This window comes from Hyaena hyaena, unplaced genomic scaffold, assembly GCF_003009895.1.
Source record: "Hyaena hyaena isolate Hyena2069 unplaced genomic scaffold, ASM300989v1 scaffold_15, whole genome shotgun sequence".
Classification (NCBI taxonomy): domain Eukaryota; kingdom Metazoa; phylum Chordata; class Mammalia; order Carnivora; family Hyaenidae; genus Hyaena; species Hyaena hyaena.
Window position 1 is genome coordinate 303,495 of NW_024080647.1, and position 70,059 is coordinate 373,553.

A 70,059-nucleotide genomic window follows, 5' to 3' on the forward strand; every position below is an offset into this window, starting at 1 on the left:
GGCTTGTTTGCACAGTTAAGATGGAGAAGTGGCTTGTACAGTGACAGGAAAAAAAAATTAAGGGCTCATCACTCTACCTTCTAAAAGCACATGTGTGGAGGGGATACTGTGTTGTGGTAGGAAAAATACTGGAGATCACTGAGGTGGGCAAGCCCAGCTTTGCCTTAGATTAGCTGTGCAAACCCGGGGGGGAGGGGCACTCAAACTCTCTGAGCAACACTCCGATAGATGAACAGGGCAAATGAAGTCCTCTGGACAAGGTCAAGTTCAGGATGGGAAAAAGCAGATGAACGTGATTTCTAAACTATAAAGCACTACCCAACCAAACCAGTAACCACCTGGCTCATGTTGTTTCATCTGAATTTTGCTGTAGATGCTGCTTCAAATTATGGGGAGAAAGGATTTGACATCTTTTATTTGAATTTGTAGCAATATACCAAGTTGTTTTGTTGCATAAATATTGTGAATTCTTTCATTTTAATTAGAGTGTTTCTCTTTTCCAAAAGGTGGTTTTAGAATTTCATGCGTGGTTCTCTCATTTTTAGAAAAAAAGAAAACAGGGTAAAACAGCTAACAGGAGTTTTGGATTTTTTTTATCCCATTGTGTAACACATTCCGTGGCAATATGGATTTAAAAAAAAACAACTTAGATGGTTTGTCAGGAAGCAAGTCGGTTCCTAAAATTTTCTTACACCTACTCCTGGTCCCTTGCTAATGCAAGATTATAAAAGGGGTGAGTGAGCCAGCCATGGACCTGAGGGTGTTCTTTCAATGGCCACAGGAGAGATGTGAACAGAATCTTAGAAACAATGGAACTTTTTTTTTATTTATTTATTTCTAGGAGAGAGAGAGACAGCGCGAGCAGGGGAGGGTCAGAGAGAGAAGGAGTCACAGACTGAAACAGGCTCCAGGCTCTGAGCTGGCAGTCAGCACAGAGCCCGACGCGGGGCTCGAACCCACGAACCACGAGATCATGACCTAAGCGGAAGTCGGACGCTTAACCGACTAAGCCACCCAGGCGCCCCAGAAACAATGGAACTTTTTAAACAAAGTAGCAGTGAACAATCAGAAGTGGGAAATCAATTACCCGGAAGCCAAAGCTGCTGCCTGATTGCAAAGGACAGGCTGGAGGGAGTTTGGAGAGTGCAAGGTTTAGGCTCACTGAGCTGGGGATTCTGAGAACGAGGTCAGCTGTGTTCTTTGTACCTTATGCAGAAGGGAAATAGTGTCTGCGTACCTTGGAGCATTGATGGGCTTGTTCCCTTACTCTGTTCATTCCCCAGTATAAACTAGATATTATTTTCATTTTGCAAAGAAGAAATTACAGGTCAGGAGAACAAGGGGGGGGGCAGACTTTTTAATTCAGTATCCAGTGAATAAAAATATAGCATTTTCTACATGTGTATGTGAGTCTCCTAGTTTTTTTTATCAGATTATCTCTGGGAAAGGTTTTTAGCTCTATTTAGATTTTTACTACATTAAAAAGATTTTTCAAAAACTGGGCCCACCCATGAGGTCATGTTAACACTTGAGTCGGTGTGCCTGGGTGGCTCAGTCAGGTTAGGCATCCAACTCTTGATTTCAGCTCAAGTCATAGTACTGAGCCCCGAGTTGAGCTCTGCGCAGAGTGTGGAGACTGCTTGGGATTCTTTCTCTCTCAAAAAACACTTGAGTCTTACCATAGTGAACATGTACTGTTTGGATAACTGAAATTGGTATTTATAAAAAATATCCCGATTTACCACTTTTCAGCTGTTCTAGATGCTGTTTTCCTTTATCTTCTTCGTAGGTGCTCTCTTCAATCCATTGAAAATATTTCCTTGGCTACATTAAGTGTCAGTATTCCCTCCTGACACTTGAGTGCTCACCGAATGCAAGGAATTCCTGTTCTCTCAGGACTCTGCAGAACCCAGTGAAGTAGACGCTAACGTTACCGAGGAGGAAACTGACGCAGGAGGGGAGAAAGGAGCCACAGCACGGGGAGAGATGCAGAGTAGGCTTTGCAGTCAGGGCCAGGTTTGAATCCTTCCACCCATTTACTAGTCTTCACCTATTAACCTCTAAACTTCCACTTACCCATCCGTGACATGGGGTCTTCCCTTGGGACTGTTGTGCAGGACAGGACCGTGCCTGAGATCAGCGTGGCAGCATTGGGCTTTAGCTGACAGACGAGGCTATGAAGGAAAAGTAGGAACCTAGTGGGGGTGTAGACCAATTTTCATTTGAGCTATAGGTCCAAGGTGGAGTTTGAACTCATGACCCCCAAAACAAGAGTGGCATGCTTTGGCTGAGCTAGCAGGAGCCCCATGGTCATTTCTATTTTATGACCAAGTCCTCACTGGTCCAAAGGATTCATTTCTAATGCATGAAAACTAAAAACTTGAATGACATCTTTGTGCTACTGCTCATTGCCCATCTTTACTGCCGGTCCTAAACTGACCACCATAGCTCTTCATCAAAGCTGGCAATTTAGCATCATTTATTTTCTAGCTGGACCTTTTGAGTACTGCTCTTTTAAAGTACTGCTTTGAACACTCCCTTAGATGGATCTTGATGCCCTTCTCTTGGGTAATACCTAGAAGTGGTGAACTGCTGGGTTATATGGTGGGATCTTAACAACGTACACTAGCTCTTTACCCAAGGGGTTCTAAAACTTACACAAATGGTCTCGTACACTGGAGTGAGGACAGTTGGGATTTAAGTTGCACTTCTCATCAACTCCTGATCTCATTGGGTATTAAATGGAGACAGAAAAAGGGCAAGATGTTCCATGTGGCTGGCACCTAATAGGTGCTCTGAAGGCAAAATAATCAGGTTTTGTAAATCTCAGTCTTAGGGTCCCCTGGCATTTTCAAGTGAACCAGTCTCCACCACAGTGCTCAGCTACCCTGTTTTGTTTTTTGATTAACAAAACCTACTTTGTTAATCAAACACTGGTTTGAATTCTGGTTTAAGCCAGTGAATGGGGACTCACACCTGAATTGTTCCCACTCCTTCAGTACTGCTGAACCAAACCCAAGGCTTCAACAGCATTCTGGCTCAGCACAGGAGTGTTTGCAACCAGGATTCTATTTGGGATTTTCAAGGTCTTGATTACACCACCACCAGGGACTCTTCTTCCCATCAAGGGGACAAACCCTGTAATCATGAACATGTGACCCCAACAAGGCATCTGCTCTGATCCCTCCTCCTCCCACCTCCCCACACGGTTCTCAGTGATACAACAGCAGATGCCTTCTGGGCACAAGATGCCAGCAGGGGCATCTTGCTGGTGTCCTACCAGAAGGCTGATCAGCCTGACAAAGCACAGCCCTAAACAACTGGCAAAACCAACGGTAACAAAGAGTTCAGCCTTTTATTTAACAGGTTACATAAGAGATTTAGTCAAATAGACCAAAGCCCATATCATCATCAGACTCCTCGGATTCTTCTTTCTTTGCTTCCACTTTCTTCTCCTCAGCTAAAAAACAAACACACAATCACACACCTCAATATTTTAAACTCCCAAGAGCCCCAGGCCCTTCAGGTTACATGGCCAAAAATAACCTAGACCTCCTCCTAACAACTGTTCCCCTGGTTTTAGGATTTCAAGAAATCATCATCCACTCTTAGCAAATTGAGAAGTATTACAGGGACACCTGGGTGGCTCAGTCGAACTTTTGACTTTGGCTCAGGTCACAATTTGTGGTTTATGAGTTCAAGCCCCGTGTCGGGAGGCTGCTTCAGATTCTGTGTCTCCCCCGCCCCACCCCTTCCCCACTCATGTTCTGTCTCTCAAAAATAAACATTAAAAAAAAAAAGTATTCTAGGCAAGACAGCTCTTCATGTCTATACTCCTCTCTCCAATACCAAAACAAACCAGTTTTCTACCTGGGGCAGCCGTGGTGGACGGAGCAGGACCTCCGGCTGGTGCAGCACCGGCTGCTGGGGCGGGTCCACCAGCTCCTACATTGCAGATGAGGCTCCCAATGTTGACGTTGGCCAGGGCCTGGAACACACACGTACACACACGTGCCACTCAGTGCTGTCCTTTGGTTACAGTACTTACCCCCACAAAAAGTGTCCCCGTTTGAACTTCCAGCAGCCACTTCCCAACACTAAACTGCTCTTCCTTGTCCTTGCAGGAGTCTGCCAATGACATTTTGTCTGCCACTGCGACTCCCTACGACTTACATTAGCTAGGACTATGAAGCTCTATGAAAAATTACTCACAAAAAAACTCATGCTTTGAATGTTAAAATTGCAATGCTGTACTTAAGTAGCAGGGTAAGATATCTAACTCCTATGCATCTTTATTTCTATACACCTCGTGTATTTTTTGGTCCTGGTTTCCAGATTGCGGACCAAGAAGGAAAAGGCAAGACAGACTAATTAGACTCTCAAACTGTAACTATGAAGTGATCACTTTAAAAAGGTCCAGTGAAATATGGCATTTTTTGAGTCCTAGGGATACCTGAGTTAATACTCAGTTTCTCTTCCCAAATCTGCTCCTCCATATCACTTTGCTGCCATCACCTTACCTTTGCAAACAAGCCCGGCCAGAAAGGTTCAACATTTACACCCGCTGCTTTAATGAGGGCATTAATCTTATCCTCCTAAAAAGAAGTAAACCAGCAATCCGTCAGAAAGGGTAGCTTTCATAAATGTCTCCAAAATACCGTAATCGAGAGTAAATCACTCAAAACGTGCGTACAACACCCATGTTCAACCACTTCTCATTAGTCCACCTGTATTTCGCGTATGCTTGTTTAAATCCACCATTTCTTACACTCCTACGATGATCACGAACAAAAGAAACGCACCCTGCTCCCGTGTGCCTGGCACCTGGCAAAGCGGCGCGCTCATCGCTGCCACTTCCCAGGTCCGGACTTGCTATTTTTAAGTTACGAGTCAGGCGACGGGGTGGAGTAAGTTTACGTGCTGGCCCCACGAGGTCTAAGTGGACCAAAGAAATTCAAGGCCACCCCGCCGAACAGGGACAAAGTGCCCTAGATGCGGGTGAGGATGTCCTCAGGCGGAGAAAGCTTCGCTACAGAAAGCTTCCCGAAGCCAGAGCGCGCAGCCCAAGTGAAATCCAGTCCTTCAGGGGCCAGCACGTGGCCTAGATCCCCCGGCCGCCCGCCATGCGGGGCCCGCCCGCCACCGAGCGTCCGCCCCGCCGCCACCGGGGTAATGATGGCCGAGGCTCCGGCCGGAAGGGCTTGCCAGGGACGCCTGGCAAGCAGAGAGAAACGGCTGCCCGCAAGCCCACCCCGCCGCCGGCCCGGGCCCGCACTCACCGTGACCGTCACCTCGTCGTCGTGCAGGATGAGGGCCGAATAGATACAGGCGAGCTCCGAAACAGAGGCCATGGTGCGGGGGGTGCTGACCGGGCGCTGCCGACCGCGGTGCTAGTCGCCGGATGAAGTGAGAAGCTCACACCAACGCGGCCTTAGCTTCCTCGGAAGAACCGAGCACCTTAGCGGCAGCTGCGGAAAGGGGGTGCCGCGCCTGCGCGCAGGCTCTTATACTGGTCACGCGGACCAATCGGCGCCCGCGCCCGGCGGAAGAGGCGGAGCGAGAAACTCCTTCGACGGCAGCGGAGGCGCCTGCGCACAAAGCGTGAGTCGCTTAGCGAGTTCGGGAAGTTGGTTGGACCTCGCAGCGAGTGTCGTAGTCTCTCGGTTCCGCTGAAAGTCGGCGCTCGTGAACAGTAAAAATATTTTTAGGAAAAAGTTATCTAGGTAAATGGACGTCACCCACACGTACTGTGTCCCGTGTAACAGTATTTAGGCACTTAATGGCGCCGGCAGCCTCCCCCAGCTGGCGTGACCACTTGGAGCGCAGGAGCTAAATTTCAGCCTGAGGGACTCGCTTGCTCAGCGCAGCTTCTCGGATAAAATACGTGACGTAAGAGGAGGAAAAGAGAAGCTTGTGACGTAGCCTTTGAGCGTCTATGTCTCGGGAACCGAGCCACGCTCTACAGGGATGCATTTAATCCGGACGCAGCCTAAGAGGTAAGTACTATTATTATAAGTATCTGTTAGGGTAGGGGAACTTTCCACTTAAATTATTATTTAAAAAAAAAATTTTTTTTTTTTTTTTTAAGTAACTCAGGCACCCTGTGTTACGGTGGAAGTATCTTGAAACTGCTCTTAACGTTGTTCAGGACCTCTTGATGCACCTGCTGTGCCGCATTGCTATTTTGTATCTTTTGAAGCTTAATGAAATTGGTGTTGGGTTCCATACTGAGAGTTGGGCTTTTTAAATTTTTTTTGAGATATAATTGACCTCACGTTTTTATTTCAGGCGTAGAACATAATTTGATATTTGTATATATTGCAAGATGATAAAAAGTCTAGTTAACATCCATCAGCATACATTTTGGACTTTTAAGATCTACTCTTTTAGCAACTTGCAAGTATGAAATACTAGAGTCCCCATGTTGTACATTACATCCAGTGACTTATAACTGAAGGTTTGTAACTTGACGCCTTTCACCCATTCCATCCCTTTGGCAACCATCAGTCTGTTCTCTGTATCGAGGAGTTTGGTTTGTTTTGTTGTTGTTGTTGAGATCCCACATATAAGTGAGATCATACAGTAGTCCTCTTTCTCTGACTTATTTTACTCCGTGTAATGCCGTCAAGGTCCATCCATTTGTCTCAAATGGCAAGGTGTTATACTTTATTACGGGCGAGTAATATTCCTCTGTGTGTGTGTGTGACATTTTCTTTATCCATTCATCCATTGGTAGACACTTTGGTTGTTTCCATGTCTTGGCTACTGTAAATAATGCTGCTGTGAACACGGGGATGAATATATCTTTTGGAATTAGTGTTTTTGCAATCTTTTGATAAGTACCCAGGAATGGAATTGTTGGATCATATGGTAGTAATACTTTTAATTTGGCGGAGGGGAGCCTCTATACTGTTTTCCATAGTGCTTGTGCCAAATTATAGTCCCGCCAATAGTGCACAGGTGTTCCTTTTTCTTTGTCATCCTCGTCAGCACCTATTCTTGTCTTCTTGAGAATAGCCATTCTAACAGGTGTGAGGCGATAGCTCTCTGTGGTTTTAATTTGCATTTCCCTGATGATTGGTATTATTGAGTATCTTTTCATGTGATTTTTTTGGCCACGCCTTTGAAAAATGTCTGTTCAGATCTTTTGCCCATTTTTCATGGGATATTTCTTGATATGGAGTTGTATGAGTTCTTCATATATTTTGGATATGAATCCTTTTTTAGATAAAATTTTCTTCTTTAAAAATTTTTTTTTAATGTTTACTTATTTTTGAGAAAGAGAACCAGAGTATAAGTGGGGGAGGGGCAGAGAGAGAGTGGGAGACGACAGAATCTGAAGCAGGCTCCAGGCTTTGAGCTGTCAGCACAGAGCCTGCCATAAGGCTTGAACTCACAAACCACGAGATCATGACCTGAGCTGAAGTCGGATGCTTAACCGACTGAGCCACTCAGGCGCCCCTGTAAAATTTTCTCCTATTCAGTAGGTTGCCTTTTCAGTTTGTTGATGATTTCCTTTGCCGTGCAGAAGTGTTTAGCTTGATGTAGTCCCACTTGTTTATTTCAGCTTTTGTTGCCTTTGCTTTTGGAGTCAGATCCAAAAATTCATTGCCAAAAGTAATGATTACCGCCTATGTTTTCCTCTAGGAGTTTTCTGTTGCAGGTCTTACATTCAAGTCTTTAACCTATCTTGAATTAACTTTTGTGTATAGTATAAGATAGTGGTCCATTTTCATTCTTTTGTGTGTGGTTGTCCAGTGTTTTTTGAGGAGGCTGTCCTTTCCTGAGTGTATATTCTTGATTCTTTTGTCACAAATTAATTGAGCATATATGAATGGCTTTATTTCTGTACCATTGATCTGTGTGCCTGTTTTAATGTCAATGTCTGTTTGGTTACCACAGCTTTATAGTTTGAAAGCAGGGAGCATGAAGCCTCCAGCTTTATTCTTTCTCAAGATTGCTTTGGTGGTTCAGGATCTGTTGTGGTTCCATGTAAATTTTGGGATGTCTTATTTCTATGAAAAATACTATTGGAATTTCAGTGGAGATTGCTCTGAATCTGTCGATTGCTTTGAGTAGTATGCACATTTTAATAATATGAATTTAACAGTTTAACACTTCTGATTCATGAGAACAAAATATCTTTTCTATTTTCTTTTGAGAGAGAGAGAGAGAGACAGAGAATCCCAAGCAGACTCTTAAATATGGAGAACAAAACTGAGGATTGCTGGAGGCAATGTGAGGGGCTGGATGGGCTAACTGGATGATGGGCATTAAGGAAGGCACTTGGGATGGGCACTGGGTGTTGTAGGTTAGTGATGAATCACTAAATTCTGTTCCTGAAACCAATACTACACTATATGGTAACTAACTTGAATTTCAGTAAAAATAAAAAGCACCATAACCAAAAGGAAAAAATGTCAGATTGGGAGGAGATGAGAGGCCCAAAGTCCCCATAGGCTATATTTAAAGTCCTACAAACCAGCAAGAAAAGACACAACTGTCCTGTTTTGCAAAACATCAAAAATTATCAACCAAGGTGGGGGGGCCTGGCTGGCTTTAGAGCACGCGACTCTTGATCTTGGGGTCCCGAGTTCGAGCTCCACACTGGGCATAGAACTTACTTAAAACAAAATTTTCAACTAAAAGTTACTAGGGCTCAGAAATTTTTATTTCAACTTTAAAGATGGGACACCACCATTAACAAAGTGGTTAAAAGCTTTGATGTCAGGCTCATACTTGGGTTTAAATATGGGCTCTGCCATTTATGATGTTGGGGTCCTTGAGCAAGTCATTAATCCTCTCAGTCTATGTCTTCACCTGTAAAATACAGAGAACACCTGTACAGGGTGTCAGCTACTGAGCGCCCAGTTAACCAGTTATAAGAATAACAGTTAAGGAGAACAAGGAGAACAAGATATCAGTTGCACATACATTTCCCTTTATTATAGTGTGTAGTTCACGGACTTTGTGGATTCAACATCATGCTTTTACTTTAAACAAATTCTCCTACTTCTCAGTCCCCTATCATAGTACAAATGTCCTGTTAAGATGTATTTTCAAAAGACTAAGCAGGGCGGGGTGGGGGGGACCTGAGTGACTCAGTTGGTTAAGCATTTGACTCAGTTTCGGCTCCAGTCATGAATGCAGGGTTCATGAGTTAGAGCCCTGCATCAGGCTCTGCGCTTGGCAGCATGGAGCCTGCTTGGGATTCTCTCTCTCTCTCTCTCTCTCTCTCTCTCTCTCTCTCTCTCTCTCCCCCTCCCCCCTCTCTCCCTCTCCCTCCCTCTCCCTCCCTCTCCCTCCCTCTCCCCCTCCCTCCCCTGCCTACATGTGGGTGCGTGCTCTCTCTCTCTCGCTCTCGCTCTCGCTCTTTCTCTCTCTCTCTCTGAAAATAAACATTAAAAGAAAAAAGGACTAAGCAGTATGCCAATTAAAAAGTTATTAAGACATGGAAAGGTTAAATCCAGTAACATCTACTGGAATAGGATTAAACTTTAGTGTTCTGGAGCATTCCAGAAACACAGCCACGACATTGCTCATTACTGTTAGTGACAAATAAGTGACTTATGTGGATTAATGTCACACCTTCTCTACTGATAAAAAATAGTGCTGCAGTGAACATAGGGGTGCAGATATCTTTTCAAGTTAGTGTTTTGATTGTCTTCAGGTAAGTACCCAAAAGTTGGAATCATATGGTAGTTCTAAGTTTAGTTTTTTGAGGAACCGCCATTTGTTTCCGTAGTGCCTGTACCACTGTCCGTTCCCACCAGCGGTACCCAAGGGTCCCCTTCTTTCCGCATCCTTGTTGGCACTTGTTACTCTTGTCTTCTTGGTCGTGGCTGTCCCAGCAGCTGTGAGGGGGTAGCCCACTGTGGTTTCTTTTGCATCTCCCTGATGATTAGTGATGTTCAGCATCTTTTCGTATACCTGGTGGCAATCTGTTTGTCTTCTTTGGAAAAATGTTTATTTAATTATTCTTCCCAGTTTGAAATCAGTTTGTTTTTCTCTTACTGAGTTGTATGAATACTTTATATATTTTGGATATTAACCCTTTATCTGATGTGTGTTTTGCAAAAATTTTCTCCTATTTTGTGGGTTGCCTTTTACATTGTTTCTTTTGTTGTTCAAAAGGTTTTTTTTCCTTAAGTTTATTTTTACTTTTAGAGAAAGATCTAGAGCAAGCGAGGGAGGGGCAGAGAGAAAGAGAGACAGAATCTCAAGCAGGCCTGACACTGTCAGCACAGAGCCTGATACAGGGCTCGAACTTGTGAACCATGAGATTATGACCTGCGCCAATATCAAGAGTTAGACACGTAACCGATTCTGCCACCCAGGCACCCCTGTTGTTCAAACATTTTAAGTTTGATGTAATCCCTTCTGTTGATGTTTGCTTTTGTTGTTTGGTGTCACATCTAAAAATCATTGCCAAGACCAGTCTCAAGGAGCTGCTTCCCTACAAGGAGTTTTATAGTATCAGTTCTTTCGGTCAAGTCTGTAAACTGTTTCACGTGAATTTTTGTGAGTGTGTAAGATAGGTGTCCAGTTTCACTGTTCTGCATCCGTTTATCCACTTTTCTCAACACCATTTGTTGAAGAGACTTTTCTCCTCCACATTTGGTGCTATTAGCCCCCCCTTGTTAAATATTAGTTTAAATGTATGTTGTTAAATGTATAAGCAGAGGTTAATTTGGGGGCTCTCCAGTTTGTCAGTGTGTCTGTTTTTGTTCCAGTACCATGTGTTTTTAATACTGTAGCTTGGTAGTGCAGTTTGCTATCAGGAAGTGCACTACCTCTGGTTTTTTTTCTTTAGTTATTTGGAGTCTTTGGTGGTTCTGTATAAAAGTTACGGTTGTTTTTTCTTTTTCTACAAAGAATGCCGTTCATATTTGATGGGGATTCTGTGGAATCTGCAGACTGGTTTGAGTTGTATAGATGTTTTAACAATATTAATTCTTCCAATCCATGAACACAGGCTGTCTTTCCATTTGTTTGTGTCTTTTTAGATATTTTTAAGACTTAATCATTTTGTTGACATATAATTAACATACAGTGTTTTATTAGTTTCAAGTGTACAACATATTGATTCCACAATTGTGTGCATTACTCATTGCTCATCATGATAAGTGTAATAACCACACATTATTACAGTATCAGTGATGATATTCCCTTTGCTGTACTTTTCATTTCTGTGGCTTATTTATCTTACAACTTGAAGTTTGTAACTCCAGTCCCTTTATTTTGTCCATTCGTCTGCTCGCCTCCCTTCTAGCAGTGGCGTTTGTTCTCTGTTTGTTTTGTTTTTTAGATTCCACATATAAGTGAAATCATATGGTATTCGTCTTTGTCTGACTTATTTCACTTAGCGTAATACCCTCTATCTAGGTCTATCCAGGTTTTTGCATGGCAAGATCTCATTCTTTTTTATATGGCCAAGTAACACGTATGTGAGTGTGTGTGTGTGTGTCTGTGCGCACGTGCATCTTCTTCATTCATCCACTAACAGACGCTTGGGTTGCTTCCATATCTTGGCTGTTGTACATCTGCAGTAAACATAGAAGGGCATATATCTTTTGATTTAGTGTTTTCATTTTGGGGGGGAAATACCCAGTAGTGGAATTACTGGATCACATAGTATTTCTGTTTGTAATTTTTTGAGGAACCGCTCTACTGTTTTCCACAGTGACTGCACCAATTTATATTCTCACCAACAGTGCAGAATGTTCTGTTTTCACCACACCCTCATCAACACTTGTTATTTCTTGTCTTTTGGGTACTAGGCATTCTAACAGGCGTGAGGAGATGTATCATTGTGGTTTTGATTTGCGTCTCACTGATGATTAGTGACGTTGAGCATCTTTTCATGTGTCTGTTGGTGATCTGTATGTCTTCTTTGGAAAAGTACCTACTCAGGTGTTCTCATTTTTAAATTGAATTATTTGTATTTTTTTGGTGCTGAGCTGTATGAGTTCTTTACATATTAACCCCTTATTGAATGTATCATTTGCAGATATCTTCTCCCATTCACTAGGGAGAAAACCTTGTTTTGTTGATGGATTTCTTTTACTGTGCAAAAGCTTTTTATTTTGATGTAGCCCAATAGTTTATTTTTCCTTTTGTTTCCTCTGCCTGAGGAGACAGATCCGTATATATGGTGCTAAAGCCAATTCCATGAGATTACACCTTGTGTCGTCTTTCAGATTTTTACGGCTTCAGGTCTCACATTTAGGTCTTCGATCCATTCTGAATTTATTTTTCTGTATGATGTAAGAAAGTGGTCTGGTTTTATTCTTTTGCATAGAGCTGTCCAGTTTTCTCAATACTATTTCTTGAAATAACTGTATTTTCCCCATTTTATATTCTTGCCTCTTTTGTCATAGATAAAATTACTGTATAACTGGGATTTTTCTGGGCTCTCTGTCGTGTTCTGCTGAACTACATGTCTGTTTATGCCAGTACTATATTATTTTCATTACTTCAGCTTTGTAGATATCTTAAAATCTGGAATTGTGATACCTCCTGCTTTCTTCTTCTTTCTCCAGATCACTTTAGCTGTTTGAGGTCTTTTGTGATTTCATACAAGTTTTAGGATTACTTGTTTCAGTTCTGTGGAAAATGCTCTTGGTATTTTGATAGGGATAGCATTGAATTTGTAGATTGCTTTAGGTAGTATGGACATTTTAACAATATTCATTCTTCTGATCCATGAGCATGGTATATCTTTCCCATTTGTGTCATCTTCAGTTTCTTTCATCAGTGTTTTATAGGTTTCAGAGGACAAGTTCTTCATCTCTTTGGTAAAATTTATTCCTAATAATTTATTGTTCAAAGCCACTGTTTCCTCACTGATTTTCTGCCTGGTTGATGTAGCCATTTCATGTAAGTGGGGTGTTAAAGTTCCCTATTATTATTGTATTACTGTTAATTTCTCCCCTTGTGTCTATTAATATTTGCTTTTGTTTATTTAGATATTCCTGTGTTGGGTGCATAGGATTGATCCTTTTATTTTTATGTAGTGTTCTTTATCCCTTGCTATAGTCATTGTTTTTCTATTTTCTGTGAATATTTGAGATTAAAAAAATTTTTATTAGAGTGTGAGTGGGGGAAGGGGGGGGGGAGAGAGAGAGAGAGGAGAGAGGAGAGAGAGAATATTAGGCAGGCTCCATGGTCAGCATAGAGCCCAACATGGGGCTCAATCCCACAACCCTGAGATCACAACCTGAGCTGAAATCAAGAGTTGGGTGTTCAACCAGCTGAGCCACCCAGGCGCCAGTATTTTTTTTCCTCAAATTTTTTATTTAAATTCTAGTTAGTTAACATACAGTGCAGTATTGGTTTCAGGAGTAAAATTCAGTGATTCATTACTTACATACAGCACCCAGTGCTGCTCATAACAAGTGCCCTCCTTAATACCCATCACCCATTTCATCCAGCCCCCACCCACTTCCCTTATCCACCCTCAATTTTTTCTCTATCATTAAGAGTTTCCCATGGTTTGTTTCCTTCTCTTTTTCCCCCTCCTATACGTTCATTTGTTTTGTTTCTTAAATTCTACATACGAGTGGAATCATATGGTATTTCTCTTTTAGTGACTGACTTATTTTGCTTACCATAATACACTCTAGCTCCATCTAGGTTGTTGCAAATGGCAAGAATTCATTCTTTTTGATGGCTGAGTCATATTCCAGTTGTGTGTGTGTGTGCACGCACGTGTGCTCAAGCTACATCTTTATCCAGTCATTGGTTGCTGGACATTTGGGCTCTGTCTATAGTTTGGCTATTGTTGATAGTGCTGCTGTAAGCATGGGGCGCATGGACCCCTTCAAATCTGTATCTTTGTATCCTTTGGGTAAATAGCTAGTAGTGTAATTGTTGGATAATAGGGTAGTTCTATTTTAACTTTTTGAGGAATCTCCATACTGTTTTCCAGAATGGCAGCACCAGTTTGCATTCCCAACAGTGCAAAAACGATTTCCCATTCTTGGCATTCTCACCAACACCTGTTGTTTCTTGTGCTGTTAATTTTAATTTTTTTTTTTTTTTTTTTTTTTTTTTTACAGAGAGAGAGCGTGAGCAGGGGAGGGTCAGAGAGAGGGAGTCACAGACTGAAACAGGCTCCAGGCTCCGAGCTGGCAGTCAGCACAGAGCCCGACGCGGGGCTCGAACCCACGAACTGTGAGATCATGACCTAAGTGAAAGTCGGACGCCCAACCGACTAAGCCACCCAGGCGCCCCCTTGTGCTGTTAATTTTAGCCATTCTGACAGGTATGAGTTGGTATCTCATCGTGGTTTTGATTTGTATTTCACTGATGATGAGTGATGTTGAGCATCTTTTTGTGTGTCTGTTAGCCATCTGGATGTCTTCTTTGGAAAAGTGTCTATTCATGTCTTCTGCCCACTTCTTCACTGGATTATTTGTTTTTTGGGTGTTAGATTTGATTAAATTCTTTATAGATTTTGTATGTTAACCCTTTATCACATATGTCACTTGCAAGTATCTCCTCCCATTCTGTAGGCTGCCTTTTAATTTTGTTGATTGTTTCCTTTTCTGTGCAGAAGCTTTTTATCTGGATGAAGTCCCCATAGTTCATTTATGCTTTTGTTTCCCTTGCCTCTGGTGACATGTCTGGTGAGAAGTTGTTATAGCCAGAGTCAAAGAGCTTATTGCCTGTATTCTCTAGGAGATGGTTTTCTGTTTCACATTTAGGTCTTTCATCCATTTTGAGTTGTTTATTGTGTATGGTGTAAGAAAGTGGTCCAGTTTTCCCAACACCATTTGTTGAAGAGACTTTTTTCCCATTGGATATTCTTTCCTGTTTTGTCAAAGATTAGTTGACCATATAGTTGTGGGTCCATTTCTGGGTTTTCTGTTGTGTTTCATTGATCTACTTGTCTGTTTTTGTGCTGTCTTATGAGTATAGTTTTATAAGAGCTTGAAATCTGGAATCGTAATGCCGCCAGGTTTGTTTTTCTTTTCCAGGATTGCTTTGGCTGTTTGGAGTCTTTTGTGCTTCCATACAAAATTTAGGATTGTTCTAGCTCTGTGAAAAATGCTAGTGTTATTTTAATGGGGATTACTTTAAATGTTTTTTTTTTAATGTAATTTATTGTCCCATTGGCTTACATACAACACCCAGTTCTCATCCCATCAAGTGCCCTTCTCAATGCCCATCACTCATTTTCCCCTCTACCCCCCCACCCTCAGTTTGTTCCTCTGTATTTAAGAGTCTCTTGTGGTTTGCCTCCCTCCCTCTTTGTAACTATTTTTTCCCCTTCCCTTCCTCCATGGTCTTCTGTTAAGTTTCTCAAGATCCACTTATGAGTGAAAACATGGTTATCTGTCCTCTGACTTACTTATTTCACCTAGCATAATATCTTCCAGTTTCATCCACTGCAAATGGCATGGTTTCATTCTTTCTTCTTGCCAAATAGTATTCCATTGTATATATAAACCACATCTTCTTTATCCATTCATCAGTTGATGGATATTTAGGCCCTTGCCATAATTTGGCTCTTGCCATAATTTGGCTATTGCTGAAAGTGCTACTATAAACATTGGGGTACATGTGTCCCTGTGCATCAGCACTCCTGTATCCCTTGGGTAAATTCATAGCAGCGCTATTGCTGGGTCATATGGTAGTTCTATTTTTAATTTTTTGAGGATCCTCCACACTGTTTTCCTGAGCACCTGCACCAGTTTGCATTCCCACCAGCAGTGCAAGAGAGTTTCCTTTTCTCCACATTCTCACCAGCATCTGTAGTTTCCTGATTTGTTCATTTTAGCCACTCTGACCAGTGTGAGGTGGTATCTCAGTGTGGCTTTGATTTCTATTTCCCTGATGATGAGTGATGTTGAGCATCTTTTCGTGTGTCTGTTTGCCATCTGGATGTCTTCTTTGGAAAAGTGTCCATTCATGTCTTCTGCCCATTTCTTCACTGGATTATGTATTTTTTGGGTGTTGAATTAGGTAAATTCTTTATAGATGTTGGATACTCTTTATCCGATTATGTCATGATCTCAGTCTTTTTGTACTTGTTGAGGACTGACTTGGGACCCAGTATGTGATCTACTCTAGAGAATGTTCCATGCGCATTCAAAAAGAATGTGTGCTCTGATGCTTTAGGGTGCAATGTTCTGAGTATATCTATTAAGTCTATCTAGTCCAGTGTGTCATTCAAAGCCCTTGTTTCCTTGTTGATTTTCTGCTTAGAAGATCTGTTGACTTCTGTGAGTGGGTTGTTAACGTCCCCTACTAATACTGTTGTCAGTGAATTTCTTTGTTTGTGATTGACTTATATATTTGGGATCTTTCAAGTTGGGGGCATAAATATTTACAGTTGTTAGACCTTCTTGATGGATAGACTCCTTCATTATGATGTAATGCTCTTCTTTATCTCTTGTTACAGTCCTTGGTTTAAAATCTAGTTTGCCTAATGTAAGTATGGTTGCTCCAACTTACATGATAGATGTAACATGATAGATGCTTCTCCATCACTTCACTTTCAATCTGCCAATGTCTTTAGGTCTAAAATGTGTCTCCTGTAGGCAGCATGTAGATGAGTCTTATTTATTTATTTATTTATTTATTTTTGTGATCTATTCTGATATCCTATGTCTTGTCTTTCAATTGGAGCATTTAGTCCATTTATGTTCAGGGTGAATGTTGAAAGATAAACTTTTAGTGCCATTGTGTTACTTGTAAAGTTGGTGTTTCTGGTGATGTTCCCTCTTTCTAGTCTTTGTTATTTTGGGGTTTTTCCCCCCCACTTAAAGAGTCCCCCTTAATATTTCTTGCAAAGCTGGTTTAAGTGGTCATAAACTCCTTTAGTTTTTGTTTTAGAAACTCTTTCTCTCTCGTTCTGAATGACATCCTTGCTGGATAAAGTAGTCTTGGCTGCATATTTTTCCATTCAGCATGTTGAATATATCACCCCACTCCCTTCTGGCTTGCTGAGTTTCTGTGGACAGATCTACTATGAACCTGATCTAGCTTCCCTTGTGGGCTAAGGACTTTTTTCCCCCGCTGCTTTCAGGATTCTCCTTGTCTCTCTGTTTTTTGAATTTGACTATGATTTGTCTTGGCGATGGCCAGCTTTTGTTGAATTTAATGGAAGTTCTCTGTGCTTGTGGGATTTTGATGTCTTTGTCCTTCCCCAGATTGGGGAAGTTTTCAGCTCTAATTTGCTCAAATAAACCTGTTCCTTTTTCTCTCCCTTTCATCTTCTGGGATTCCTAGGATTCGAATATTATTCTTTTTTAATAAGTTGCTGAGTTCTCTCATTCTACCTTTGTGATCCATTACCTTTGTTTCCCTCTTCTTTTCAGCTTTATTATTTTCTATAATTTTATCTTCTCTATCACTAATTCACTGCTGTTTTGTCCATCCTCACTGTCATAGCATACATTTGGGTTTGCATCTCAGTTATAGCATTTTTAATTCCAGCCTGACTAGAATTTAGCTCTGCATCTCTGCAGCAAAGGATTCTCTAGTGTCTTCTGTGCTTTCTTCAAGCTCCACTAGAATCCTTATAATTGTTTTAAACTCTAGTTCAGACATCTTATTTATATGTGTATTGATTAAATCCCTGGCTGTCATTTCTTCCTGTTCTTTCTTTTGGGGTGAATTCTTCTGCCTTGTCATTTTGGAGGAGAGGAAAAATGGGAACAAAAATTTTTTTAAACTAATAAAAATAAAGGAAGCTAGGTCCTAGGTATGTTTTGGTCTGCTTGTTAAGAGAAACTGCTGTATTCTCTCCCTCAAGTTAGACAGATTGTTCTCTTAATCCTCAGACCAATTTCCTAGTGTTCAAAATGATTTGATGTTGATCTAGCTGTGTTCAAGGGATAAGACAAGCCCAGGGTCACCCTACCCCTCCACCATCCAATGACTCTTTCAGTCATTGTTTCAAAGTCTGTTTTGTCTGATAGAAGTATTCCCAAGCTGGCTTTTGTTTGTTTGGTTGGTTCTGCTTTCATTTACATGGTATATGTTTTCCCATCCCTTCACTTTCAGTCTGCACATGTCTTTTGGTCTGAAGTAAGCCCCTTGTAAGCAATATATAATTGGGTCTTTTTTTTTTTTTTTTTTTTTTTTGTTCACTTTATGTTTTTTGATTGGAGCATTTAGTCCATTTACATTTAAAATAACTGTTGGTAGTTTTGTATTTATTGCCATTTTGTTCATTGTTGTATGGTTCTGTAGTTCTCTGCTTTTTTTTTTTAATTTTATTTTTAGAAAGCTAGCAGAGAAGAGGGGCAAAGGAAGAGGAAGAGAGAATCCTAAGCCGGCTCCACACTCAGTGTGGGCTCAATCCCACAACCCTGAAATTATGACTTGAGCCAAAATAAAAAATCAGATGATGAACGAACTGAGGCACCAAAGCACTCCACCGCCATTTTTCTACTTCTCTTCCTCTTTTCCCTTGTGTCTGATGGTTTGGTTTAGTGTTATGCTGGTATTCATTTCTCTTTATTTTTTGTGTATCTGTTATAGGCCTTTGATTTTGATTACCGTTGGATTCATAACATGTTTATGCCAGTCCATAGTAAGCTGATGGTTGCTTAAGTGAACAGATTCTAAAAGTGCTAAATTTTTACTCCTCTTTCCACATTTTGTGTATTCCATATTATGTGTATGATTTCATATTTTGCATCTTTTATTTTGCTATGCTTTGGCTAATTTTGTAGATACCATTCATTTCACTACTTTTATGTTTTAACTTCCATACTGGCTTTATAAGTGATTAATATACTACCTTTATTGTAAGTTTGTTTTTATTTGTGAAGTTTTTTCCTTTCAGAATTTTCTTCTAGTTAAGACCTTTTCTTTGCACTTAAAAGAATCCTCTTTAACATTTCATATAGGGCCAGTTTAGTGGTGATGAACTCCTTTAACTTTTATTTGTCAGGGAAACTTTCTCCTTTATTTCTTAGTGGTAACCTTGCTGGGTAAGGTATTCTTGGTTGTGGTTTTTTCCCTTTCAGCCCTTTAAACATATCATGCCACTCCCCACTGTCCTGCAGAGTTTCTGCTGAAAAATCAGGTGATAGCTTTATGGGTTTTTCCCTTGTAACTGGTTTTGTTTGTTTTGTTTTCTCTTGTTGCTTTTAAAACTGTGTCTTTATCGTTACTTTTTGCCATTTTAATTGTTAGGGTTTTGGTGTGGACCTCCTTGGGTTCACTTTGTTAGCAACTCTTTGTGTTTCCTAGACCTAAATGTTTGTTTCCTTCCCCAGAGTGGCAAGGTTTTCAGCTGTTGTTTCTTCAAATGAGTTTTTGGCCTTCGCTCTGTCTCTTCTCTTTTTTTTTTATTAAAAAAAATTATTTTCATGTAAAAGTGCCAAAATATCCACGAATGTCCTAATCTATCTCAGCAACCAGTTTACGCTAGTAATTAAAACACAAGCCTCTTTATTCACATTGTTTAGAAACCAGCCGCTTTCCACACATTCCCACAGTAGCTGGAGTCTCTGGACAACGGGAAGCCTGTGCCCCATCTGCCGCTGCAGTCCATATGTCCAGGTTTGTATAGGCACGGAACGGGTTAAAGCCCGGGTAGTACTCCTTACACAGGACAGCCTGGTTTTCCATGTGAGTCGAGTGTTCCGTGGTGGGGCTGACGGGGCAGCAACTTTCATATACATCACTCTGCGGGGCCCAGATGGAACCAAAAAGTCCAGACATTGGAGACTAGCTTCGGGTGCTTGTGAGGTAGGGCGGAGAATTGAGGAGACCAGCATGTGCCCAGGCAGTCGGCAGATTGGACGGGGGACTCCAGGTAGACTGAGAGTTGTGATCCATAATGTCTGTCTGAATTTCGGCAGGACAAGGGAAGCCATTGGGGTAATTCATGTTTTCTTCCGGAAAGGCATTGTAATCGTTCAGTTCCAACGGACAGTACACACTGGGGAACTGGCCTTCACAAGTTGCGTTCCAATCAATGAACGGGGGCAGGGCCCTGCATCACGCCAGCCAGGCTACTGTCCACGGGGCAGTTGTAGCTGCTCATCACACACACGGGTTGCGCCAGCCACAGGTCTCCAGGTGGGTAAAGACCTTTATCTTCTTCGACACCCGCAGGCCCGGCAGGAAGCTGGGACAGGGAGGCTCTGCGTACTGTGGGACATTATTCATGTTTGCGGGATTGCAGATGTTATGAGAAAGATTCAAGGAGATGGGAGTTTCTGAAAGAAAGTCATTTTGGGAAGCGTCTCCGGCTGGCAGGAAGTGCTGAGGGCCCCCCGCGGGCTTCTTGTCCCCGTCACAGCTGCTGCTGCTGCTGCTGCTGCTCCAGCTGCCCCAGCTGCTCCAGCTGGCCCGAACACCACCCGAGGAGCTGCCGCAGTCCGAGCGGGAGTCCGAGCAAGACTTCTCCGCACACTTCTTCCCGGGCTTCTGGTAGTAACCCTCTGCCTCTGCCCGTGCAGCAGGTGAGCTGCTTCCGATGCCGGCATCTGTTTTACCAACTTTCCCCGGGTTCTCCTGTACACACCAGTTCCTTAGTCGATGTCACTGCTCACCTCAGGCCTTTCAAATGCATTGCACACAAGTTTTAATTCACTCTGTTCAGAAGGCCTCAAGACCTGAGCAGTACCTCTCTTCTTGTTTTCTCTACATGTCCGATTTTTATTCCAACTTAAGTTTTGCAAATTTCCTTCTTTTTTCTCCTGAAGCTTCTTCTTCCTATAAGGATCTTCTTGCTCACCTGAAGGTATGTCTGTAATGAGAAGGCTTTTCCACTTGATGATGTCACAGATGGCTTTGGTCAGGTCCAGTGAACATCTTTATGACTATTATTTTGATTTTTTTAATAAAGCATATTGTTTCATTTAGCTCTTTTTCTGTGGTTTTGTCTTATTCTTTGGTGTGGTACACATTCCTCTGTCTCCTCATTTTGCCTAACTTTGTTTTTATGTATTAGGTAGCAGTATCTCCTGGTTTGAAAATAGTGGCCTTGTGTAGTAGGGGTCCCATGTTGCCCTGTAGTGCAGGCACCCCTGGTCACCAGAACCAAAGAGGACAGATACGTCTTTATGGGCTGTGGGTGCCTTCTTGTTGGGGCTAATCTGTGATTGCCTTCAGCCCTGCTAGTAGCACTTAACCTGCTTTGCCTGCGGCGGGCATCCTGGGAGTTTACTCCCCCTGCTGAGAGCCCTCCGCAGCAGCACTTAGTGGACAGGGCCAGCAGTCGGTCCAGCTGTCAGTACCCAGCCTCCGCCACAGCTGTGAGGCTTGTTCCATGCAGTCAGCTAAGAGGCTCAGCTGCAGGAACTACGGGCATGTTGGCGTGTGGGCTGATTTCCACCATGTCTCAGGGCAGGAGTCACTTTGGAGTGACACCTGTGAGGCAGGCAGTTGGATCGGGCAGGTCTGCCGGAGACCGCCAGGGTGGGGCACGCAATGCTGGCAAAGTAGATGGGGAGTTTAGTGCCGGCTTCTGCACCCATCCAGCTATCTAGGCTGGGGAAGAAGAGGAAAGGTGCCCACCCGCACTTTTGTTCCTGGAGAACTCTCCTTCCTGAAGATCCCGCCTCTTTGACACACCTTCTAAAATTAGTCAATTTACGGGCGCCTGGGTGGCTTAGTCGGTTAAGCGTCCGACTTTCGCTTAGGTCATGTTCTCGCGGTTCGTGGGTTCAAGCCCCGCGTCGGGCTCTGTGCTGACTGCCAGCTCAGAGCCTGGAGCCTGTTTCAGAGTCTGTGACTCCCTCTCTCTCTGACCCTCCCCTGCTCACGCTCTCTCTCTCTCTCCTAGAAATAAATAAAACATTAAAAAATAAATAAATAAAATTAGTCAATTTATCTCCTTCTTGTAAACCCCAGGTGTTTTTCAGACTGCTGATTTTGTGCTGGGTCTCTAACCAAGTTGTTTAGTATACTGGCACTTTTAAGGGCTGGGACTGTTTCCTGTTACATATCTCCTGATTTTTTAAATTTTAATTAATTTATTTTTTAATTTACATCCAAGTTAGTATATAGTGCAACAATGATTTCAGGAGTAGATTCCTTAATGCCCTTTACTCATTTAGCCCATCCCCCCTCCCACACCCCCTCCAGTAACCCTCTGTTCTCTGTATTTGAGTCTCTAATGTTTTGTTCCCCTTCCTGTCTTTATATTATTTTTGCTTCCCTTCTCTTATGTCCATCTGTTCTGTATCTTAAAGTCCTCATATGAGTGAAGTCATATGATACTTGTCTTTTTCTAATTTTGCTTAGCATAGTATCCTCTAGTTCTATCCATGTTGTTGCAAATGGCAAGATTTCATTCTTTTTTATTGCTGAGGAGTACTCCATTTTGTGTGTGTGTGTGTGTGTGTGTGTGTGTGTGTGTGTATCCTAGGTATTTTATGGTTTTTGGTGCAGTTGTAAATGGGATCAGTTCCTTGATTTCTCTTTCTGTTGCTTCATTGTTGGTGTATAGGAATGCAACTGATTTCTGTGCATTGATTTTATATCCTGCGACTTTGCTGAATTCATGGATCAGTTCTAGCACTTTTTTGGTGGAATCTTTTGGGTTCTCCGTATAGAGTATCATGTCTTTGGTGAAGAGTGACAATTTGATCTTCTCCTGGCTGATTTGGACGCCTTTTCTTTGTGTTGTCTGATTGCTGAGGCTAAGACTTCAATACTGTGCTGAATAACAGTGGCGAGAGTGGACATCCTTGTCTTGTTCCTGACCTTGGGGGGAAAGCTCTCAGTTTTTCCCCATCAAGGATGACATTAGCAGTCGGTCTTTCATATATGGCTTTTATGATCTCAAGGAATGATCTTTCTGTCCCTACTTTCTTGAGGCTTTTTATCAAGAAAGGATGCTGTATTTCATCAAATGCCTTCACGCATCTATTGAGAGGATCATGTGGTTCTTGTTCTTTCTTTTATAGATGTGATGTATCACATTGATTGTTTTGCACATATTGAACCAGCCCTGCATCCCAGGTATAAATCCCACTTGGTCATGGTGAATAATTTTTTTAATGTAGTGTTGGATCCGTTTGGCTAGGATTTTTGAATCCATGTTCATCAGGGAAATTGGTCTATAATTCTCCTTTTTAGTGGGGTCTTTGCTTTTGGAATCAAGGTAATGCTGGCTTAATGGAAAGAGTTTGGAATTTTTCCTTCTATTTCTATTTTTTGGAACAGCTTCAAGGGAATAGGTGTTAACTCTTCTTTAAATATTTGGTAAAATTCCCCTGGAAAGCCATCTGACTCTGGACTCTTGTTTTTTGGGAGATTTTTTATTACTAATTGGATTTTCTTTTACTGGTTATGGGTGTGTTCAAATTTTCTATTTCTTCCTGTTTTGATTTTGGGGATTTATATGTTTCTAGAAATTTGCCCATTTCTTTTAGATTGCCCATTTTATTGGTGTGTAAGTGCTCATAATCTCATATTATTGGTTGTATGTCTGCTGTGTTGGTTGTGATCTCTCTTTAATTCTTGATTTTATTTATTTGGTCCTTTCCTTTTTGATCAAATTGGCTAGATATTTATCAATGTTGTTACTTCTTTCAAAGAACCAGCTTCTGGTTTCATTGATCTGTTCTGTTTTGTGTTTGTTTTTTGTGGTGTTTTTGGTTGGTTGTTTTTGTTTTCTATAGCATTGATTTCTGCTTTGATCTTTATTATTTCCTGTCTTCTGCTGGTGTGGGGTTTTATTTGCTGTTCTTTTTCCAGCTCTTCAAGGTGTAAGTTTAGGTTGTGTATCTGAGACCTTTCTTCCTCCTTTAGGACCTCCTGGATTGCTATATACTTAACTCTTATGACCACCTTTCCTGCATCCCAGACGTTTTGGGCTATGGTGTTATCATTGTCATTGGCTTCTATGTAGTTTTTAATTGCCTCTTTAACTTCTTGGTTAGCCCATTCATTCTTTTAGTAGGATGGTCTTTAGTCTTCCAAGTATTTGCTGTTTTTCCACATTTTTTTCTTGTGGTTGATTTCGAGTTTCATAGCATTGTGGTCTGAAAATATGCACAGTATGATCTTGATCTTTTTGTACTTGTTGAGGGCTGACTTGTGTCCCAGTATGTGATCTATTCTGGAGAACCTTCCATGCATACTGGAGAAGAAGGTGTATTCTCCTGTAGGATGAAATGTTCTGAATATATATCTGTTAAGTCCATCTGGTCTAGTGTGTCATTCAAAGCCATTGTTTCCTTGTTGATTTTTGTTTAGATGATTTGTCTATTGCTGTATGTGGGGTGTTGAAGTCCCCTCCTATTATGGTATTGTTATCAATGAGTTTCTTTATGTTTGTGATTAATTGATTTATATATTTGGGTGCCACCACATCTGGAGCATAAATGTTTATAATTGTTAGGTCTTCTTGGTGGATAGACTCCTTAATTATGATATAATGCCCTTCTTTATCTCTTGTTACAGTCTTTATTTTAAAGTCTGGATTATTTGATACAAGTATGGCTATTCCAGCTTTGTTTTGGCAACCATTAGCATGATAGATGGTTCTCCATCCCCTTACTTTCAATCTGAAGGTTTCTTTAGGTCTAAAGTGCGTCTCTTGTAAACAGCATATAGATGGCTCTTGTTTTCTTATCCATTCTATTACCTTATGTCTTTTGCTTGGAGCATATAGTTCATTGTTTAGAGTGAGTACTGAACAATATGAATTAATTGCCATTTTGTTGCCTTTAGAATTGAAGTTTCTGGTGGTGTTTTCTGGTCCTTTCTAATCTCTGTTGTTTTTAGTGCCCCCCCCCACCCCCCGCATTTTCTCCCTTCAGAATGTCCCCCTTAAAATTTCTTGCAGGGCTGGTTTAGTGGTCACTAACTCCTTTAATGTTTGTTTGTTAGGGAAACTTTGTATTTCTCCTTCTATTCCAAATAACAGTCTTGCTGGATAAAGAATTCTTGGCTGCATATTTTTCTGATTCAGTACATGGAATATATCCTGCCACTCCTTTCTGGCCTGCCAAGTTTCTGTGGATAGGTCTGCTGGAAACCTAATCTGTCTTCCCTTGTAGATTAAGGGCTTTTTATCCCCTTGCTGCATTTATGATTCTTTCCTTGCTTGAATATTCTGTGAATTTGACTATGATATGCCTTGTTGATGGTTGGTTTGAGTTGAATCTAATGGGAGTCGTCTGTGCTTCCTGGATTTTGATGTCTGTGTCTTTTCCCAGGTTAGGAAAGTTTTCTGCCATGATTTGCTCACATAACCCTTCTACCTCTTTTCCTCCATCTTCTGGGACCCCTATTCTGATGCTGTTCCTTTTTAATGAGTCACTGATTTCTCTAATTCTTAAATCATGCTCTTTTGTCTTAGTCTCCCTCTTTTTTTCTGTTTCATTAATCTTCATAAGTTTGTCCTCTATATCGCTGATTCACTGCCTTGTCTATTCTTGCCACTGTGGCATCCATTCAAGATTGCAGCTCAGTTATAGTATTTTTTATTTCATCCTGACTAGCTTTTACTTCTTTTATGTCCACAAAAAGAGATTCTAACCTATTTTCAACCCCAGCTACTATTCTTACTATTGTGATTCAAACTTCTGGTTCAGACATCTTGCTTGTATCTGTGTTGATTAAGCCCCTGTCATTTCTTCCTGTTCTTTCTTTTGGGGTGAGTTCCTTCATTTCATCATTTTGAAGGAAGAAACTGAATTAATGAGGTTAAAAATTAAAAAAAAATTTTTTAATGTTTATTTATTTTTAAGATAGAGAACAGAATGTGAGCAAGGGAGAGGCAGAGAGAGAGGGAGACACAGAATCTGAAGCAGGCTCCAAGCGCTCAGCAAAGAGCCCAACGTGGGGCTCGAACTCATGAATCATGAGATCCATGACCTGAGCCGGTCAGACACTTAACCAACTGAGCCACCCAGGTGCCCCTCCCAAAATTTTTAATTAAAAAAAATTAAAAACAACACACACAAGAAAATCAAATGATGCTGGATCCTAGGCGTGTTTTGGTCTGGCTGTTGAAAGGAGCTTGATAGATTAGAGAACAAAGGGAAAGATAAGAAAAGAAAATAAGGAGTGCCTGGGTGGCTCAGTCTGTTGGGCATGTGACTTCAGCTCAGGTCATAATCTCACAGTTCCTGGGTTTGAGCCTTGCGTTGAGCTCTCTGCTGACAGCTTAGAGCCTGGAGCCTGCTTTGGATTCTGTGTTTCCCTCTCTCTGACCCTTCTTGGCTCACACTCTGTCTCTGTCTCAAAAATAAACATTTAAAAAAATTAAAAGAAAAGGAAAAAAGAAAAAAGGAAAACGTGAAATTTTGAAAAATGAATACAGTGAAATGATGGAAATAGAATTTGGAAAATTTACAAAAAAGTAAAAAGAAAAAATATTTTTTTAAAAATATTTTTTATTTATTTCTAGGAGGGAGAGAGAGAGACAGTGTGAGCAGGGGAGGGTCAGAGAGAGAGGGAGACACAGACTCCAAAATAGGCTCCAGGCTCTGAGCTGGCAGTCAGGACAGAGTTCGACGCGGGGCTCGAACCCACGAACCGCGAGATCATGACCTAAGCGAAAGTCGGACGCTTAACCTACTAAGCCACCCAGGCGCCCCAGAAAAAAATATTTTTAATAAAAATTGAAAATAAAGAGGCACCTGGGTGGCTTAGTCAGTTAAGTGTCCTACGTCGGCTCAGGTCATGATCTCAGGGTTCATGAGTTCAAGCCCCACGTGGGGCTGTGTACTGACAGCTTGGAGCCTGGAGCCTGCTTCAGATCTCTCTCTCTGCCTCTCCCCTGCTCGTGCTCTGTCTCTCTCTCTCTCTCAAAAATAAATAATAAACCTTAAAATTTTTAAACAAAAATTGAAAATAATTTTTCTCTTTTTGTATTCAAGAATAAGAAATGAAAAGAAAATTGAATAGATGGACCAAGGAGCAGACTGAAATACGTTTGAAATTACATCGGTTTCCCCTAGAAGTTAAACTATGAAGCATTTTATAGTCCGTAAACTAAGCAGGCCGACTTGGGGTGTTTCTTAAGAGCAAGATTGGGCCAGTTGGTGGGGCTTAGTAATGACTCCATTCTCCACTAGATGGCGCTGTGTAGTTTACGGGGATAGGTTTCTGTGGCGCTTGTAAGTGCGTGTGCGCATGCGCAGGAGGGGTGAAGATGGCGCCACCCAGCTACCCAGTCTCTAACTCCGTTCCCCCGACCAAGAATCGTGCACCCCTCCTTTGTCTGCAGCTTCCGTCCACTCCCTGCTTTTACATTGTCTGTGACCACGCCGTCAGGTTTCTTGGTGGTACCCCCCTTTCTTAGTTTTATCTCAGATGCGGCTTTTTCCTGACCCCTCACTTCTGAGAGACTGCGACTTTGACCGCCCAGACCTGGGGGAGGGTCTCACTGAGCAGTGACCGGATGCCCGCCCACCCCCAGAATGTTCCTCAGACTCCTGCTGCTGCCAGTGCCCAGAGACAGTGCTGGGTGTCAGCCCGCCCCAGGGAAAAGTTCACGAGATCGTGCACAGTAGCATTTCAGAGATGATGGGAAGTCACAATACACAGCTGGTGCCAGGCTTCCCCCTTAGCGCCCTTGTTGTAGCACCAGCGAATGTGGTGGTTCTCCAGGGTCCACTGGGACCTTTGTGGGGAGGCTGCACAGCCTCTACCCGGTGTCCTCCCAGCAGGGGAACCGCCTCTCCACGTGCGGCCCGAGGACCCCTTGGGCCTCGCTCTCTGCTCCTGGGGGTTCGCCCTTTTCACCAGAGCTCCACCAGGTATGGAGCTGCAGAGTTTCAGACTCTGCATTCCCCCTGCTTGTAGAGTCTTAATGGAATTTAAGCCCTTTCCTTTCTCCTTTCTCCCTGTTTTGTTCAGTCCCTGCGACTGTTTCCACTTTTCCCTTTCTCTCCAGCTGTTTTTGGCGCAGGGGTGCTTTTCCCGTACTCTCCCCCCACCTCCGTTCTCTCTCCGCAAGCAGAAACCGCTCCCGGCCCTCCGTGGCTTCTCTCGCCCCCAGTTCACCTCTCCGTGCCTCATACCCGCTGAGTTGTGTGGTCACGTTGTGCAGATTGTTATGTTAATCCTCAAGTCAGTTTTCTAGGTGTGCGGGATGGTTTAGTGTTGATCTGGCTGTATTTCATGGATAAAAGACACAAAAACTATCATGCTGTTCCGCTGTCATGGCCTCTCCCCTCCATGTCTTGAATTTAAAGCTGCTGGATGGGGCCCTCGGTGTCAGTTGATTAAGCTTCTGACTTTGGCTCAGGTCATGATCTCATGGCTCGTGGGCTCAAGCTCCGTGTCAGGCTCTGTTCTGACAGCTCCGAGCCTGGAGGCTGTTTTGGATTGTGTCTCCCGTCTTTCTCTGCCCCTCCCCTACTTGTGCTCTCTCTCAAAAATAAATGAATATTTAAAAATTTTTAAAGTAAATAAAGCTCCTGGGATAAAGGCCTGTTGGTGATCAAAGCCAGATGTCATGGGGACTCCTCTTGCCCCTTGTGGGTCCCCAGTGCCAGGGGTGCCTGGTATGGGATCCTCTTGCTTCTCCATGCTGGTGACGCCTCTCCTGTTTGTGGCCTGTCACGCCGGGAGTCTGGTTCCCAACCATGTCTCCAGCCCCCTGTGCTTGTGTATGATCAGCTGTGGAAGGGCTGTTCTGTTGGTCTTCAGGTCATTTTCAGAATTGTCCTATAGATGTAGTCCTCCTCCTCTGCCACCTTCCCAAAGCTCTCAGGAAAAGTGGATTTTTTGGTCCAGATGTTTCACACTTAATGTATAGAAATGCAGCTGATTTGGTTATGTTAGTTTTGTAACCTGCAACTTTATTGAAATCATTGATTAGCTCCAATAGTTTTGTGGCTGAGCCTTGGGATTTTTAATATACAGAATCACCTCGTCTAAAAATAGTGACAGTTTGGGGCGCCTTGGTGGCTCAGTCAGTTAAGCCACCAACTTCAGCCTAGGTCACAATCTCGCCGTTCCCAAGTTTGCGCCTGTGCTGACATCCCAGAGCCTGGAGCCTGCTTCGGATTCTGTGTCTCCCTGTTGCCCCTCCTCCACTCACATTCTCTCTCTCCGCTTCAAAAATAAACAATAAAAAATTGCTTAAAAAATCAAAACTTCTCAGTTTGGATGGATTTTAGTTCTCTTTCTTGCCTAATTGTCAGGACTTCAGTACTGTTTTGGATAAGAGTGTTGAGAGTGGATGTTCTAGTCTTGTTCCTTATCTGAGAGGAAAAGCTTTCGTTATTTTTTTCTCCATTGAGTATGTTATCTGTGGGTTTGATGTATATGGGCCTGTGTTCCTCCTGCACCCCATCTACTGAGGGTTTTTATTATGGAAGCATGTTGTATTTTGTCACATGGTTTTTCTGCATCTGTTAAGATGATCACATAATTTTTTATCTTTCATTGTTTTAATATGATACGACCTTTAGCGATTGGCATGTATTGCATCCCAGAGGTAAATCCCACTTGGTCGTGGTGTGCAACTCTTTTTATGTGTCCTTGAATTCAGTTTCCTAATATTTTGTTGAGGATGTTTGCATTTATATTCATCAGGGATACTGATCTACAGTTGCCTCGTGGTGTCCTGATCTCACTTTGGTATCTGGCCTTGTTGAATGAGTCTGGAAGGATCTCTACCTCCACAGTGTTCGCAAGAGTTTGAGAAAGATTGCTGTTCTTCTTTGAAGGTTTGATAGAATTTGTCTGTGAAGCCATCTGGTCCTGGGGTTTTCTGTGGTGTGAAGTTTTGGTAACTGATTCAGTCTCTGTCCATTATTCATATTTTCAGATACTCTATTTCTTCCTAACCCAGGCTTGGTGGATTGTGTGTTTCTGGGAATTTATCCATTTCTTCTAGGTTGATTGACACAACAGTTGTTCATTGTAGTCTCTTCTGGTCCTGTGTGTAGTATCAGATGTAATGTGTCCTATTTCATTTATTTGAAATTTTTTTTTTCTTATTCTGGCTAAAGTTCTGTCAATCTTGTTTATCTTTTCAAAGAACCAGCTTTTAATTTTGTTGATCCTTTCTGGGTTTGTTTTGTTTTTGGTCTGTTTCATTTATTTACACTCTGATCTTAATGATTTCCTTCGTTCTGATAACTTTGAGCTTGTTTTTCTAGTTCTTTGGGGGGGGGAGAGTTTGTGATTTTTCTGATTCCTTAATATACACATTTGTTGCTGTAAACTTTCCTCTCTCAACTGCTTTGATGTGCTGTATTTCCATTTTCACTTGTTCCAAGGTAATTTGTATTTCCCTTTTGATTTCTCCTTTGGCCCGTGGGTTGTTCAGAGCATGTTGTTTAGTTTCACATATTTGTAAATCTTCCAGTCTCCCTTTTGTTGTTGATTACAAGTTTAATACCGTATTAGTCAGAAAAGATAGCTGATGTGGTTTTAGTCTTCTTAAATTTGCTGAGACTTGTTTTGTGTCCTATTACGTGATCTATCCTGGAAAACATTCCAGTGCGCTCAAAAAGAATATGTATTCTGCGCCCGTTTGATAGAATGTTCTGTATACATCTGTTAAAACCTTTTTTGTTCTAGAGTATAATTCTCTTCTTTCCTTGTTGATTTTCTGTCTGGATGATTTAGTCATTGCTGACAGTGGGATATCAAAGTCCTCTAGTATTTGTTGTCTGTTTCTCCCTTTACATCTTAGTATTTGCTTAGTAAATTTGGGTGGTCCAGTGTTGGGTGTGTATATAGTTACTATTGTTAGATCTTCCCGATGTTATTAACCCTTTTATCATTGTATAATGGCCTTCTGTGTCTCTTTTTATTATTTGTAGGCTTTAGATCTGTTTTGTCCGATCTAAGTATAGCTAGCTATTCCTGCTTTCATATGGTTTCCATTTGCATGGAATACCCTCTTCCATCCTTTCACTTCAGGCCTATGTGTGTCTTTCAAGTTGAAATGTGCTTCCTATAGGCAGCACATGGTTGGGTCTTGTTTTGTTCTTGTCAAGCTACTGTGCCTTTTGACTGATGGATTCAGTCCATTTATATTGAGTGATTATTAATCTTAAGGCCTTATTGCTGCCGTCTTCTGTTTAGCCTTCTGGTTGTTTTGTAGCTCTTGTTCGTTTTTCCCGGCGTTTCTTTTTACCTTCATAACATGGTGGTTTCCCATGGTGATTTGTTCAGTTTCCCTTTGTTTTTGTTTTGTGTAGTTTTTTTTATTGCTCTTTTTTCTTAAGCCTTTGTAATGAAATGGTTAACATACCATCCTAATAAGTCTTCCAATTCAGTTTTTCACCTTTGACTGGAGTATAGTGCAGTTTCATTTGCTTTTATGCCGCTAATTAACGTCTTTCTATTTCAGCTTGGAGAACTCTTTCTAGCATTTCTTGGAAGGCAGGTCTAATGGTGCTAAACTCCCTTAGTTCTTGTCAGGGAAAGCCTTTATTTCTCCTTCATATTCGAAGCCTATCTTTGCCAGATAAAGTGTTCGGGGCAAGCAGTTTTTATTTTTCAGCCCTTTGATAGGCTAGTGGAGGTTCCTTTGAGGGTTACTTTCTTTTTTTCCCTGGCTGCCTTTAAGGCTCTTTAACAGATTCATCATAAGGTCTTGGAGAGCATCGTATTGCACTGAGATAATAGAGTGTTAGCTTCTTGGACTTGTCCAGTTCCTTCCCCAGATTTGGGAAGTTCTGTTACTATTTCTCTAAATCTCACTGGTCCCTTTTCCTTTTCTAGTCCTCCTGGTGGACCAGTTATTCTTACATTTGTTTTTCTCATATATGATCGTTCTTGTAGGGTTTCTTCATCTTTAAAAATCTTCGTTCTCCTGAGTCATCCCTAAATTCCTGTCTTTCAGACCAGTTATTCTTTCTTCCATCTGACTTGCAGTTTCCTAAACTCTCTAATGCATCTCTTCATCTTATTCATTGAATTTGTCAGCTCTAGAATTTGTGTGGGACTTTTTAAAACTTTCAAACTCCTTTGTAAAAAAAACGCCTTCTGTTTAATAAACTTCTAAATTGAATCACATTTGCCTTTTCTTGTAAGCTCATCAAATCTCTTTTAACAGCTATTCTGAATTATTTATCAGTTAAATCACATCATTTTTGCACCTTTGTGTTGCTGGAGAATTTTGTGTATGAGATCCTAGTATTGCATTTGAAATAGCACACACTTTTCTTTGTTGTTTATTTGGTTACAGATTGGCAATTACAGACCTTTCTTTTGTTTCCCAGAAGGTGGTGCAATAGCCCAAGTTTCTGGTTTCTTCTTACCTGAGCTGGTTCTGGGGCTGCACTGAGGAGTGCGTTGTAATAAAAAAGGCAACATGAAGTCGCTATGCAATGGGGTGGGGGAAGTATAGGCTTAGTGCTGGTTTTTGTGATTGCCTGCAGACCGGCAGGAGATCCTGGACTGAGGGTACTCCCAGAGGTCCATGTGTGGACCTCCTGCTGAAATCCCAAAGCAGACAGCAAGGAATGTTCCTTCAGTGTCCTTTGAGATTCTTGTCAGTTCTCTTTTCCCTCTCCCCAGTCAGGGAGTTCCTTCCTCAAAGTTGTGCTGCTAGAGAGAAATGGATCCTTGGGCAGGAGAAATACCCCCCTTTGAAGCTGTTCCTTTGTGTGCTTTAAAACAGGTAGCCCCAGGGTGCCTGGGTGGGTCAGGCAGCTAAGGGTCTGACTGGTGATTTTAGCTCAGGTCATGGTCTCATGGTTAGTAGGATCGAGCCCCATGTCTGGCTCTGCACTTACAACTTGGAGCCTGTTTGGAATTCTCCCCCTACCCTGTTCATGCGGTCTCTCTCAGAATGGATAAACGTTTTTGGGGGGGAGAAAAAAAAGGTAGCCCCTATGTGAGAAATCTCTAGTGCTTGCTTGTAAATCCTCCCACAGATGAGCAATGCAAGACATGATGCTAGGTGCTGGGAGTAGGTGTTAAATGACTATCCCACAACTTTGTGATTCTGTTTCTTAGCGTTTTTTATTTTAATTCTTTTGGCATATCTAAATGTCAGAAAGTGGATGTATACATACAGACTTCAAAACAACTTCCTAAAATGGTTTTAGTATTGGGACAGTCACTGACATCTTTATTTTATATGTCTAAAGTGCATTCTTGCAGCTAAGCTATAGCAGCATTTGTTTATAAGGAAGTATTCAGACAAGAGCTGGAAAAGTGGCAATAAAAAATGTGATCTGAATATATTTTTCCTTAATCACTCAGGACAAAACACTTGTGTGAATTAGTTTATAAGTATACAAGAAATATACAAAATAATAGCATTATAAAAAAGTTCATATGGCAAGGCATATCATACAAAAAGTGTGCTGAATCCTAGACATCTTTGGAACCTTAGGGGTAATCTCTGCTCCGCACTGGTGTGTGATGTCACTGAGGTCTAGGGGAGCCCCTGCAGCTCCCCAGGCTGACTCCGAAGACTCCTGGCTCTGCTTTGGAGGAATCCCCAATACAAACGAAAATGTTCTTTTGTTACGAAGACTGGCAGGTCAGGGTTTCTTGCGCCTGAAATGTGAAAACCAGCATTTAGTATTGACTTTTGCAATCAGATCTCCTAGGAAGACTTTACAAGAACGCTTTTATCATGGGACAGTTCAAATCCTCAGAAAGCAAGTAACAGTTATAAAATACGAGTTCCCCAAAGTTGTTTAAAAATTATCCTACTGCAGTGATTTTCCAACTTGCCTAAGGAATACCTGTGTTAAAAAAGGACACACAGACGCGTATAGGCATACATATGAAAAGAAAGGTCTTTACTAATATGGAGAAAGATGGGGCCAGATTCTTGGGTATGCGTTTAAACAGAAGGAAAAGTGTGGTTCCTTCTCCTACCATAAATTCGGCCGCTCCATTTTATTTTACTCGACACTTTACCACCGTAGCGAGACCAGGAGGCATGTTGAGAAAGATTACTGTCATCCCTGACTCAAGCCTCCCTCCTTACAGGTGATCTCCGTTCAGCTTCTGAGAGCTCTGTGAGCATTAGCAGAGTACGAAGCAGAGCGAGCAGTCTTCTGTCACCTCCTGTCACTGCTCTTGCCGAGCCTTCTGAGGTTCTCAGCACTGCTGCCGTCTGCCAGAGCGCCCAGGCAGCCCACACGGTAAACAACCCACAGATGTCCTCTTCAAGTGGATGTTAGGGAGAAGGGAGGACACACAGAGGCCCAGGTAGTGAGGACTCACTTGGGTTGTGCATGGTGCTGATAGCCGGGTCCCAGCTGAGATCCTGCTCGCATCTCCACAGCCACAGAACACTGGTGGGAAAATGACAGAAGAGGCAGAGATCAGCTCCTCTCCGCAGTCTGTACAACAGTTCTGCTCAGAGGGGCTCAGCCAAGGCGACATCCCGCCTTGCTTCCCAGTGCCGCACAGGCCACTATGGTCAAGTACCAGGTACTTGCAGTTTATTTGGCTTAAGCCACAAAGATGGGGAGCTGGACGTGTCTGTAGACCTCATCTGGGTGACTTCCTCGGTTTAGATAAGGAGGAAGAGTCCTTAGAAGACGTTAGTGGCCAGAGCTCGGCCTTCTGACCCCACCTGCCCTTCTCCTCAGGAGTAGCAAGTCCACCGGGAAGCTGTGCTGGTGTGGAGATTCCCAGCGGCCGCCTGTGAATTCCTGGTGCTCTGCGGCGATGCGCTCAGACCTGCCTCTCCAGCCCCGTCCCTCTACACTGAACCAGAGAGCGCCAGAAAGAGCTGCGTCGAACAACCGTGAGTCCCTTGGCAGCTTCGCTAGGAACCGGCCTACAGGCCGCACTGGCGACGTGAGGATCAGGCCTCAGCCGCTTCCGAGAGCAGGAAAAGCAATAACCAGGGGTTAACATAGGTTACCCTTATTTTTAGTAAGCAAATATTGAACTTTTACCCCTACCCTTGTTTCTACATCGGTCCATTCAGACTCTGCACCATCTGGTTGAGCAGGTGCCGCTGTGGAAGATCTTCGTTTTCGACTACAGAAAAGGGGAAACACACACACACAGAGCAATTATTTTGTGTCTAGAACAGAAACATTGTTAGAAACGGGGAAATAACCACTCCACTCCTTCAGGTAACGAAGGAGCCGGTTCATAAGTTACCGTGTTCTGCAAGAAGCAGCAAACTAAGAACACGACAGCCCTTGACGATCACTCACCCAGTTGGCGATTCCTGTTTTAAAGTCTCAATATCGGTAAACTGCACAGATTGTCCACCACCTCTTGTTTTGTAAACATCACCCTGAGGTCAAGAGAAAAGGTCACCATTACACTTTGATATCCCAAGTGCCAAACACACATTTCAAACTGAACTTAAGACTCTCCATAAACCAGCAAAGTCCCATCCGCAGAACCAGATGGTGCCTCGGACTGCTGGGTCTGTACTACTAAAAATACTTCAGAAATTCCCTCTCACTGAACAAAAGTACAGTATAATCCATAATATTCTTAAATGGCAAAACACAATATTCCTTTTGGTCTATAGAAACTACACCAAGGATCAAGAAATCTACCAGAAATTTCTAAATGTTCAAAGGCATTGTTCTTTCCTCTGGGTATACCCCACCCCTCACATTCAGGTGACACACAGGACAGTCGTGTTTGTAACTCTGGTTATACTAAGAACCATCATCTAAATTAAATTTGATATGAAAACCTTTTTTTCCCAGTTGCCTTTTATTTCCCCAATTACTCATTGACTCTGCAATCAAAGAACATTTTTCTACAGAAGGGAAAGGGCTCTGGGTAGCACAGTAGTGAGAAATTTTGATAGGTCACATTTTCATGTAGGCTTTTTAATCTAGAATTGACAAATGGTACGAGTTCGTTCAGTTTACTTTGAACGTAGCAGTTACGACGCGATAATTACAGCACAATCAGATCCTCCCACGGAGGACCCTGAGACTCTAAGCCTCATTCAGTAGAGGGCAGCTGATTGAATCCTAGTTCAGCAGAGTCATAGCCCGAGCAGTTAGTTTTCTAACAACAAAAACGTATCAAAACCCATTTGTCTCTGTTGACACTGCCTGTGGATCAGCAAAGGAATAGAAGAGTTAGTGGTTTTTTGTGAAGTTGACTTTTTGTATGTTTTTCATCCTGTGTAAATTTGCTTTTACCTTGATTAGTTTAGTTTCAATCTCCCCATCGGAGGCTAGTTCCTGGTGGGTCAGCATGTACTTCTCACACTTAGCTAGTGCCTTTTCGTTTGCAACAGACACTGTGATGGCGTGAGGGACATGGGGCTGCATGACTGTCTCAGTTTGCACGTTAGAGGCAGGCTTATGATCTACCCATCTGTCTCCTGCAGAGCGTGACCGTCTGTGCCGGAGACGAAGTGGCGGTGCGTTCTGATCAGGTTGAAACAGGAATCAAGAAACAAGCATAACCCAGAATTAACTTAAGGCTATTATTAGAAGTGCAGCAGGTTTGGCTACGTTAATTGATGATTGCATCAAAACAAATGCACAAACATTTTCAAAAGCTAAATATGTTACTCAAATAATTTAAATGTTTTCTTGTATTTAAATGCAAAACCAACAAACATCTTTTAAAACCAGCTTGTATATTCTACATTCTGCCAGAGAGCTTCCCTTTCAACAAACAATGGAAGGGAAAACTCAGACAGCGCCACCAGGCTTTCCTGTGTAGGTGGAATTCAAGACCATTCCTTTCACATTCTTGAGCAAAACCACTGTTTGTGCCTGTCACTGTGAGGGTATCTGTTAGGTCCACAACTGGGTTAGAGGCTCCAAATAAACTCGGTAAAAGCCTTAAGCACATCGTAGGCCTCTAAACAAAAGAGAAAACACTCTTTATACAAAGACGGACAATAAATAAATTAAAGCTAATTGGACTATATGGACAAAATGCTAAAGAACATAAGGTATAATAAGAATTCTGTGTATAAAATGATCAAGAGAATGTAAACGAACTACCTCTGGGTACCTTCTGAGATTTAGAAATCTTAAATAGAACTTCATGAAAAGCTCAAATACAATGATGGCTAAAACATCCCAACTATTTTTTCTCAGACATTCATAAAGGTACTAAGAACCAAACTAAAAACAGAGTATCAAATCAATCCCTATCAATCACACAATAAAAAACTAGTTGCTTCCAGTCAACTAGATTTGGGGGAAGTTAAATTTAGCACAGTCTAAGAAAAAGTAGTCCACACACCGCACATAGTTCCAAAGACAACCCACCGCTTCAGACATCTCCTGTTTGTATAACGGAAACCAAATGAGACCGTCCGTTACAGGCCAAATCCTTCAAAGCTGGTCACCCATGAAGACCCCAGTTTTATAATACGCCCGTCTAGGCGCCTGCACAAACTCAGTCGGTTAAACTTCAGACTCTTAATTTTTGCTCAGGTCATGATGTCACAGTTCGTGAGATCGAGCCCCGTGTCGGGCTCTGCTGATAGCAGGGAGCCTGTTTGGGATATTCTCTCTCTCTTTCTCAAACACACACAAACAAACATTAAAGAAAATAAAATGTCAGTCTGGAGAACTGAAGCCTCTGCCCTCACAAGCACAAGCACCAGCACCAGCAGAAGCGTCGGTGAGGAGTCACACTGTGCCGTGCAGCCTGCCCAAGCCTCAGAGCACCTCGGACCCCTGCCACTTAACAGCAGTCCTGCTGGACTTTGAACAAGAAAGACTCCCTCACAATCTACCATTTAGCAAAAGCGATCGTTTTTCTGAACACATTGGGCAGTAAATCTATTCTGAAACAAGCTTCAGAAAGATGGTTGCTACAATCTACTGTCATTTATTAAACCAGAGGTATTTAAAGTTTCTTCCCGACTGAAGTGTAAATTCCATCTGCCTGACATAACCTTTGGCCAGTAAACCTAGATGTGTAGAACTAGCCTAAACTTTGCTGCACTTCTAAAAAGATTTGATTTCAAGTGAGAAGTTAAAGGCGCTCTAGTAAATCCTCTTAAACATCTCAGAGCCGAGTGAGATGGCACGTTAATGCTGTCCAGGCATAAGCAGGCCTTGAATTGTGTTCCGTCTATAAACTTTCATGAAAAATAAAGGAGATTTATTAGAGTTGATCAGAAAGACCAATCACCATAATTTGCTCCCTAAAAAGGTTTAAAGCAAAATCTGCAAAGAACTCAGACTTTAGAAACATCTGTGGTCTTGGTAAATACCTTGCAGTTCATCACTATTCCTTAATAATCAGGAGTGCAGGGGATAGAAATGAAGCTTACGTGTACCTAAATTATACAAGAAAAGCTAAAGCAAATACTATTAATTTGTTAAAAAATTCTAAAAGCTGTATCAAAATTTTACTAAATAGAAGTTCACAATATTGGTCCATTTATTCAGATTCAGAGTAAAACCTTTATCTTAATCCTTAAGAAAACTTAAACACGAATTACTTTTAAACACCCTTGACTGAGGCCGAGCCCTTGTAAATAGATAGTTCTTCAGATCAAAAGCAGTTTGCTGGACAACAGGCCTGGACTATTCAGGAACATTCAGTGGCGTGAAAATCAAACAAAAGATACATAATAACCATTTGCAGGGCATTCACTTTGTTAGGATCATGGACTAAAAACAGGATATTTATTCAATGAATGTGAACCTTTTTGGTTCGATAAAGACTGTGTTTCTACAGGACAACGTACTTTTTGGGGATGAAGCACCACAAAGTGTCGGACTGACTTTTAAAATTTCAAGGAAGAAAAAGGATTGTATATCTATAGCAATAATTGGTGAATCTAGGTAAGGGGAAAGGAGGACGCTGTACCATTCTTTCAACTTTTGAGTCTGAAATTTTTCAAAATAGAAGTATGAGAAAACAATTTTTTAAAAACTTCAAAAGTGGCAAAAAGCTTGAGGAAAGAAAACCCAAAGGAGAAGACAGATGGAAGCTGGTGCTCCCGGCTGTGGGGCTGCACAGGGGCTTGTGCAGACGAAGGCATGGACAGCCTGGGACGGCTGGACAGACCCGTGGGCCTCAGTGTGACCGCTGGCGCCAGGTGTGTTCCAGCCTTTTCGGATCGAAGGGCCAGGCCTCGACTTCAGGGCGATTTCTCCAAGTAAATAACAGAAGAACTAGACGTTGTTTATACTGGAGCTCACCCACCCTTCCGTTGAGCTTTCTGAATCCGGTCACCCCCAAAAATAAAACACGAGCCAACCCCCCCCCCAGCCCCCCCCAGGTGACGCTCTGCGGCTGCGGAGCTTAGAGGGAGCAGCGGCACTGACCCTGCAGCGGCGGTCCTCTTCTACTTCTACCTCCTCTCTGAACGCAGGGACCACCTCCCTGCCTTCCGTCCAGTACATCCCTCGCCTTCTGTCTGACACGACACAAGTTTTACTTTGTCCTGGCTCCTGCTGCCTACGCCTCGCGATAGAGGTGACACTGACAGGTGTGTTGTACGGAGGCATTTTCTGCTCCCATTCCGAGACACAGGAAGCTACAGAAATGTTGCTGCAAGAGTTAGAGCGCCTATGGAGCTGCGGTTGGCTCAGGAGCTGCTGGCCGTTGGCGATCTGAGCAATATAGTTACTAGAAAGCTAAAAAAATGGAAGAGAAGTTAATGAGCGAGACTGAAACACAGAGAGACAAGGCACTGCTTTTTTTATCATTTCAGCACGTGAAGACAACTGCAGACTTAGTTTTACGAAGAAAATTTTTATACGGAATTTGCACTAAATTGGTGTTTATGCTAGAGATTTTTTGCAGAGAAAGTTAATTTAGCAAAAACATTTATGCAGAGAAGTTTGCGAAGCACAGTAAGTAATATAAAACAAGTGCTCATCATAGAAGCCACCTGATCTGAACAGATCTCCGCTGCAGGCTGCCCCACCGCCACAGGTAACTTACAGGCACTGGCGACGGAGAAACCGCTCTTTGAGTCACTTTCTCCCGGTCCCGCTCCCGGGAGGGTCTCTCTGGCTTGTCTGCTTTGGGTTCGGTGACAATAGCCTTCAGCTGTTTCAGTTTTTCATCTTTGACCCAGAGTTTATTTTGCATCTCCAGCTGCTTGGCCGCCACCCGACGCTCCTAGGTTGGTGACAGTGACACACCGTGAATTCACTTACACCAAACAAGCACGTGTCACTTGGGGACGTTGTCTGCCCAGCATGACAGTCCTCCCGTTCCCCCTGAGCTCCCGGCGCCAGGTCCCTTGGCAGGAGTTGCCAGGGTGGGGAAAGGCCGGGGATGCACCAAGCAGTGGCAGCCGGGCCCCGCCGCCAGACAGCCCACCCCACGGACGCGAGCGCAGAACACTGTGGGTTGACACTCATCACCGAAGGAGCAACACTCACACATTCCTTCTCCCACTTCATTGTTGTTTCTGTCACCATGCCTTGCAGCCTGGCTTCCAGCCTGCGTTTGTCAGAAAACTGGCGCTGAAGTTTCTGGTTCTGAGCTTCGAGCTCCTGCTGCAGAGTGCGCTTGTCCTCCTCGTAGATGGTCGTCGTCTTCTCCAAGATCTCAATCTGGGGGAGCAGGCCGTTCCGGTTAGTGTCGGCACGGAACCGGCACGGTAGCTGAGAACTAAGCTCTGGGCATTTGCTTATGCGGGCGCCGTTGTAGGAAGAAAAATCAGGAAGGAGGCAGTCTCCTTTCAACTTCCATCTGAACTCCTACCTCCTGTCCCAGAAGTGGGGAGGGACTTTTAAACGAGTCTCTCACAGAAAAGATGTCGTGATGGACTTCGTGTGAAAGTAAGTTTCCCCTAAGAGTAAGACCGGAGCTTTCTGTTCTAGGCTGTTTTCAGGACAAGAGAACACTACTGGTTGAGATGGGCTTCTATAGAAGGAATGGCCACCCCCTAAATGACACTCGGTTGATGAGAGAGCACACACGTCTCACCAGAAGTCAAAAAAGCAAGCTGCGACCAGAACGGAACCCCACAGAGCCCTCTGGGAGACTCACTTGTTCGGTCTGAGAACATTCCCATCGATCGCTAAAGTCTAACTTGGAAAATTAGAGCATATCATCCCTTGAATGCTCTTCACTCCCATCTCCTGTCTTGAATATGAGCGAGAACACGCTGGCCGGAGCGCCTACAGCAGAGCAGCCGAGGCAGCACACACTCCCGAGATGATGCGGCACAAACCTTGTATTCCAGAGTTCTGTTTTTCTTCTCCAGTCGTTCTATTTCCAACTTCTGTCCTGAGATCACCTTTTCTTTTTCGTTTAGTTTTCCTTGAACGTAGTTTTCTTTGTTTAAAACAGCATTGTCAAATTCTTGCAACAGGGCTTTAAAAGTAATAGCTGAAACGAGAGCATGCAGGCCGAGTTGATCCAAGCCCAAGATGACCAGTGAAATCAACTTTTATCAGCCGGCACTTTGTTAAGTGTAGCTAGTCAGCAAGTCATGAGGGTCAGTCCATAATCAAAAAACAAATTTTTAAGGGAATCAAGAGTTTTTGAAGCGTCCAGCCCTTGATTTCAAGTCAGGTCATGATCCCAGAGTTGTGGGAATGAGTCCTGAGTCAGGTTGCATGCTGACCATGGAGCCTGCTTAAGATTCTCTCTCTCTCCCTTTCTCTCTACATTAAAAAAAAAAAAGAAGAAAGAAAATCTAGAAGAGAGACATTCCTAAAAGCTGTTTTCACTGGAAAACACTGGTCTTTCATTTTGCACTATGACGTTCCCTTGTCAGCCCTTACAGGTGAAGTGGTTTGCCTCAAAACAACTGCAAAAACAGAACTAACGGCGGATTTAGGATCAGTTAGAGCCAAATTGAAATCCCTGGCACACCACTTTTGTGTGACTTGGGCAAGTTACTTAATTTTTCTGAGCACATTTCCTCATTTCAAGATGAGGACATAAATACCACTCATCTCACACCCTTCTTATGAAGATTCAGACAAACCCATGATGATAAAAATTGCTGACCCATTTCTGAGCACTTAACTACATACCAGGCTGTTCACTGTTCTACATGGTGTTCACACATCATCTCATGCCCACGATGCCCTCCCAGGTGGGAACAGTTAAAATCCCCATTGTGTAGACAGGGAGACTGAGAAATAAGACGATGAAGTAATGTGCCCAGAAATAGTTCGTAAGATGTAATATACGTGGGGCGCCTGGGTAGCTCGGTTGGCTGAGCATCCAACTTGGGCTGTGGTCATGATCTCACGGTTTGTGAGTTCGAGCCCTGTGTTGAGCTCTGTGCTGCCAGCTCGGAGCCTGGAACCTGCTTCGGATCCCCCTGTCTCCCTGCCCCTCCCGTTTGTACTGTCTCTTTAAAAAAATTAATATTAAAAATATGTACATATATAAAAAAGATGTAATAATATATGTGAAGTGCCTGCCTTGCAAGTAACTAGTAAGAACAAAAAACAAAGTAGCTATTACTCCACTCCTTTGTGTCCACCGCTGTAAATTTTAAAAAAGGACAATATACACACCCACCTCTTTCTTTTGTTTTATGAGCTGTGGGAAGATTCCGTGTCAGTCTAATTAAACAATGCCTTGAGCACTAAGTGCAGAAATAACCCTTCCTTAAAGATCGACCCCACCAAAGAACTCCGATTCGCTGCCAATTTCTGGAGTCAAAATGACCGCAGACCTGCTTTCGGCCCTTACATTGTTTATGAAACTCCTCGACCATCATCTGCCGTAGTTGGTGTCGTTTCTCTAATGCTTCAATCAGCCTGGGAAGAGTCTGCTCATCGTTGACATCCAAAAGTTCACAGGATGGCAAAGGTGGAAAGCTCTGTAAAACTACTTCTGTAACCAGGGGTTCTGTGTTGAATTTTTAAAAAAAAATTACAAGAAGTTACACAGGAGAGAAAGAGCTTATTATTTAAACAATTTTTTAGACACCCCCCCCCACTTCAATTGACCGTGTACTTTGAGTTGTCACATTCATACTTCCTTTAAAATGAATGATAAGAAAGGTAAAGTGGGAGGAAAAAGTTACAGTAACAGAAGAAATCTCATTTATACTTTGGTTCAGAATTTTTCTTTTTTCAGTTGGCTCTTGGGAGGAAGGGAAGTAAAGAGTTCCCTCATGTGAAACAGATTCTGAGAGAGACAGACGAAAGTCAGTGTGCACACGATGCGGCCCGAATCATACCATCTCCGACTGGTCCTCCCCGAACCTGGTTTCGGAATCTCCTGCCAGGGGTTAGACCGCAGATGGCCTTGTCTACTGGTCTTGCCACTTCAACTTCTTGGGTCACTTCTGCAAATCTCATGACTTGCTAAGATGCAAGACAAAAATTTTTTAAATAAACAAGCATAGCCAAGCCTTTCTTCAGAAATTACTTAATGAAACAAATCATTGGTCATTAGTTCACTTCTGTAACTAATGGTTCTGTATCAGCTTCCAAAACATTTAAAACGTCATCCTTCACATCCAAATATGTTCTTTTCTCCGTACAAACCCTGAGACTTTACAAGATAAATACATTAAAATTACCAAACTTTCTTCGTAATCTTCAGCCTTTGGATTCACACACACGATCATGCGTACTTTACCTTCCCCATCAAAGTAGTTCTTGAACAGATGGGTTAACTTTGAATCTCGGTATGGAACCATCTGTAAGTAAATTCAGATCCAAATATATAAGGCGAAAAAGTACACACAAACAAAGCTACAGAAATGACGAAAGGCTACTGCTTACTTTGTTAGTTCCGTACATTTGGTTTTCTCTCAAGACTTCCATACATGTTCTTAGTGTCATTAGTGACTGGTTAATGTTACCTGGTAGAAAAATATAGACAGAAGACATCTTAAAACAGTAGAGTAGCTACAGTGTGGTCTGTTTGCTTGTGAAATCCCTACTTCATCAAAATATATGGAAGGGCGCCTGGTGGCTCAGTTGGCTGAGCGTCTGACTCTGGCTTAGGTCATAATCTCATAGTTCATGGGTTTGAGCCCATCATCATCTGGCTCTGTGCTGACAGCTCAGAGCCTGGAACCTCCTTCAGATTCTGTGTCTCTCTCTCTCTCTGCCCCTCCCCCGCTTGTGCTCCATCCTCCCCCCCACCCCCCAAATAAACATTGGGGCACCAAGGTGGCTCAGTTGTTGAATGTCCAACTTCGGCTCAGGTCACGATCTCGCAGTCTGAGTTCAAGCCTTGCATCAGCCTCTGCTGACAGCTCAGAGCCTGGAACGTGTTTCAGATTCTGTCTCCCTCTCTGCCCCTCCCCAGCTCATGTTCTCTCAAAAATAAACATTTTATTTAAAAAAAAAATAAACATTAAAAAACCAGAAAGACACTATGGAAATTACAAATAACAGGTTTTAGTGGCTCAGGTTAAAGAGTGTCCCCGCATGGCCGGCAGTGTGTCGGGGCCAGGGGGGAGGTGAGAGACCCTCCTTCAAGACTTCTAGCTTGCACCGTCCAGGGAATGCGACATTACACTTCATGGCCCACAAAGTTTCTTCCAAATCTTAAATTCTTTGAGAGAATGTATTAAATGCAGGTGTTTCCTAGCCTGGATTAACACACATTCCCTGCAGCCCGATGACCCCTTCCCGCCACAGTTGGCCTCATCAGCACGGAGGGTCTCCTGCCCCTGGAGGGGCTCCTGTTTCTAACAGTCATGGGTCTTGGGATCCAGCTAACTCTGCCCCTCACACGTCCCGACAGGGGTTCCCTGGGCAGCACTTCTGACCGCTGTGTTTGGACTTCTGCGCCAAGACAGGTCGGACAGATGACAGAAGCCTCCACAACACAGGAGATCCCTGCAGAGACCTCCCCCCCCCTCCCCAAATACGTAAGGACTTGTTCGTTTTAAAAGCCTCATTAAGGTCAGCTGACTCCCACCCTGCTCTCCTCCTTGGCCACCTCTCTGCACATAGAGCTCGTCGGTGCCTCCGTAGTGTCCCGTGGTTCATGATTCCTCGTCCTTGACCCCAACTCCCAGTGTCCTTCCTGCTTCCACTGTGTTCTCTGGAACCCAAACTCCTGTTAATAAGACTCCCCACCCCCTCACGCCTCTCACAGAGGGCACCATCCCTCTCCCTAACTGCCGGGGACTCTGACCCCGAGGTCCATGCTGCCCATGGGTACATCTAGGGGAGTCTGCACACTTGGGTGGGAAATAAATCACACCTTTATTTTTTTTGCTAGCAGTTCCTTTCAATTACGAGCACAGGCCAAAAAGTCCCGTTAACTCTGGTGGTCCTTTCTGGTCTTTTCCCCAAAGCATCAGAACTCTCAAGTTCCTACTTTTCTTTCATCGAGATAAACCTCTTTCCCCATCAGGATTAATCCTTTGTTGTGTGAGCAGGAGTTCAGGTGCTGTATCTTCCACACACACACGCATAATGTGGGCGGTCTCTGTGCTCTCACCTGCCTGCCACCTTCTGCCTCCTTCCAGGCTTCACATCAGTCACCTCAGGTGTTTGTTCTGCAAGGCTCTGCCTTCAGCCTCTTCCCTTCTGTCCTCCAAGAATCATCTCATCTCCCCTACTGCCTCCACCGTAGTGGCGAAGCCTAAACCTATAAACCCCCGGCCAACTCTCTCCCCTTCCAAAGGTATGCACCTCTACACGCAGTTACGAGGCACTTCACTGGAGTAAGCTACACGCGTCCAACGCAAACCCTAACCCCCACACCAGCACTTGAGACTGCTTTCTCCCCAGTCGAGATCTTGGCTCTGCCCTCCCCTCTCCCTTCCTGAACACATCCAGTGGACTTCCTAACCAGCTCTCACTTTTGTCTGACCCTTGCCTACAGGTTACATGATAGCTCATCTGAATTAGGCAAAAGGCTCTCCCAATTGCTTTTATCTCTCTTTCTAAAAGACTAACTCTTTATTGACTTAAGGAAGCTGTGTAACAGCAAAAAGACACAAGCTTTGAGAATTCAGCCAACCTGGGTTTAAAGCCAGGCTCCAGTCTTGGGAAAATTACTTAATCTCTCCCAGCCCATTTCCTCATCTGAAAAATGGGTATCATACAGTCCTGAAAGGTCAGAATCAAGACATCAAGCCCGTGCATAGTAGATACTGTGATGCACACGCCAGTCCTTTAATAACAGGTCACCACCATTATCCATCAGGACAAAATTCAGACTTTCTAGGATGACAGACAAGGGTCCTTGTGACTTTGCCTCACTCTGCCACCCCAGTTGTCGTGGGCCATCAACCCACACCCTCCATTTCAGTGACTTTGACTCTGCCATTTCCTCCCTAACCTTCCCCTCACACACACCCCCAGACTGACTGAGTGTTCAGATATCGGCACACAGTAGGTACTCCATAAATGCTATTATGTGTAAAGTATAACATGAATAGTTACACTAAAGACTAAACAATCAAACAAAACACTGATTTTCTTTCAATTTGCTTCTGTGTTCAGTGGTTTTTTTCCATCTCCAGAAGCCAGTTTGCACCAGAATGAATGTTAAAATAACTGTTAAATCACTTAACTTTGAGGGCCTACTACTTCTATTACTGTTAATAGATACTTGTTTTATATTTATTTTAATCACTTACCTTCATTCATTTTTCTTAAATTTATGTATTTACCTTTTGAGGAAGAGAGAGAGAGGGAGAGGGAGAGAGAGAGAGAGAAAGAGACAGTGCCAGGTGGGGAGGGGCGGAGAGAGAGGCAGAGAAACCCAAGCAGGCTCCACATGCTCAGCACAGAAAGCGAACCATGAGATCACGACCTGAGCCAAGATCAAGAATCGGATGCTGAACCCACTGAGCCACCCCGGCGCCCCACTTATTCATTCTTAGAACAAGTCAGAATATTATAATATATTGATACCAAACCAGCATAACTAAAGAAACAGCACTGTCCCCTAAATTTGGCCTCTAAATGATCAAATCAAAGACAACTGTGTGTAAACCACCTATCAATAAGCAGATGATAGACTGACACTGCAAGTTCTGGAAAGTGGTAGCAATAACATGAGTAGTGTGCTCTGCTCACCAGCTTCGCGTAATCTGTTCCCTTCTGCTTTTGTCCGATTCGTTCTCTCACTTCCAGCAAGATCTACCAGGGACAGCTGGCTTATCGTGATTTGTTCCTTTTCCTGAAGAGAAGATACAATGCCAGTTAGTATGAGGTATAACTGTTTACGGTGTTCTTTAAATATATTCGAGCCAACAGATTATGAAGTCTTACATCATTTGCGCAACATGAAATGGCAGGACCAAAGGGTCTGTTTTGGGGGAAGAGTCAGCTACAAGCGTATGGGCTAAGTAGGTACACCTGTGATGGTGATGCGGCCTTGCCCACCATCTGGTTTCGGCATTTATACTGTAAACCTCACAAGAGAGGGCCTGCCTCTGCCTCTCAGTCAGTGTTGTCAGCTCCAGCACCTTGCAAGGTGCCTGGCATGCAGCAGGAGCTCAATCTGTGTCTAAGTCTAGAATGGGCCTGGCCTAATTTTTCTGTAACCAGAGATTTAACAATTTTATAATCAATTTCATAATACTCTAATTGTGGAATAAGAAATGAAAAGCAAGAGGTACGTAACTGATCTTATATAGTAGATGTGATTCAAAGGAAAGCATGTGTACACGAAGGCTTGACTTGGAAGCATTTTCTAACAAACATTTGTGAGTGCTGACCGTGAGTCATGTCTTCTTTTTTTTTTTAATGTTTTATTTATTTCTAGGAGAGAGAGAGAGAGACAGTGCGAGCAGGGGAGGGTCAGAGAGAGAGGGAGTCACAGACTGAAACAGGCTCCAGGCTCCGAGCTGGCAGTCAGCACAGAGCCCGACGCGGGGCTCGAACCCACGAACCGCGAGATCATGACCTAAGCGAAAGTCAGACGCAAAACCAACTAAGCCACCCAGGCGCCCCGAGTCGTGTCTTCTGAATACGTCAGCTCTCAGACACTGGCCTATGAACTCTGTGCACAACCTGCTTTAATCCCCACAACATAATGAAGAGTTTATAACAGGTCAGACAGCTAGGAGAGTAATAGGAATCAGAATTTGAATCCTGGTGCTCTTCAGGACCCTGTTGTACTATCCCCTCATGCCATGAGGAGACCTTCATGATCAGTTTCGAATGGAATTACACTTTAATAGCTTAAAGTTATTAAGTGATTTCTATTCAGGCCCAAATGCTTTTACTAATTGACGTAGGGCTTGTAGCACGACAGGCCTGGTGGTAATGAGCGCTCGGCAGGCGGGAGCCCTACGGGCCCATCCGCCCAGAGAAGAACAATTCAGACTTGTCATCTCCTGAGCCGTGCCTACCCTGGGAAAGTTAACTGCTGACATTTCAGAACCATTAACTAAATTCCCACATACGAAATGAGTCTTCAGAGATAAAATAATGATTTGTACATACTTATTTTATCTCCTCTATTAAAGAGATTTATAAAGATTTGTAAACCTTTTCACAGCAGAATTAATTCCAGGTTCTCAGATTCAATAGCCAGTTTCCCAAAACTACACTCTCTAGTGGAACAGGTTTTAAATGTCATCACCTGCCTGTACGAATTCTAGAGCAGTCTTCATGGCGGTAAAACTTCCCTGATTTAACTCTGGTTTCAAAAAACTAAGGGTTCAGGGGCGCCCAGGTGGCTCAGTCGGTTAAGCATCCGACTTCGGCTCAGGTCATGATCTCACGGTTCATGGGTTCGAGCCCCGCATCAGGCTCTGTGCTATCAGCTCGGAGCCTGGAGCCTGTCTTCAGATTCTGTGTCTCCCTCTCTCTCTGACCCTACCCTGCTCTGCCTTTCAAAAATAAAAACAAACAACAAACAAAAAAACACTAAGAGTTCAGTTAAAACAAGAAAAACTCCACGCACTGCAGATTTACCTGTAAGACATTGTCTCCATCCGCATCCAAGGGAGCCTGCACTAATTTGATGTTGAACACACTGTGGGAACGGCTGGACTCACGATTCAAATGGGTGTTAGCGATGCGTCTCTTTTTCTGGCCTGTGATGACAGGGACACCATTGAATAAACCTGAACTCCCTCGTTACAGCACTAAAAAGTACTGCTGTTAAGTTACAGTAGCCAACTCTCAAGGTTAAATTTATGGTTTCCAATTTTCTGAGTTTTAGCTTGATTTCTAACCTCTCCAAAAAACTTCAAAAGCCTCCTCAGTAGATTTCACTTCTACTTCTGTACATCCTGCAACATACATGTTATGGTTCTTGTCTTCGCGAAGCAATTTGGATTGTGGCGGTCTGTGAGAAAGAAAAGAACGTTAGTCTTCCTAAATTATGAGATACTAGTATCTTGGTTTAAAACTAGGACTAAAATGCCGGGCAACATGACACCGATTCTTACTATAAGGGAATAAGCCCAGGCAAGAGCTCCGGGTAAGCACAAGGATATGTAGTCCAGGTTAGTCACATAACAGGAGAATAGGAGCCTATGCTGTTTTAGAAGCTTTGCTCTAATTTGTTCTAACAAAGCACACAGAACAACACTAAACAAGGAGAGATGGACCGAGTAGGACAGCAACGTCACATGCACAGGTTAAGCATCAGAATCGAGCCAGCATTTCCCAAATTTTAAGAGAGCGAGCCGGTTCTGACATCAGAGTCAGAAGACGAGCTCGGGAAGGGTTTGGTTTATACCAGGCGTGGCGGTCCTTCAGAGTGGCGGCTCGAGTTGTGTGTGTGTGGCGGCGGGTAGGGGAAGGGTAGGAAGGGCGCCACCCGCTCGGCCTGCCCCGTGAACGGGATCGGTGGGGGCACGGTGCGTACCGGCCACCACTGCTCAGCGAACAGCAGACGTGCCAGGCAGCGGGGAGGGGCCTGGAGGGAGCGGCCAGCCCTGCACCGACGCCAAGCGCTGGTATAACCGCGCCCTGCTCCCTGAGAAAAGGGTCAGCGCGGTCACGGTCACGTACACAAAGTCTGCGCTCCTCATGGGTGTGCTGCAGCTGTTCCACCTACCGAAGGAACAGGGTGTGAGCTACGCGACAGTCACCGGAGTCGGCTCTTAAACGCCCTCCACATAATTTCTTCATTGTGTGGAAAAACACTTAAAAGGTAACCAGCTTGGAAGAGCCAGCTGAACACCAGCCTCACAGATCAAATCTGAATTCGGGGCTGAATACGCACTCAGGGGGTTCATTCAAGGAGTTACCAGAATGGTTGTTAGAAGGCATGCGAGGCACGCCTGTCAGCCTTCCTTTCCTAAAACTAAATAAAACCAAGATAGGCTTCTTTGAAACTAATCTCACTTAGAACACACCAAAAAAGAACCTTGGCCCATGTGCAAAAATGAAAGGGATCGGTAGCAACGAACGACATCACCAAGTTTAGGAAAATGGGTGCACACGACCGATGCTCTGAAACACTTGGGAAAGTAGGTAAGCTGTACGCTGTTTAACGTTCTCAGTCTGATGGTTTTCTAAATATGCAGCTGTTTCTCCAATAATGTTCAATTAAATAGACACACACAGGTCTGCATATTTGTGATCTGAGAGGCCCTAATAAAGACAGCAGTGAAGATAAACGTTTAGCTCGAGAACAAAGCCATCAACTCAAGAATAAGACACTAACGGTAAAGGGGACGCCAGTGTCCGCTGCGGCACAGGTGCCGATCGTGATGCGGGCTGGAGCGGTTCTTCCGTGTCAGCGGGTCACGACCCAAGGAAATCTGAGGAGCTATATTTTTAATCTGGCAGAGTGACGATCAGAGGCCACCTCGTATGAACCAGCGATGGGAGACCTGTGCTAGCTGCATGGACGAGAGCTTTGGGCTCCTCCCTGCAGATGTCACCAGCCGCAGATGGTTAATGTGGCAGAACCTCCAACACTGAGTATTAGGGGCTTGAAAGGTAAGCCGGGCACCTTGCCCGAAGGACACTTCCCTAAACGAGGACGATCCTTCTCAAGGCCAAGAGTTTCCAAAAGTAATGTCTAAGATGAGTATTCAGGTGTCTTTCCTCCTCAGACCCCTTAACCCACCGGGCCCTGATAACGGCCGCAGGTCTGGTAAGGACTAGAACCGTGCGCTGAACACCACCGCACGACAGACAAGCTACCTTTCATTTTTGAAAACAGAAGCAAGCTCTGTTACCATTTATCACTGAGGGAACTGAGGCTCACTGCCGTCAGGTGGCTTCCCCAGGGTTAAGCAGCTAAGGTGGGACTCTCTTCACTACTTACTTGGGCTTTATGGGATCAAACGGCACCTCCTCCAACAGATCATATATGTAATTGTTATAGATTTCAATATAAGAGACAAATACACCATAGACACTGTCTTCATCGACCTCTTCGGCTTTGCAGAATTCTTGTACATTTATCATATCTGCAAACTCTGGGTCTACTTGTCGTCTGAAAAAAGAAAAGAGCCAAAAAGCTGCCCTTAACTCATTGTGAGTCAGTATGGAAAGCAAAGGACCCCAAGAGGAAACTGAAAGGTAGAACGTAAACGGCCCACCCCCCCCAAGCGGCCATGCATTCAGCCGTCTGCGCGTGCTCGTGGGCAGCCAGCAGTGCCCCCGGAGCCGCACCAGGCTCGGCACCGGTTCAGACCCCCTCTCCCCTCTCCCTCCTGAGCCACACCTCTGCGAACGGTATTTCAAAACCACTGCGCTCAAAACCAGAGAGCATCTGAGCAAACGAATGTAATTAAGAACGTTCCTCAACTCTGATCTCACTCAAGTCAGCTGCACACCACCCACCCTTCACGTTCACCATCCCCTGTGCCTACGGAAGCTACTGGGGGGGGGGGGTGTCCCCCCAGGCCAGGGTCCCAGACACACGTAATTTACTCACTTGCTAGAGGGGGTCTTTGGATTGGGCATGGCTTCCCTTTTCTGCCGTTCTAACAAGGCGTCAACCTCACACTGTATGTCCATGCTATTCCTGTCATTAGATTTAAAAACCTGAAGTGGGGGTGAAAATCAGACCATGACTTTTAGAATTTGACTTAGATATCAAGAGACCCATTTAAGAAATAAGGATGGACCCAGCGTTAGTTGTTCCCCCCGTTAACACTGCACCCACAGGTGTCTCAGTCCCCGGGCCCTCAGGTGAGACAGGCACGGTACAAAAGAATTACACGTACATATCGTTTAGCTTGAAGCGTCCCTATGCTGTTAAAGATCATGTCCAGACAACGAGGAAGCAGACCTCCTTCCCCTGGAGAACCAGTCATCGTGTGAGTTTTCCCACTTCCCGTCACACCGTATGTAAAAAGGAGACCTACAATGTAGCAAGTGACACCAGGTTATAGATTAAAAGTCAAGTCCTCCGCTTTTCATATTTCTTTCATAGTATTAAAAAACACTTGGAATTAGTCAGCTCAAAAAAGTAAGTTTTATACCACCCTAACAAATTAAATGTGAAAACCCCAGTAACCATACCATTTTTGCCGTGAATGAGGTCATCTACTAAGGCATTGGCCACAGCATCGAAGAGCTCCTTCTGGGTGGTGTGAGTGCCAAACACTTGTTTAAATGAATACTGAGTCTGGGGAGAAGCGAGAAATAAAAAGCACGTGAATGGAATTTCACTCTGTCGAAGCCAGAAATACCTCTGTTTAAATGTATTCAGATGTTTTTTAAGATGTAGACACATAAAGAAAAAGCATGAAGTCTGTAAACTTGGAACTCTTAAAAAAGTCATGACATCCCTCAATTACACCACTTCCAAACTGACAAAAATGTACAGTTCTAAACCCTGGAAGAATGTAGGAGTCTCAAGCTCACTAATGCTTCACAGACCAAGGCGGATTTTAGACAACAAAGAGTGTCATGACTCAGTTACAGACTTGTGAAAAGCACCAAGTATTATTACTCCATACGCTAATAATTTACCACTTGCTCTTTTAAAATGACACAGTGGTCAGGGCACCTGGGTGGCTCAGTCGGTTAAGCCGCCAACTTCCGCTCAGGTCGTGATCTTGCCGTTAATGGATTCAAGCCACACATCGGGCTCTGTGCTGACAGCTCGGAGCCTGGAGCCTGCTTCGGATTCTGTGTCTCCCTCTCTCTCTCTTTCTCTCTGCCCCACCCCTGTTCACACACATACTCTCTCACTCAAAAATAAAAAATATTTTAAAAAATGCTTTAAATAGCACAGCAGCATAAAACCAAATGTTTTATTGTACTGTCTTAAAACCAGAAATGAACTGTGGATTTAATCTCATGAGTTCTTCTATGAAATTTTAAATAAACCGTGGCCTTGAAAAAATCAACACTTCAATTATCAAATCGCTACCAAAATAGATTATAAAATTATAACCATTATTACCAAAAAAGATTACTAAACTCCCGGAAAACTAGGCTGGGGAATATAAGTATACCTTAATGTCAGCTTAATTGTCCTAACCAGGAAGGGGCTGGAGTTCTGTTATTTCCATTTTTGTTATTTTCTAGTTTTTTTGTATTACAGACCTTGCAGTTGGGTCAGTGACCTTCTTGCAGGTTTCACTTCGTGAATGTCCATGCTAGGTTATTTGTTGCGTGAGTAGTTGTTAGAATTCATTACGGATTATAGCTTTTGTCTCGTGGGACCCCCTTTCCTGTTTTATACCCTTTTCCTTGAACTCAGCCTGTAGATATCTCATGACCCTTATTTGTTAAGTTAGCAGTTCTGTCTCCCCAGGAGGAGACACGTGCAGATCAGTACTCCAATGTGTAACAAGGCACCGGCCAGCCCGCCCAGGTGCCAAGGCCACCTTAGCATGGCAGTCACTCGGCTCACTCTGCCCTGTGATTACATACTGTGAATTAGGCTCATTTTATAACTTGCTAAAGATCACACACCAACTTCAGCTAGGCTAACTCTTCACTTGGTGGGAGTTTTTATTCTAAGCCTGTAGAGCAGCGGTAGAGTTGACGAGAAGAATAAAGAATCAGAACCGAAAGGATGCACCCTAGATTGTACCAGCAGGTTTTCAGATGACCTCCAAGTCCCTGTGAACAAACCCCTCCTTTCCAGTAAAGAAAAGCGAGGCCCGGGGCAGGCCCTTGCCCCAGCCTGCGGTGCTTCCGGTGTCCCAACCGGTTCCAGCCCCGCGCCCTTTCCAATTTCCAACCCGGCCTTCTGTCACAGGCACCGAGAACTGTTAACCCCCACCAGACTTTCTCTCTGCTTATACATGCTTGAAACTAAGTCCAGTTAAAGAAGTGAAGTTCCTCATAGTAAGTCACCTCTCAACTATCTGATGTCTTTGAAAACCCTCCAGGAAGCCTTTCCAGACCATTCATGCTGCGTCCATATTCTGAGGCACAGGACAGAGAGGTGCGTATCCCCTTGAAGCTTACACGACAGCAGGGAGAAGAGACTGTAAACAAACCAACCTCTAGGTGTGGTAAGTGCTACCAAGGAGCACCTGAAGGGCAGAAGTGGGGGCGGGGGGTGCCACTGGAGATAAGGTCGTCTGGACAGTCTCTGAGGAGGTGATATTTACGCTGAGATCCAAAGACAAGGAGCCATTCATGCTAAGAGCTGAGAGAAGGAAAAGTCCAGGCCAAGGGAGCAACCCTGAGGCAGGACCGGGACTTATCCGAGGACTGGATGGGAACTAAGAGATGAGGGTGGAGAAATAGAGGGGAGGCAAAGTAAGCAGGGTTTTGAAGACTGGGCCTTGAAAGATTTTTTTTTTTTTAATGTTTTAATTTATTTCTAGGAGAGAGACAGACAGCATGAGCAGGGGAGGGTCAGAGAGAGAGGGAGTCACAGACTGAAACAGGCTCCAGGCTCTGAGCTGGCAGTCAGCACAGTCAGCATAGAGCCCGACGAGGGGCTCAAACCCACGAACCGCGAGATCATGACCCAAGCGAAAGTCGGACGCTTAACCGAATAAGCCACCCAGGCGCCCCTGGGCCTTGAAAGATTTTAAACAGGGAAAAAGTCAGCTTGGATTTGTGCTTTAAAAGATCTCTCTGGCGGCTCTTGGAAAATGGACTGGAGAAGAAGATTCAGAGCGGAAGCAAGCGGTCCGGTTAGATTTCAAAGTCCAGTGGGCAGACCACTGCCCGTCTGCGAAGTGCCAGTCCCCTCTCCCGGAGGAGCGGACGACAGAAATCGAGAGCAGGTTTAGAGACCTGTGCGGCCCCGGCGGCGGCTGCAGCGGCCCAGCGGTGAGCAGCAGGCCGGGCGCGCCGGGCGGCCGTCAGGTCGGCTCTCCGGGCCCAGCTCCGCGGCGGACCTGCCCTGAAGGCTCAGTTGCGGTGCACTGAGAACTTTACAAGGCTGTTTCTTCAGCACAGGCCGCGTGAGCAGCACTAGTCTTGGTGGGTCCTAACGGGGCGGAGACCAGGGCGGTGGCAGCGGAGCCAGAAACCAAAGGACAGTTTCACACCGGAGCGGAGAGTGTACGGATAGATGGGACCGGAGCGGGGCCGGTGGGGGCTCCATTATACTGAGGAGAGAAGACAAGGGAGGAAGGGCGTTAGAGGGGACACGTAAACCCTGAGATGCCTCCGTGACAGCCAAACAGTGGATGTTTGACTTTAGAGCTGAGGAGTTTAGGCGGGAGAGAAACAGAATTATCATCATACGAGCAGCATTTAAGGCCATGGCAAAGTGCAGGGGAGAGAGCCCTGGGCGAGGCCACCCCAGCACTGAGAGGCTGGAGAAGGAAGAGGGGTCTGCAGAGTGGCCAGTGGGAGCCGAGAACAGAGAGACTTGGAGGGGGAGACGGCAGAGAGCTTCCGGAAGGAGCTGCTGCTGGGTAACACGCAGGGAGGACGAGAGGTGTCCGTCGAGTGTCAGCGACCCAGAGCCTACAGCAGGGCTTCCGACCATTTCACAAGAGCAGCGTCGACAGTGCACACAACAGCCCGAGTAAGTGCGTCCTTCCGCTTCCTCACAGTCGTCCCCTTTCGGCACACCTGTCTCTCCCATCGGTAAGAAGGGTACCGCTTCCCCCCCGGGCCCCCAGTTAGGCTGAAGCTCCTTCAAGGCAACTCGTTTTTGGAAATCTGCCCTGCAGCCTTAGGGCAACGTGTCTGAACTGAACTCCCTTCACTCGAGATTTTACTAAAACTGATGCTTCATAAGGGGTTGAAACAAATACACAATGCCTGTTGCTATTTATTTTTAAACGTTTGAGAGAGAGAGAGCGTGTGCAAGAGCGAGCACACGCAGTGGAGGGGCAGAGTCCCAAGCAGGCTCTGTACTATCACCATGGAACCGGACTCAGGGCTCGAACCCACCATAACTATGAAGTGCTGACCTGAGCCAAAATCAGGAGTTGGACATTTACTTAACCACTGAGCTCTCCAGGTGTCCCCCCCGCCCCCCCATTGCTACTGTAATCCGCACAAGAAATTGTGTGTGTGTGTGTTTGTGCGCGCGCACGTGTGTAGCCACCTAGCACAGTCATTCTCCATGAAACAGTCTCTAATGTACGCTCTAAAAAAAGAATATCCAGGACAAGAAATTACCGTGTAAAGGCAACCCTCCACCTCCAGGATACCAAGCGTATGCCTGTCCACACTTGATATACACGGGCGTTATAGGAAGTAAACAAGTTTTTCAAAAAAAGTGGGCACGTGTATTTTGTTAAATGGAAAAAAAATGGAAAAGCCCTTCAGGACAAAACACATCGAGTACAAATAGCTTGGGTCCAGCGGGAATTACCTCCTTATAGTCTCCGTTTCTGTTGAGTCTGTAACCCTCAGGAGTGTGGAGCTGGACGGTTGTATTATTGATCACTTCGATGCAACACTCTTGATCGGGAAGGCTCAGCGGGCGCACCCTGCAGTACACCTGAAAGTGCAGGAAGGCGCTTGAAGAACAAAGGTGGACTTTTTACCGGACCGTTCACTTAAGCTTCCTGTTTATTCCTTCAACACTTGGTCTCTCGACATAAGAGATTTATGTAAACTTAGAGCCACAGAAACTGAAACGTGCTACCAGAAGTGGTCAGATGCACACAGATATGCTAGAGAGGGGAGATTTTAAATGCACATACAGTTGAGGTAAACTTGGACAAGAGAAGCATCGAGTCACACAGCTTCTCTTCATTGTTATGCTGGCACCAATTTAATAAAGTGATGCTATTACTAATTTAAAAATCTCTAAAATCAACATTACACAATGAGAAGTATTTGAAAAGCTGGTAGAATTCTTGGAAATTGGATGTCAAGCAAAACTTGACAGCTTTACACTTAATATACAAATAAACATATACACAAGTAAGGTATCACAGCATAGAAATAAATAAGCAACGTCCCAAACACCTCTTCTTAATCGGTGACAGGGCTGAGGACAGGCTGTTCAGCTGTACGTGCAGAAAAGCGTCTGTTCCCTCAACTTAGACCAAGAGAGACAGCCCCGTGCCAGCGAGGGAAGAAAGAGAAAATATCCCAGAGCAAACCACCCAAATATTATTTGCATTTGGCTTTAAGAGCAAGGTCCCAAGTCTGAAACGAGTGAGGTACGCGCACTCTTGAGTAGTCACTGGACTGAATTGAGAAGCGCCTCTACGAAATGTGTCAGCGGTCCTGAAGGTGGAGGAAGAGCTCACCCCCGGCCGAGAGTAGGGAGAACTCTCTGGGACACTAAAGAATAGTTTTCATGATCTAATTTTTCAAATCGTAATTATAGGAGTTACACAGTTGACAACCAAAGACTTCCTTTTGCTGGACTCCTGAATCCTAGATGGAAACAAAATTTCAAAGCAGAACCAGCCTTATCCATTTAACTAAATGATCTCTGACCCGCTTTCCCATCTCGGTCCCTTCCAAGCATTCACAGAAGACAGAAAACACACAAACGAGAGTTCACAGGGAGGCCTTACCCCAACTGGGTCTTTAAGACTTGTTTGGGATCCTTTCTTCACTAGAAGTTTCCTGGGCGTCTTAGTCCTCCTGAACATGGGTTTAAAAAAAAACATTCCGTTCAAGCTAATATACAAAAACCTCACCATAATTCATATGGAGGCAGCCTCCCCAGGGCTTATAAAGTTCCAAACCTTACACCCGAAGTAAGGCAAGAATATGCTGCATTAGACGGAGGTTTGTGGCACACACAATGCAGAAGTAAAACTGGGTTTAGACCTTTTCGGCTCTAGATGTGCCTGCTTACCGTTAGAATAGTTATATATTTTAAACTGTTTGCATATTTTCTTGAACAACAATTTTACAGAAGCACGACAGAGTTGAAAACTCTATGGATAATTGACCACCCTTATCTTGAAGGCACTTATCTGCGCACAAGCAAACACGCCTCTCTGACAGCCCTTGCCAAGGCAGACTGACAAGCCACTGACAGCACCAAATTATAAAAATGCAGATGGAGGGGTGCCTGGGTGGCTTAGTCGGTTAAGCGTCCGACTTTCGCTTAGGTCATGATCTCGCGGTTCGTGGGTTCAAGCCCCACGACGGGCTCTGTACTGACTGCCAGCTCAGAGCCTGGAGCCTGTTTCAGAGTCTGTGACTCCCTCTCTCTCTGACCCTCCCCTGCTCGCGCTGTCTCTCTCTCCTAGAAGTAAATAAAACATTAAAAAAAAAATTTTTTTTTTTAAATGCAGATGGAGGGGCCCCTGGGGTGGCTTAGCCGGCTAACCATCTGGCTTCAGCTCAGGTCATGAACTCAGCCCCGCATCAGACTCTGTGCTGGCAGCTCACACCTGGAGATTCTGTGTCTCCCTCTCTCTCTCTGCCCCTCCCCAACTCGTTCCCCCTCTCTCTCTAAAAATAAGTATTAAAAAATTTTTTAATAAAACAATTAAAATGCGGATAGAGGAATCCATTTTTTCATCTAGATCTAGGTCTGTACTTAATTGTTTATGGAGTTCTCCAAGCTACCATCCTTTGTCCCCCAAACAAAATTGAGTCTCCAAACTGCAATTTCTCTTGCTCTCTTAGAAAGAAAACGGTATTTTCTCTAGCACGCTCCACCAACCCCCACCCTGATCTATAGCGTAGATGATGAACTCTTAACATCAAAATTAAGTTAAATTATTGGCATGGGCTACAGATCATTAAACTATTTTCTCAACATGTCTGGAGATGAAACAAGCCAATCAGTGTTTTAAGTACAAACTATTATGGTAGGTTTACTTAAATTCAACATTTTGTTTTAAGATAAAGATTTTGACTTTGGCCTCAAGAAAACAAGCTGTTTTACGCAAATATCAGCCCTCCCCCTCGGCGCAGGGACTGCTGGACCCCAAGCGGTCAGTGCGCTGGGCAGCGCGGCCGACTGCGGGAGGAATGTGGGCGTGGACGCCCGTGGGCGGAGCGGGGCTGTCAGGGGACCCCCCCCCTCCCCGCCCAAGGACCGCGGCCTCCGAAACCGGTCTCCGCCTCAAGGCCACGGGCTGGGCTCGCGGAAGACAAGCCGCGCTCGCGGGTGCCAGGGCCTTCCAGGGACCGAGGCCGCCTGGCGCCCTCAACCCCGGGGCACAGCCCGCGCGCGGGGAGACCCCCGGGCCGCGCTACAGCGGCAGAGTGCAACCTGGGCGAGCGGGCGGCCGGGCGGGAAAGGACCGGAGGCGCCGGGCCCAGAGCCAAGCGGATGGCACGCCGGCTGTAGGGCCCTCGGCTCGCGGCACTGCCCTCCCCGCTCTCCCCGACGTGGGCAGCCGAGCTCCCCTGCCCTCGGGAGGCCGGGGCGGGCCGCCGGGCTCCGGGCCGCAGGGGGCGGGGTGGGGGTCTGGAGGGCGCGCCGCGGCCGCGTCTCGGCGCCCGGGCTTCCCCCATGAGCGGCCCACGCAGGGGCTCCCGTTTTGGGGGCAGGGGCCCGGGCCGCGCGGGGCTCCGTGCAGACCGAGCGGCCGGCGACCGGCTGCGACGTGGGGAGACGCCGGCCCCGGCCCGATACTCACGCTGGCTTCATGGCAGCGGGCTCAGTGCTGCCCGGAGGCGTGCGCGGGACGCCGGGCTCGGTCGGGCGGGCTGGCGACGGCTGCGGGTCGGAGGGACGGGCCGCGGGAAGCGGGACGCCAAGGCTCTGGCGCAGCGCACGGAGAAGCCGGTCGACGCCGCCGCGAGCCCAGGTGAGCTCGCGCCCGGCGCAATTCAAACGGGCCAATCAGCGCCCGCCCGCCGGGAAGGGGCGGGGCCTCAGTGGAAGTGGCCGCTCTGCCGGAAGTGGCGCTTGTCTCCTAGGCGACCGCGGGGCGGAGGCGCGGGCCGTCTGGGTGTCTGGGCCGCAGTCAGATGTAACGAAATCCACCCCCTTCCATTTTCCCACGAGGAAACTGAGAGTTTAGTTCCCTACAGCGCAAGAAGTCCAACGGAAGGGCCAGCCCAGCGTGGGTTCAGAGGTCAGCAGGGTTCCCGCTCGGGGGTGTCCTGCTGTGCGGTGCCCTGCACGGTCAGATTCCTTGTCCGCCTTCCTATCACCCCATCATGCTGGCGTCCTCTCCCTCCTTCCCCTTTCCTGGGCGCTCCCTCTCTGGTTCCTCCAGCTCTTTCCTATATATGCATTCTTTTATCAAGTTATTTTCTCTTTTATCAAATTCTCAACAGTGTTTGATCCTGAGCATTGTTAAAAAGAAAGCCAACCGCCCGAGATGGAGTCCCTTATGCTAGACCAGGTCACCAAACAGGGGCTTAATATCTAACCCAAGTGTAGTTTCTACCTCCCCCATAAACGTAGTCTGAACCGGTCAGTCAGGAACTTTCTGGTCCGCACCAATGAGGTAATGTCACAGGGGCCTCCTCCATCTCCCCTCTCCCCCAGCTCCCCCTAAGGAAGATGAGACGACCTTCCAGGTAAGACCCCCCCTACCTCCCCGCTTAGGGAACATGACCTGGCCTGAAACAATCCTGTCTTGTCTTTTACCAGTAACTTCCTTGCCCCACCCTCCTTCCTACAAAAGCCTTCCATTTTGTACTGCTCCTGGGAGCATCCCTCCGCTTGCTAGATGGGATGCTATTCATGAATCGCTCAATAAAACCAATGTGATCCTTTAAATTACGCAGTTGAATTTTTGTTTGACAGCCTACAGAGGTGAGTAAAGTTTGGTCCTGCTCTTGAACAGCAATGTCCACTCTTTTCTAAGGTGAACTAATTCTGTCCCGCTTCAACATTTGTCCCTAACGTCATGACTGTCAAATCTGTGTCTACCTCTGTGCTCTTACGGGACTCTGGTCCCAACTCCTCAATCAGACACCAGTTAAGTGGACAAAACGTAACATCCTTGGCCCGTATTGTGCGACATAAAGATGGTTTTTCCTCATGCTTTTATTTCTTTGTTAAATGACGAGTCGGGACCTGTATTATTTAGGAATGGGGCATGGCTACTGGCTCCTTGTTAGTTACCTTGCAACCTGACTTTGGCCTTAGTTCTTCCATTCCTGAGACCACCAATTCCTTGATGCTAAATCGAATTGGCCCTTCTTCCATGCCTTTATCTTACTTGGCCTCTCAACAGCGCTGAAGATATTGCTCATTCTTCTCTTACTACACCTTCATTTTTCTCTTCTAGCTCTCTAAGCCCCCCTTTCACAGAACTCATTTGTGACTTCCTTTTCTGTGTGTGCTTAAACGTCGTTGTAGCTTAGGGTTTTGACCTGGTCACCACTAGCTGCCGACTTGCCTCAGGCATTGCCAACCACTCTCGCGGCTTCACACACCAGTCACGTTTGTTCTTCTGAGCTCCAGACATTCTCTGCTTGGGTGTCCCATAGGCACCTCATACATAATGCTCCCTAATCTCTTCCCCTGAACCTGCTCCCCAACCACCCAAGCCAGAGTCCCCGGTACCCGCTTTGACTTCCTGCCTCTCTGTTCCACCATCCACTCACCACATCTTGACAGTTCTACCCACCAAAGAGCCTTCAAACCTCTCAAACGCTGCTCTCTATCCCCTTGGCTCCTCCCATCTCTTGTCTGGATGACTGTGACAGTACCCTAGCAGGCTTCCCTGCTGCTGCCCCCCAAATCTGCAGCCCACTCACCTCTAGACCACAGATCGAGTCATGTGCCTCCCCAGCTTGTAGGAGCTCGCAGGAGCTCCCCAGCGCTGAACACCCTCACAGGGCCCTGAGGCTCTTCCTCTCCAAGTTCATCCCGTACCGTTGCTCCCTGCATGCATGCGCGTGCGCGCACAAACACACACACACACACACACACACACACACACACACACACAGAGCCACGCTGACCTTCAGTGCCCCCCGGGCTCACCTAACGGTCCTTCTGCTGGCAAGCTCTCCTCCCCGCCTTCCTCCGACAATGCCTCCTTATTCTCAGTTCTCAGCTGACCTTCTGCCAACGACTTGCCACCGGGTGCTAGACCCCTACTCTATACCCCTAGTCCCCTCCACCCTGCCAGCAACCTGTTGGTTTCCATCAGAGCCCCCATCCCGCTTTGGTCACTGTTCCTCTATCAGCTTATCCCCCGCAGGCTCACTAGGTGGCACTGTTGCACGCTTAGCGCCCCACGATGGAGGCCCCCTGGTAAATGTCCGGGAGGAATGGATGCATCCGTCCCGGTGGAGGACTCAGGTCCATCGAGACCCACCCCAGCGTTTCTTCAGGGCGCTTTCTTCTCCCTCCCTCGCCTCTATCCGCACTAAAGCTCTCTGGCTTGTTTTCTTTAAAATATAAAATAAAATAAAAAGTCACCTCACACCTAACACATTCTTCTCTCTTCCCAGTCCCGCTCCTCCCTCCTCCCTGCTCCCCCCTCCAAGGGCCTCCCATGGGCAGTAACAGATTTGCGTTTTCCCCTAGAATTAGAGATCCAGACCAGGGATAGCAGACGGGAAGGGGGTAGAACCGGGAGGCTTCTACCCAAGTCAGGGGTATGGAGGTATAATTTGTGTCCAGTAAAACCTAGCCTTCTCGGGTGGATTTGACAAACACACCATCCTGTACCACTGTCACTGTCCCAGCAAAACTTTCTTTGTGCTGCTCTTGTAGTCAACGACCTTCCTCCACCCACAGCCCTTGGCAACCCCTTTTCTGACTTCCTTCCTTAGAGTTTTCTCTGTTCCAGAATGTCCCTTCTTCAGCTGGGCAGAATGGAGATTCAATGCTTTTTTGAGTTGCACACATTGGTACCATGTTTAGTAATAGTAATCCCCTGTGCGAATGTGTGACAGTTTAGCCATCTGCGAGCCCATGGCCGTTTAGGTCATTTCTACCTTTTTGGCAGTTATGAATGAAACTGGTATAATTATTTGCATGAAGGTCTTTATGCAGATGGGGATTTTCATTTCTCTTGGGTGGGATTGCGGGTCTTATTGTATCACTTTATAAGAAACTGCCCAACTGGCCTGGAGGGTCCTATGCAAATCACTGGAGAGAGGCTGACCCTATGCCAGCTGGAAACCATAATTAACCTGAACACCCACAAGAACGGCTGCGGGAACCGTATAACCACCAGTGACCAGAAAGGGCCAAAGTCCAGCGTGTTTGAGGGAAGGCAGTAAAAGTGAGGACCTCAGGATGCCTGTCTCCCTGACCCTCCCTGCTGTTCACACTCAATAGCTTAGGCAGCGCTGTCTCACATCCGCAAGCCATGTGACTCTCCCCAGGCCATTTGAAAATGAACGACTGGAGGTTAATGTTTTATATACTCAAAAGACAATAAAAATCAGCAAGCTTAGTGGGGGGGGGGGGTGTAAAATTGATACAAAAAGAAAACAAATGATCTGCATAGTATTTCAAACGAGTAACATAAAGGGGCCATAACTAACCCAAGTAATTTAGACTATTGAGACTATATGCCCTCAGGCTCCAGACAAAAAGAACTTGAAACATATATTGAATTCTAATTAGTAAGCCTTTTTGCAGACACGGGTTAGTAATTCTCAAATGACATTCGGTACATTCTAAGATTGAGCAAATAATACATTGTGGATAATGGGAGCCAAGTTTCTCTCTGTTAGAGATGACAGTTATATACACATCAAAAGGGGGAAGGATGAAAAGTACCTGGGAATTCTTCATACTATTTGGCAATGTTTTTCCAAGTTTGAAGAAAAAAAAAAAAAAAGAAGAATGGTTGGACTTGACCAGTGTTTCTTAAACTGCCTTATATTAAAAATCACTTGGGGGCAGGGTGGCGGCCCCTGGCTGGCTCAGTCGGTTAAGCTTCCAACTTCAGCTCAGGTCATGATCTCATGTTTCGTGAGTTCGAGCCCCACGTCGGGCTCTGTGCTGACAGCTCAGAGCCGGGGCCTGCTTCGGGTTCTGTGTCTCCCTCACTCCCTGTCTCTCTGCCTCTCTCCTGCTCGCATTCTGTGTCTCTCAAAAATAAATATTTTTAAAAATTTTTAAAAATCGGTTGGGGCTTTTGATAAAAATGTGAAACTCCAGAGCTCCTCCACCCCCAGGTAATCTGCATCTGTGCATTTTATATCATCAAACACATTTTAAAAAATATTTATTTAGAGAGAAAGAGCAAGTGCAAGCACAGAGGAGCAGAGAGAGAAAGAGAGAATCCCAAGCAGACTCCACCCTCTCAGGGTAGAGCCCAACTCTGGGCTCCAACTCAGAAGCCATGATCATGATCTGAAAGGAAAGCAAAAGCTGGACGCCTAACTGACAGAGCCACTCAGGTGCTCGCATCATCAAACCCATTTTTGAAAGGCTGGATTAAATTATCTTTGAGGCCCCTTGTTCCGAGCTCTACAGGAGGCATGAATTAAGCCAGTTTTAGAAATTTGTTGCCCGCAGTGAAGAGAATGGGTGTGACAATTCTCTATTTGCCCCAAATACGTTTATTACAGAGTTGAAGCACTCATACAAGTACGGAGAAGCCCCATGGACAATCTCCTGGGAAGAACATTCAGGAAAACTCCCAGAAGTCTTCGAAAGTCAGGTGACCCAGACATTGTCGAGATTTGCACATTTCAGGAATGAGTGGCTTGACTTCCATCCTTCCGACAGGACCAGGTGACTTCTGGTCTTGGGGACTTTGCCCATTCACTACCTGACCTGAAACATTTGCCCCGCCCCATGCTGGCCCCCCGTCCTGCCCGCCAAGGCTCTTCTCAAATGTCAGCTTCGCAGGGTGGCCATCCAGTCTCACCTGCCCTCCCCCACCCAACTCTATTTCTTCACAGTCTTCTTTTCTTTATAGCACTTACCATTATCGGAATGCATCTGTCTTTCCCTCCTGATGGTCACAAGATTCACTCCGTGCAAGAGGGACAAGGTGAGTGCTGTTCACTTCTCTTACCCCTGGTCCCTAAAACAGTGCTCACTCCATACATACCAGGCACAAAATGTAAACATTCATTGAATGATTTAGCAATGCACACGTGTACAGGAACCTATTTCTTAAAGATATTTCTTAAGTTTATGTATTTATTTTGAGAGAGAGAGCAAGCGCACAAGCAGGGGAGGGGCAGAGAGAGAGGAAGAGAGAGCAAGAGAATCCCAAACAGGCTCCACACCGTCAGCACAGAGCCCGATGCTGGGCTTGAACTCACAAACCATGAGATGATGACCTGAGCCGAGATCAAGAAAGAGTCAGATGCTCCACCGAATGCAGCACCCAGGCGTCCCAGGAAACTATTTCTCACGACAAGCAGACATGTTCACAGTGTAGTAAGTGAAACGTAACCAAATCAAGTGGGTAACAGGCCTTTATTATAATAAATAAACTTTATTTTTTTCTCCTCCCATACAGTTTAAGAAAACCAGACATAATGTAAGTTGGAAGAACATCTGAGTTTAGAAATGGGTCTTTGCCTTTTCATCCTTAATAGATTGTTGACTAGAAAATCAGAGGCCGGCATTCAACTCATATGGTATAAAGAGTTGTCATACAGTGTGAACAGGCGTGTCACATAGTACCACAGCCGACACAAATTTGGGACACGGCAGAGCCAAGCGAAGGGTCTCTCTAACACATCTGACCACACTGTTCAACTCCACCTTGCCTGCCTTAGAACGTCTCATGTGAGCCAAGCTCCACAACAAACACTTGACGATGACGGCAAGTCACACAGATCACTTGGTACTCAAATGGTTTCTAAAGCCCTCCACTTCTCACTCTGATCAGTGACAAATGCATTTCTCTCCAGAAACCGGGCCACGGAAGGCAAAACTCTACGACGAGCCAAGGACGATGGAGGTTAACTGAACAGCCTCATTCGAATACATTCAAGTTTTATCACCACCGGGGCATCTGGGAAATTTGGGGGCAGCGTTTCTCATGCAGGAGGAGGAAGAGGGACATCCCCTTAGGAGTTTGTCACCCCCCACGAAATCCCCTTTGAGATCGTGCGGTGGTGAGCATGACCACCAATGGCAGCATGGCACATTTCCAAGGCACATTGAGACACTAAAATACCTGAGGGCTATGACATGGAAAGACCTCTTCCCGGTGAGGTCTTCAGCTCACCCCCTGCCAAGCTTTTTGACTTCCCGGGATGGCTTCAGCCAATCTACACCCACTTACACTTCATACCTATTGTTAATTCTTATTTGTGAGCCCACTGTCTGTATCTAGAAGCTTCCAAGTCAGCATATTGCAAACTGTCATCAAATTTTAATTTGTAACACTGTCCAAAAGTACACAGTGGGACTACGGTACCAAACGTATAAAAACATTATGAAGCCCTGGTCGTCTTCTGTTGAGTTAACATTTCTTTCCCATCAGCAAGGATGATGAAAAAGTCACATCACCCAAATTTAAAAATCTAAAGGGCCTTCAAGTTAATCACCTGTAACTTTCAACTATTTCTGAACTAAACAAACATTTTCCTCTCTACAAACAAGGAATATTATAAAGAGCTTCGTGTCTTTGGCATTGCTAGAATAGGGTATTTAAACTTTGGACCTTTTGTCAGCATAAAATGGAAATCACAGCAAGATGAAATGGATGCCCACAGACCCCGCTGGAGTAAAATTCCACTAACAGTGTCAGACTGTTGCCCCAAACCAAATTTTGTCACACAGCTGGGAATTAATGTACCAAAAATTTACCAGCCCATATAATTTTATCAGGCTACCTTTCCCCCAGAGGAAGGAAATAAACAACATAACTAATGAAATCATATTTCTTGACCACTCTCATCCAATATAAATTTTTACTCGTCCTCAGAGGATTGGACGAGGAGCTATTCACAAGGCCATTCACGTTTCTGGGCCAGTTAACCACAGAGGCAGTATTCTAAGTTTGGAGGGTGTTTCTGAGTCAGCAAAGAGGGTCCTGCTTTGTGGGGGACAGCTCCTCAGGTCATTAGCAAGTGCAGATCGGGGGTGATGGGGCCTCTGTTACAAACATTTTGCATCAGCATTTCTGAACTCTCTGAAAACCCCACAAAATACTAAACTCTAACTCCTAAGGCAACAGATGAGAAAATGCTCAGTGTGCTAGCCTTATGCAGAGTAGACAGTGGGGGGAGGGGGGGTACATCCTTAGGTGGCGACTTGCTAAAAATTAGGTCAACTGCAACAAAGCCTATAGGCCCAGTGCCTTCTAGAACTCACAACACCAGCAGTTTTCACATTTGCCCTGTGGCTCTTTGTATTAGAATCACCTGGGGACTTGCTGAGATTTTAGGGCAAATCTCCTCTAAAAGACTTACATTTTAAACGACTAACACAGAAGCTCCTGATCTGGCCTGGGAATCTGCATTGGATGCAAACTCACCAAGAGTTTCTCACTCTCAAGAAAGCTTGACCAACCCTTTCCAAGGTCTTTGACATCCTCTGCGCCCGAACACTAAACTCTGTAGCACCTCTGAAATGCTGAAGCAATAGTAAATGGATAGTGTCCTCAAAGACAGCGATGCCATTGGTTTAAACAGTGACGAATGAGCACAGCCAACTGGACTGAACTCAGCTAGCTCCCATACCTCACACACTTGACCTGCACCGCATAATCCTGGGCAACATCAAATTGGCAACAAGAAAACAGAACAGAAGAGAACACGGACACCAGCCATGTGGACTTTAGAGAAAATCCAAATCCACGTGACGTGGGAATTGGCACTTTAAGGCAGAAAAGGCTTGTAGGAAAGAGGACTCTTTCTAGTCGTTCCCTTCACTAGGTGGAGAGAGCAAGAAGACCCCTCCCCAAACAAGGTCTCTTCATTCTGAAGTGCCTCCCCACTCCCCAGGGCTCCCACACGCCCAGCTTCCTCTTACTCAGCACCCCTACCACTGCTGATCTTTCTGGTTCATTCTCCCACTGTGGTAGCTCTCAGCAGGGGTTGTGCCTGACTCAACAAATGATGCATTTTCAAAGGGTAATCCTACAGGGGTAGTAAAGCTTCATCCAACTATTGAATAGTAAGGTTTCAAGGGTAGTATGCTTAACCCAACTGTTTAAATAGAACTGAACTACCCATTTTAAATAAACTTAAAACGTAATGAAAGATCATGGATTTGACCAAACAAGGACTTACTTGAACCCATCTTCCTCTTTTAAAATCACAGTAGAGAATAAGTGCACATGTAGAGAAATTTCCCCAGTTAAATACCTATTGACACGAATGCACTAAAAAATGCCAAGACACCAACCACTATGAATATGTTAGGCCTTGGTGAACACGGACCGTGCCACCGGCTTAGGATGTTGTAGCTTAATGTTGACATCTGGCAAGACAAGCTTATGATCTGAATCATGTTTCTTTTTTATGTAATTCTGGCTCAGGAATCCGATACAGAGCAGCTGAGAAATAAATTATGTTGCCGAGGTTGAAGATGAGGCACAGAAGTATGGCTCCAGCTATCTGAGGGAAAGACAGGGGCCTGGAGTTGGCCAGGAGCCATTCCCTCCTCAGAGTCTTGTCCAGAAGTATGGCTTCCATCTGCAGGTGCGTGGCCAGGATCACACACACATGGAAGAGCTGGTGACTGTGACCTACGGCAAACACAGAAAAGGCTGCCGGGATCAGCAATAAAAAATGAACTGGGGGTGGGGGGGGTCACCTGAGTGGCTCAGTCGGTTAAACGTCTGACTTCAGCTCAAGTCATGATCTCACAGTTCATGAGTTCAAGCCCCGTGTTGGGCTCTGTGTTGACACCTCAGAGCCTAGAGCCTGCTTCAGAATCTATGTCTTCCTCTCTCTCTTCTCCTTCCCTACTCACACTCTATCTCCTTCTCAGAAATAAATAAACATTAAAAAAAATTTTTTTTTAATGAAAAGGGGTCCCTGGGTGGCTCAGTCGGTTAAGCGTCTGACTCTTGATTTCAGCTCAGATTATGATCTCACAGTTTGTGAGTTCAAGCCCCACAGTGCACTGACAGTGCGGAGCCTTCTTGGGATTCTATCTCCCTCTCACTTTCTGCTCCTCCTGAGTCTTTCTCTCAAAATAAATAAACTTTTTTTTTTTTAAAGAATGGACTGCTGATAGTATACCATGGTGTGTAGGCTAAAAACATTATGCTGGGCAAAAGAAGCCAGACACAAGGGACCACATATTGTCAGATTCCATTTATGTCAAATGTCCAGAAAAGGTAAATCCACAGACACAAAGTAGGTTAGTGATTTCTCCAGGCAGTGGGTAGGAATCAGGATTGGGCAGGAGGGATATCACTGGGGTGAAGATCGCGTTCTAAAACTCATTTATGGTGATGCTGATTCAACTTGGTAGGTTAACTAAAAATATCACCTAATTGTAGACTGGAAATCAGAGAATTATAGGATATGTAAAATATACCTCAATACATTTATTTGTTTGTTTTTGAAATGTTTGTTTGTTTGTTTTTGAGAGAGAGAGAGCACAAGCAGGGAAGGGGCAGAGAGAGAGGGAGGGAGAGAATCCCAAGCAGGTTCCACACTGACAGCAAGGGGCTCAAAATCACGAGAGGTGAAATCATGGCCTGAGCCGAAACAGAGATTCTGATGCTCAACCGACTGAGCCCCCCAGGTGCCCCATCATTTTTTTTTTTAATGCAGTGTGAGAAACATTAAAAGGCCCACATACATTGTTTTCAAACAACTTGTCGACCAGTCCTATTTTGCACATGAAGCCTGGCATCGTGTCCTACCCAAGTTCACCTCTTCAGAACCTGCACTCACCAGCTCCAACTCTGATTCGAGGGCCGACGGAGAAGCCAACCGGACTCTCTGGTGGCCATTTACAAGGCAGTCCTCTCCCTGCTGCTGGTTAATCCCAGATGGGTCCCCCCAGGGGCTCTTCCTCCCTGATGACTTACAGGGCCCTGGCTTGTCAGCCATGTGTCCACGGAGAGGAGGACCCAGCGAGGGGGGTGGCAGTGGGCAGGGACACGCTGGGTTGGTGGTGATGAGGAAACGAGTTGCCCAGGGCCCAGGACTGTGTGCTGACGACCCTCAGAAATCAGGACATGAGAAAGCAGTAGAGACAACGTGTGTCATGGGCTGAGTTGTGTCTCCCCTCCCCCAGTTCCAAATGTTGAAGTCCCAACGCCCAGTACCCCAGAACATGACCATGCCT

At 44.7% G+C, this 70,059-nt stretch overlaps 3 protein-coding genes and 1 long non-coding RNA gene across 8 annotated transcripts in view; 1 reads left to right on the top strand and 3 right to left on the bottom strand.

Annotated features, from left to right (window-relative positions):
* Positions 1-3,336: 3,336 nt before the first annotated feature.
* RPLP1 (ribosomal protein lateral stalk subunit P1) lies at positions 3,337-5,490 on the bottom strand. The gene is made up of 4 exons (XM_039219477.1): positions 5,280-5,490; positions 4,521-4,595; positions 3,871-3,988; positions 3,337-3,460 (listed from the first exon to the last, which is right to left on the bottom strand). Exons 1-4 carry the CDS (start codon positions 5,349-5,351, stop codon positions 3,381-3,383), a joined length of 345 nt encoding a protein of 114 aa, XP_039075408.1. The 5' UTR covers positions 5,352-5,490; the 3' UTR covers positions 3,337-3,380.
* Positions 5,491-5,521: 31 nt separating this feature from the next.
* On the top strand, positions 5,522-35,980 carry LOC120221862. The gene is made up of 3 exons (XR_005525914.1): positions 5,522-5,996; positions 33,853-34,007; positions 34,461-35,980. It is a non-coding gene; the product is annotated as an uncharacterized LOC120221862 (long non-coding RNA).
* KIF23 (kinesin family member 23) lies at positions 33,122-60,316 on the bottom strand. Of its 5 annotated transcripts, XM_039219421.1 has the most exons (24): positions 59,549-60,314; positions 57,518-57,587; positions 56,356-56,484; positions 52,128-52,233; positions 51,830-51,966; positions 51,538-51,647; positions 50,923-51,093; positions 49,656-49,697; positions 48,872-48,984; positions 48,609-48,730; positions 46,761-46,863; positions 43,494-43,573; positions 43,289-43,408; positions 42,944-43,070; positions 42,451-42,609; positions 40,970-41,127; positions 40,173-40,346; positions 39,727-39,906; positions 39,105-39,416; positions 35,997-36,227; positions 35,040-35,122; positions 34,779-34,857; positions 34,090-34,160; positions 33,122-33,411 (listed from the first exon to the last, which is right to left on the bottom strand). In XM_039219421.1, the coding sequence occupies exons 1-24, from the start codon at positions 59,557-59,559 to the stop codon at positions 33,396-33,398; spliced, it is 2,904 nt and encodes a 967-aa protein (XP_039075352.1). In that variant the 5' UTR covers positions 59,560-60,314; the 3' UTR covers positions 33,122-33,395. The 5 variants fall into 5 exon arrangements, with proteins under 5 accessions (XP_039075352.1, XP_039075387.1, XP_039075367.1 ...); XM_039219456.1 differs by lacking the exon at positions 39,105-39,416 and having other exon boundaries at positions 59,549-60,316; XM_039219436.1 differs by lacking the exon at positions 35,997-36,227 and having other exon boundaries at positions 59,549-60,315.
* A 7,930-nt stretch (positions 60,317-68,246) lies between these two features.
* PAQR5 (progestin and adipoQ receptor family member 5) overlaps positions 68,247-70,059 on the bottom strand; it is a 25,757-nt gene continuing 23,944 nt past the window's right edge. Inside the window, exon 7 of the mRNA XM_039219468.1 lies at positions 68,247-68,500. Within this exon, the coding sequence (XP_039075399.1) occupies positions 68,259-68,500 (242 nt within the window). The 3' untranslated portion in view covers positions 68,247-68,258. The remainder of the gene's footprint in view (positions 68,501-70,059) is intronic.

Excerpts from the sequence above, each read along its gene's own strand:
- RPLP1 (XM_039219477.1), bottom strand. The coding sequence starts at position 5,351 with ATGGCCTCTGTTTCGGAGCTCGCCTGTATCTATTCGGCCCTCATCCTG. Across the intron at positions 4,596-5,279 it reads ACGACGAGGTGACGGTCACG|GAGGATAAGATTAATGCCCT; the intron begins GTGAGTGCGGGC and ends ACTTCTTTTTAG. Across the intron at positions 3,461-3,870 it reads GTCCACCACGGCTGCCCCAG|CTGAGGAGAAGAAAGTGGAA; the intron begins GTAGAAAACTGG and ends TTTGTTTTTTAG.
- KIF23 (XM_039219421.1), bottom strand. Across the intron at positions 52,234-56,355 it reads GAAACGGAGACTATAAGGAG|ACTCAGTATTCATTTAAACA; the intron begins GTAATTCCCGCT and ends GCTTCTCCCCAG. Across the intron at positions 39,907-40,172 it reads TGAAGTGGGAGAAGGAATGT|GAGCGTCGGGTGGCGGCCAA; the intron begins GTGAGTGTTGCT and ends TCACCAACCTAG.